General features: G+C 52.9%; 2 protein-coding genes across 2 annotated transcripts in view; one reads left to right on the top strand and one right to left on the bottom strand.

The window, feature by feature from the left end:
• Nucleotides 1–1617, top strand: part of LOC121271591 (vegetative cell wall protein gp1-like) — a 26191-nt gene extending 24574 nt beyond the window's left edge. Inside the window, exon 3 of the mRNA XM_041177625.1 lies at nucleotides 1554–1617. Coding sequence (XP_041033559.1) covers nucleotides 1554–1617 — 64 coding nt within the window. The remainder of the gene's footprint in view (nucleotides 1–1553) is intronic.
• Nucleotides 1618–20093: 18476 nt separating this feature from the next.
• Nucleotides 20094–48148, bottom strand: LOC121271768 (dentin sialophosphoprotein-like). The gene is made up of 5 exons (XM_041178021.1): nucleotides 48035–48148; nucleotides 38427–38759; nucleotides 37387–38166; nucleotides 34079–34906; nucleotides 20094–20358 (listed from the first exon to the last, which is right to left on the bottom strand). Exons 1-5 carry the CDS (start codon nucleotides 48090–48092, stop codon nucleotides 20324–20326), a joined length of 2034 nt encoding a protein of 677 aa, XP_041033955.1. The 5' UTR covers nucleotides 48093–48148; the 3' UTR covers nucleotides 20094–20323.
• Nucleotides 48149–55042: the final 6894 nt, after the last annotated feature.

Genomic DNA, 55042 nt, shown 5'->3' with positions numbered 1-55042 from the left:
CACACAGACCCCCCCCACACACACACATACCCCCCCCACACACACACAGACCCCCCCACACACACAGACCCCCCCCCACACACACACACAGACCCCCCCACACACACACATACCCCCCCACACACACACAGACCCCCCCACACACACAGACCCCCCCCACACACACAGACCCCCCCCCACACACACACACAGACCCCCCCACACACACACACAGACCCCCCCCACACACACACATACCCCCCCCACACACACACATACCCCCCCACACACACAGACCCCCCACACACACACAGACCCCCCCACACACACAGATGCCCCCCCACACACACAGACCCCCCCATCCACACAGACCCCCCACACACACATACACCCCCAAAAAAACACAGACCCCCCACACACATATACCCCCCCACACACAGATCCCTCCACACACACATAGCCCCCCACACACACATACCCCCCCCACACACAGACCCCTCCACCCACACAGACCTACCCCCCTACACACTGACCCATCCTCCTCACACATACAGATCCACCCCCCACCCGCAAAGACCTAACTCCCCTACACACAGACCCCCCTACACACACACAGACCCACACCCCCACACACACAGACCCACTCCCCCCACACACACAGACCCACCCCCCCACACACACACAGACCCACCCACACACACACACATACACATACAGACCCCCCACCCCACACACACAGACCCAACCCCCCACCCACACACATACAGACCCACCATCTGCCCCCCCACCCCCCAAAAAAATACACACAACATATACACAAGGTAATAAGTTATACAGCAGGGAGTTATTTTTTGGTCACATTAAAATTCAGTGCTTAAAGGTAAAAAATAGAGTTCACTGTTTATGAGTCACCCTGGGGTATCAGTGGCTGCAGCACAATCTTTCTGTAGTGGCCTTGAAATTTCAGTGTAGTTGAAGTCGATGTAAATTTCAGGAGAGGGTCTTTTTTTAAACATAATCCATCCTTTCCATAAGTCAGTGATTTTTTCAACTAATGTTCCTTTCATTTGAAATTCTCTATCTCTGTGCTGGATTTAAAACCATAATGGAGACAGGGTCTTGAACTTGTGAGAAAGAAGGGAGAGAGAAATGGCTACTACTCCATTGACAGATTTCTTCCAGGCTCCTGGTTAGCAGCTTGGGTGTTGTCTTAAAGGACATTCAAAACTTGTTATTCCAGTCATATGACCTCTCTCCCCATAATGATTTCTGGAGGTAATTGATTAGTCATGCCTGGACAGACTGTGGCTCTTACTTTAGGCCTAGGTGATTAGATTCTGTAATGTCCCAGTCATTAACTCCTAACCATCCATCATTCAACTCGAGACAGGAAGATCACCTTCTGGTAGACTCTCTGCCTCTGCTTGAGAGGTAGCTTTATAGAGATGAAAATGGCAAGGGCGAGGACAGATTCAGTAAATCTTTTGAAGTAGTCCTTGACATCAGCAGGTGTGAAATTCCATTGGAGGATGTCTGGTTGTGTCTTAAGTGTAATTCGCATTGGAAACTTCCAGAAACTGGTCCAGTTGCAATGCCAGATATCAGGTGACCTGTGGCAGCCATGTCTTTGCTTTTTAAAAGCCCTTTATTAAGCCAGATCAATATAAATTTCACCAGCCGATGGAATTAAAGATTAATATCACACATGCACACGTCACATTATTGTTTCAGTGGTGATGTCGGACCTATTTTACCACCATTATCTGTTTGTTTTGACATGATGTGGGTAAAAGTCTCACCTGAGGATTGATCAGGTGGTCACAGCCCTTAACTGTGTATTAAACATGTGACAGAAACACCACAGAGAGTTTTTCATTCCTAATTACTTCCCATACAAAAAACTCAAGAGTTTTCCTCTTTTTAACCTGATTGAGTTACCAGCATCTTCAGCATTTTACTGAATCTCACTTCACCCCCCAGCCTCCTCAGACACCAGCCTGGCCGCTCCTTCCAACCTAATCTCCTCCCCTCCTAGCCCTCTCCCTCTCTCCTCTTCTACTCTCAGAGATGTGCTCACTCCGGCCTCTGTTGGAGAGGGCTAACAGCTCACTTGCCACTTCAGCTCAATAATCCAGGCAGATACTCGAATGCAGTATTGAGGGAGAGCTGCACTGTCGGGTGTGCTGTCTTTTGGATGAGAAGTTTGGAGGACACTCAGTGTGTCCAATCAGAAAGACCCCATGGCCACTATTTTGAAGCAGAGCAGGGGAGTTATCCTCAATGTCATGTCCAATATTTACCCCTCAATCAAGATCGCTAAAAATAGATTATTTAGCTATTAACACATTGCTCTTTGTGGGATCTTGCTGTGCACATTTCCTACATGGCAACAGTGACCTCAAACAGTATTTCATTGGCTGTCAATTGCTGTGGGACATCCTGAGGTTAAGGAGCTATTGGAACGCACGTCTGCCTGTTCTCTCCCTCTCACGGATGGGGTGAATTTGGGGAAAGTTGGGGTATGGCGCCCCCCCCCCCCACCTACCCCAAAGCCCCCTCCACCCACCCTAACCTGCCAACCCCCACCCCACCCCGTCCCACCCCGCCCCACCATGGCTCCAGTGGATGCTGCAGATTTGAAGCAGAGAGGGAACCTGAGCCTCTGTTGCCCTCTCCTGGTCATTACACTGAATGGCAGTTGCTGGAAAGGAAACTAAGGGATGATTACATTTCACAGCACTCGGTCTGTGAGCTGCAAAAGGCACTGAGCCACCCTCACAGAGGCTCAGCCGTGCCCTGCTCACTTAGATCCCACAGTCTGCTCACCAATGGAAATAAACAGTCCGATATGCAGCTTCTCATGAGCAATGTGAGAGCAGTGTGCAGATAAATTCACCAGGATAAACTTAAGTTTCTACAGCACTTTTTACAACCACAAGTTAAAGCTCTTTAAAAGTTAATGAAATATTTTAAGAATGTCCTCACTGTTATAACGTAGAAAATGCAGCACAGCAAGATCCTGAGAACTCATCAGCTCTTCTTATAAATAGTAGCTGTGGGATCTTTTATGTTCACCTGAGAGCGAGGTTGGGGCCTTATTTTAATGTCACACCTAAAAGACAGCCCCTCCAACAGTGAAGCACTCCCTCAGCATTGACTCTCTGACAGTGCAGCACTCCCTCAGTACTGAGCCTCTGACAGTGTGTCACTCCCTCAGCACTAACCCTCTGACAGTGCAGCACTCCCTCAGTACTGAGCCTCTGACAGTGTGTCACTCCCTCAGCACTAACCCTCTGACAGTGCAGCACTCCCTCAGTACTGACCCTCTGACATTGCAGCACTCCCTCAGTACTGAGCCTCTGACAGTGTGTCACTCCCTCAGCACTAACCCTCTGACAGTGCAGCACTCCCTCAGTACTGAGCCTCTGACAGTGTGTCACTCCCTCAGCACTAACCCTCTGACAGTGCAGCACCCCCTCAGTACTGAACCTCCGACAATGTGGGACTCCCTTAGTACTGATTCACTGACAGTGCAGCACTCCCTCACTGACCTTCCGATAGCGCAGCACTCCCTCAGTACTAACCCTCCGAAAGTGCAGCACTCCCTCAGTGCTAACCCTCTGGCAGTGGTGTACTCCCTCAGCACTGACCCTCTGACAGTGCAGCACTCCCTCCGTACTGACCCCCCGACTGTGCTGCACTGCCTCAGTGAGAGCATGAATGTGGAGGTGAGGGACGTGGCACTTACATTAGGAATTCACCTATTCAGGTGTGAGTGACTTGGATACAGAAGTATAGAATCGTGTAAGAATGATTAACTATTAACAAGATGGTCAATTCTCTGTTTGTAATGAAGTCTGTACAATTGTGGAGTACAAGATAACAGATCACTAAGCCACTTTAATTCACCAACTCACTTGTTTTGCGTTTAACACTATTCTGCAGACAGTAATTCTGGAGGAAGTATTGAAAGGGCTGCAGTTGAATTTGTGCAGGGTTAATTTTCTGGAAGGGAGATTTTTGGGGTGAGTTTTTGGGAAGGGTCAAGACTGAATTGATGCGACTAATGGAAGCTTTGCTGAAACTCCGGATGTGATCCAGCTTGTGTTCCCGAAATTCCTGCAGCTCCCGTGTTGTTTCTGCACGGATGGGATTGTCGGGGCCAATGAGATCCCATCTCTGACTGTCCTTCCCTCCCTCTCCTTAAATTATACAAACAAAACCTGGAATTGAGAAAACTGAAAATGTTGGGAATACTCAGCAGGTCAGGCAGCCTCTGTGGAGGGAGCTAACCTTTCGCCAGAGCTGGATAATGCTCGGGATGTAACAGGTTCTAAGCAAATGCAGAGGCGACGGATGGGGCAAGGGAGGGAAGAGAGAATGGGAGTGTCTATGATTGGGTGGAATTTAGGAGAGACGATGCCAGAGCTATGTTGGGGCGAGGCAAAAGGAGATGTGAATGCAACAAGAAGAGGACCAAAGGAAAAATGGAGAGGTGTCGGAGAGATGGAAAGAACAGCAACAGGATTCTTATCAAAAACTGCTGCTTGAGAAAATGGGAGGTTTTGACCTGAAATTGTTGAATTCAATGTTGAGCCTGAAGGGCTGTAAAGCACCAAATCGAAAGATCAGGTAATGTTCCTCGAGCTCCATTGGAATACCAGAGCAGGTCAAGGACAGAGAGGTCAGAGCGGGAGCAAGGTGGAGAATTAACATACCAGGTGACAGGAAGCTCAGGCTCATGTTTGGGGATTGAACGGAGATGTTCCACAAAGTGGTCACCCAAGCTGCTTCTAGTCTCCCCATTGTAAAGGAGACACATTGTCAGCAGTGAAAACAGTCCACTCCATTGAAAGAAGTAAGTCACCATTTCACCTGGAAGGAGCATTTGCAGCCCTGCAGGGGCGAGGGTGCAGGAGGTAAAAGGGCAGGTTTTGTATCTCTTGCGCTTACATGGGGAGGTGCCGTGGGAAGGGGAGGGGATGTTGGGGTGATTGAGGAGTGGACCAGGTTTTCGCAGGGGGAATGGTCCCTTCAAAATGCTGGAAAGGGAGGGTTGGGAAGTTGTGTTTGGTGATGGTATCACACTGGGAGTGATGGAAATGGCGGAGGATGATGTGTTGCACATGGAGGCTGTTAGGGTGAAATGTGAGGACAAGGGGAGCACCGTCATGGTCCTGGGAGGGGCAGGAAGGGAGAGCAGATGTTTGAGAAGTGGGATGGACACGGTTGACAGCCCTGTCACCCATGGTGGAGGGGATTCCTCAGTTAAAGAAAAAGGAAAGTCTCTTGGAAGGACTGATATGGCAGGTGGTAGCATCAGAACAGATGCAACAGAGACACTGGGAGAATAGAACAGAGTCAGGAAGCAGGATGGGAAGATGTGGAGTTAAGGCAGTCGTGGGAGTCAGTGATTTGAAAGTAGATATTAATCAACAGTCTATGTGCCGAGATATGGAGAGAGAAGTTGAGGAAAAGAAGGGAAGAGTTGGAGATGAATCATGTGAAGGTGAGAAAAGGGTGGAAATAGGAAGCAAAGTTAATGACATTTTTCAGGGTGGGGCGAGAGCAGGAAAGTGCATCGATGGAGGGGAACAGAGTAGAACTAGAACAAAGAATGTTCCTTATATCCCACGAAAACACAGGCACAGCTGGGACCCATCCAGGTTCCCAAAGCAGCACCTTTTATTTGGAACTCGTGAGAGAAGTTAAAGGAGAAGTTGTTCAATGTGAGAACCAGCTCAGCCAGGTGGAGGAGGATGGTGGTGGATGAGAAGCAGCTGGGCCTCCGTTCAAGGGAGAAGCAGAGAGCCCTCAGACCGTCCTGGTGTGAGATGGAGATGTAGAGGGATTGGATGTCCATGGTGAAGAGGTTGGGGCCAGGTAAGAGTCTAGAACTAGGGTTCACGGTTTAAAAATAAGGAGTCACTCGCTGAGGAGATTTTCTTTCTCTCAGAGGGCTGTTAGTCTTTGGAACTCTCTTCCTCAAAAGGCAGTGGAAGCAGGGTCTTTGAATATTTTTAAAGCAGAGCTAGGTAGTTTCTTGATTAACAAGGGGGGAGGTGTGAAAGGTTATCGGTTATATAATATTTCGGCACAGACTAGAAGGGCCGAATGGCCTGTTTTCTGTGCTGTAGTGTTCTATGGTTCTATAGTAGGCAGGAGGTGACAGTCAGATCAGAGAGGGACAAGTCAGAGAGTAAGATTGGGAAAAGGAATGGGGTTGGAGTGAAGGGGAGGGGTAGAACAATCCCGAGGACTGTTGGTATCCCCTATGAGTAATCGAATCTTCGCACCCGGAAGGAAGATAAAAAGTGATGAAGTGAAACTGCGGAGCAGGACAGCTTTGAGCTGGAGTGAGTCTGTGCTGCTGAGAGAGGGTCCATGTGCTGCAGATTCTGAATCTCCGAATGCATCAGGGGCTGTGGCTTGAGGATTCTCTGGGCAGAATTCTTAACCTGGTGTTGGGCGCGTGCCCAACCTGCTCGAGCGCACAATGCCATCGGGCGAGCGCCGCGAGACCTGAGGTTTTGACAAGAGTTTTCACCATCTCTATGTTCTGGTGACTGATTCTGATGTGCGGGTATTTTTTTTCCAGGTTTCAATATCTTTATTTATTGCTTTTAAATTCTTCAGTTCCCTGAGGCAACTCGCTGCTTTCAAGGAGCTTTCATTCCATGTTCCCCACTCACCCCCCACCCCCCCCCCCACCGCCACCCCACCCCGCGCCCATGCTGACTTCTGCGCCCACCCTCCTCCCACCCCAGCCCGCCTCTCACTGGCTGACCGTTAACTGAAATCCTGCCCAGTGTGTCTGTCTCCTGCCGCTCAGAAATACTCAGGGTCATGAGGGCCACTAGGAGGCAGCAACACACCAGCGTTGTCAGAGCTGTACAATATTTACCCTTCACTATGTTCCTCCTGTGCTATCCACTGCCTCTGGCTTGGATACTGATCTTTGTTTGAAAGGGGGGGTCTGGGGTACAGCAAATCCTGTCAGTCGTGTTGGGGGGATAGGGATAGGGAATCGGAGAAAAGGGGAGGAGACAGGAGGGCGTGAAGGGGAGGGGAGGGGGGGAGATGGGGGCTGGATGGGAGGGGGGAGATGGGGGGGGGTGGAGGAGAGGGGGTGAGATGTTGGGTGGAGGGGAGGGGGAGATGGGAGATGTGGAGGGGAGGGGGGAGATGGTGGGTGGAGGGGGGGAGATGGGGGGTGGAGGGAAGGGGGGAGATGGGGGTGGAGGGGAGGGGGGAGATGGGGGGTGGAGGGAAGGGGGGAGATGGGGGTGGAGGGGTGGGGGGAGATGGGGGGTGGATGGGAGATGAGGGGTGAAGGGGAGGGGGGAGATGGGGGTGGATGGGAGATGAGGGGTGGAGGGGAGGGGGGAGATGGGGGGTGGAGGGAAGGGGGGAGATGGGGGTGGAGGGGAGGGTGAGATGGGGTGTGGAGGGGTGGGGGGAGATGGGGGGTGGAGGGGTGGGGGGAGATGGGGGTGTGGAGGGGAGGGGGGAGATGGGGGTGTGGAGGAGAGGGGGGAGATGGGGGTGGAGGGGAGGGGGTGAGATGGGGGGGTGGAGGGGAGGGGGTGAGATGGGGGGTGGAGGGGTGGGGGGAGATGGGGGGTGGAGGGGAGGGGGTGAGATGGGGGGGTGGAGGGGAGGGTGGAGATGGGGGGTGGAGGGGAGGGGGGAGATGGGGGGTGGAGGGGAGGGGGTGAGATGGGGGGGTGGAGGGGAGGGGGGAGATGGGGGTGTGGAGGGGAGGGTGGAGATGGGGGTGTGGAGGAGAGGGGGGAGATGGGGGGTGGAGGGGAGGGGGTGAGATGGGAGATGAGGGGTGGAGGGGAGGGGGGAGATGGGGGTGTGGAGGAGAGGGGGGAGATGGGGGTGGAGGGGAGGGGGGAGATGGGGGTGGAGGGGAGGGGGTGAGATGGGGGTGTGGAGGGGAGGGGGTGAGATGGGGGTGTGGAGGAGAGGGGGGAGATGGGGGTGGAGGGGTGGGGGGAGATGGGGGGTGGAGGGGTGGGGGGAGATGGGGGGTGGAGGGAAGGGGGGAGATGGGGGTGGAGGGGAGGGGGGAGATGGGGGGTGGAGGGGAGGGGGGAGATGGGGGGTGAGGTGGGGAGGGGGGAGATGGGGGGTGGAGGGGAGGGGGTGAGATGGGAGATGAGGGGTGGAGGGGAGGGGGGAGATGGGGGGTGGAGGGGAGGGGGTGAGATGGGGGGGTGGAGGGGACAGGGGAGATGGGGGGTGGAGGGGAGGGGGTGAGATGGGGGTGTGGAGGGGAGGGGGTGAGATGGGAGATGAGGGGTGGAGGGGAGGGGGTGAGATGGGGGGGTGGAGGGGAGGGGGTGAGATGGGGGGGTGGAGGGGACAGGGGAGATGGGGGGTGGAGGGGAGGGGGTGAGATGGGGGTGTGGAGGGGAGGGGGTGAGATGGGGGTGTGGAGGAGAGGGGGGAGATGGGGGTGGAGGGGAGGGGGGGAGATGGGGGGTGGAGGGGAGGGGGTGAGATGGGGTGTGGAGGGGAGGGGGTGAGATGGGGGGTGGAGGGGAGGGGGGAGATGGGGGGTGGAGGGGAGGGGGTGAGATGGGGGGTGGAGGGGAGGGGGTGAGATGGGGGGTGGAGGGGTGGGGGGAGATGGAGGGTGGAGGGGAGGGGGAGGCTGGTTGTCATTCTGGGCATCTTGCTCTCTCGGGTCTGTGTAGGGGTCGCCTCTGGCTGTTGCTGACTTTTCTCCTGTTAGTTACTGGATTCCTGTTTGACGGCCACTTTGTTCTGTGTCTCTGACCAGAATCATCCAATGATACAGCACAGAAAGAGACCATTCAGCCCATCATGCCTGTGATAGTTCCAGGGTAGTGCATTTTCATTAGTCTTATTTCCTCAGCTCAGCCACTTTCCCCACTTCAAATATTTCTCCAATTTTCTTTTGAAAGTTGTGATTGAATCTATTTCCACCCTTTCAGGCAGCACCTTCCAGATCACAACAACTCACTGGCTCCTCACCTCCCCCTCTGGTCCTTTCACTGATTCTCTTCAACCTGTGTGCTTGAGGCTATTGACCCTTCTTGCCAATGGAAACAGTTTCTCTTTCTTTACTCTATCAAAACCCTTCCTGATTTTGGTTAAATCTCCCTCCAACTTTCTCTGCTCTTTTCACTCTTCCTCCTTTTTGAACCGGTTTGTAACATTTTGAACCCTCCAGTCCTCTGGCACCATCCAGATACCCAAGGAGGAGTGAAAGATTGTGGCTGGAACCTCTACACTTTCCAGCCTCACTTCACTCAGCACCCTGGGATGTTTGATCCCCAGTCCCTACCCCCCCACCCAACTCACCCCATCCCCCGACTCACCCCATCCCCCGACTCCCCCCAATTCTCCCCGACTCACCCTATCCCCGACTCCCCCCAATTCTCCCTGACTCCCCCATCCCCCGACTCCCCCCAATTCTCCCTGACTCCCCCATCCCCCGACTCCCCCCAATTCTCATCGACTCCCCCATCCCCCGACTCCCCCATCCCCCGACTCCCCCCAATTCTCCCTGACTCACCCCATCCCCCGACTCACCCCATCCCCGACTCCCCCCAATTCTCCCTGACTCACCCCATCCCCCGACTCACCCCATCCCCGACTCCCCCCAATTCTCCCCGACTCACCCCATCCCCCGACTCACCCCATCCCCCGACTCCCCCCAATTCTCCCCGACTCACCCCATCCCCCGACTCCCCCATCCCCCGACTCCCCCCAATTCTCCCCGACTCACCCCATCCCCCGACTCCCCCATCCCCTGACTCCCCCCAATTCTCCCCGACTCCCCCCATCCCCGACTCACCCCATCCCCGACTCACCCCATCCCCGACTCCCCCCAATTCTCCCCGACTCACCCCATCCCCGACGCCCCCCATCCCCCGACTCACCCCATCCCCGACTCCCCCCAATTCTCCCCGACTCACCCCATCCCCGACTCACCCCATCCCCCGACTCAGCCCATCCCCGACTCATCCCATCCCCCGACTCCCCCCATCCCCCGACTCACCGCATCCCCCGACTCACCGCATCCCCCGACTCCCCCCATCCCCCGACTCACCCCATCCCCCGACTCCCCCCATCCCCCGACTCCCCCCATCCCCCGACTCCCTTCATCCCCCGACTCCCCCCATCCCCCGACTCCCTTCATCCCCCGACTCACCGCATCCCCCAACTCACCCCATCCCCAACTCCCCCCAACTCTCCCCGACTCCACCAATCCCCCGACTCACCGCATCCCCCGACTCCCCCCATCCCCCGACTCACCGCATCCCCCGACTCCCCCCATCCCCGACTCACCACATCCCCCGACTCACCCCATCCCCGATTCCCCCCAACTCTCCCCGACTCCCCCCAACCCCGACTCCCCCCCATCCCCGACTCCCCCAAACTCTCCGCCGATTCCCCTATCCCCCGCCTCACCCCATCCCCCAACTCCCCCATCCCCTGACTCAATTCATCCCCGACTCCCCCAAAGTCTCCACCGATTCCCCCATCCCCCAACCTATCCCATCCCGGACTCACCCCATCCCCCGACTCCCCCATCCCCTGACACCCCCGACTCACCCCATCCCCCGACTCCCCCATCCCCCGACTCCCCCATCCCCGACTAACCCCACCCCCCAACTCACCCATCCCCCGACTCACCCCATCCCCGACTCACCCCATCCCCTGACTCACCCCATCCCCGACTCCCCACATCCCCGACTCACCCCATCTCCTGACTCACCCCATCCCCGACTCCCCCCATCCCCGACTCCCCACAACTCTCCCTGACTCCCCCATCCCCGACTCACCCCATCCCCGACTCCCCACATCCCCGACTCCCCACATCCCCGACTCACCCCATCCCCGACTCACCCCATCCCCGACTCCCCCCATCCCCGAACTCCCCTCAACTCTCCCTGACTCCCCCAGCTCTGACTCACCCCATCCCCTGACTCACCCCATCCCCTGACTCCCCCATCCCCCAACTCACCCCATCCCCGACTCACCCCCATCCCCCAACTCCCCCATCCCCCGACTCACCCCATCCCCCAACTCCCCCATCCCCCAACTCACCCCATCCCCCGACTCACCCATCCCCCGACTCACCCCACCCCGACTCCCCCAAACTCTCTGCCGATTCCCCTATCCCCCGCCTCACCCCATCCCCCAACTCCCCCATCCCCTGACTCAATTCATCCCCGACTCCCCCAAAGTCTCCACCGATTCCCCCATCCCCCAACCTATCCCATCCCGGACTCACCCCATCCCCCGACTCCCCCATCCCCCGACTCCCCATCCCCCGACTCCCCCATCCCCGACTAACCCCATCCCCCAACTCACCCATCCCCGACTAACCCCATCCCCCAACTCACCCATCCCCCGACTCACCCCATCCCCGACTCACCGAATCCCCAACTCACCCCATCCCCGACTCCCCACATCCCGACTCCCCACATCCCCTACTCACCCCATCCCTGACTCCCCCCCATCCCCGACTCCCCACATCCCCGACTCCCCCCATCCCCGACTCCCCACATCCCCGACTCACCCCATCCCCGACTCACCCCATCCCCGACTCCCCCCATCCCTGACTCCCCTCAACTCTCACTGACTCCCCCATCCCCGACTCACCCCATCCCCGACTCACCCCATCCCTGACTCCCCCATCCCCCAACTCACCCCATCCCCGACTCACCCCATCCCCCAACTCCCCCATCCCCCGACTCACCCCATCCCCCGACGCCCCCCATCCCCCGACTCACCCCATCCCCCGACTCACCCCATCCCCGACTCCCCCCAACACTCCCCCGACTCCCCCATCCCCCGACTCCCCCCATCCCCTGACTCCCCCCAACTCTCCCCGACTCACCCCATCCCCGACTCCCCCCATCCCCTGACTCACCCCAACTCTCCCCAACTCACCTCATCCCCCGACTCCCCCCACACCCAACTCCCCCCATCCCCCGACTCATCTGATTCACCAACTCCCCCCATTCCCCGACTCACCCCATTCCCGACTCGCCCCATCCCCCGACTACCCCCATTCCCTGACTCCCCCCAACTCTCGACTCACCCCATCCCAGACTCTCCGCAACTCTCCCCCAACCCCCCCCATCCCCCGACTCCCCCCATCTCCGACTCTCCCCTCCCCCGACTCATCCATCCCCCGACTCACCCCATCCCCAACTCACCCCATTCCCGACTCACCCCATTCCCCGACTCGCCCCATCCCCCGACTACCCCCATCCCCCGACTCCCCCCATCCCTCGACTCACCCCATCCCCGACTCCCCCCATCCCCTGACTCCCCCCATCGCCGACTTTCCCCAACTCTCTCCCAACTCCCCCATCCCCCGACTCCCCCCATCTCCGACTCACCCCATCCCCCGACTCATCCATCCCCCGACTCACCCTATCCCCGACTCACCGCAACCCCCGACTCACCCCATCCCCGACTCACCCCATCCACGACTCCCCCCAACTCTCCCCGACTCCCCCATCCCCTGACTCACCCTATCCCCGACTCACCCCATCCCCGACTCCCCCCAACTCTCCCCGACTTCCCCCATCCCCTGGCTCCCCCCATCCCCGACTCCCCCATCCCCCAACTCACCCGATTCACCCCCTCCCCCAACTCCCCCACCCCCGATTCCCATGACTCACCCCATCCCCCGACTCCCCCATCCCCCGACTCCCCCATCCCCCGACTCCCCAATCCCCCGACTCCCCAGACTCACCCCATCCCCCGACTCCCACAACCCCGACTCACCCCATCCCCCGACTCCCCCATCCCCTGACTCCCCCGTCCCCCGAATCCCCCATCCCCCGACTCCCCCATCCACCGACTCCCCTGACACACCCCATCCCCTGACTCCCCTATCCCCGACTCCCCCATCCCTCGACTCCCCTGACACACCCCATCCCCCGACTCCCCTATCCCCGACTCCCCCATCCCCCGACTCCCTTGACTCACCACATCCCCCGACTCCCCCATCCCCCGACTCCCCAATCCCCCGACTCCCCAGACTCACCCCATCCCCCGACTCCCCTATCCCCGACTCCCCCATCCCCCAACTCCCCTGACTCACCCCATCCCCCGACTCCCACAACCCCTGACTCACCCCATCCCCGACGCCCCCCATCCCCCGACTCACCCCATCCCCGACTCCCCCCAATTCTCCCCGACTCACCCCATCCCCGACTCACCCCATCCCCCGACTCAGCCCATCCCCGACTCATCCCATCCCCCGACTCCCCCCATCCCCCGACTCACCGCATCCCCCGACTCACCGCATCCCCCGACTCCCCCCATCCCCCGACTCACCCCATCCCCCGACTCCCCCCATCCCCCGACTCCCCCCATCCCCCGACTCCCTTCATCCCCCGACTCCCCCCATCCCCCGACTCCCTTCATCCCCCGACTCACCGCATCCCCCAACTCACCCCATCCCCAACTCCCCCCAACTCTCCCCGACTCCACCAATCCCCCGACTCACCGCATCCCCCGACTCCCCCCATCCCCCGACTCACCGCATCCCCCGACTCCCCCCATCCCCGACTCACCACATCCCCCGACTCACCCCATCCCCGATTCCCCCCAACTCTCCCCGACTCCCCCCAACCCCGACTCCCCCCATCCCCGACTCCCCCAAACTCTCCGCCGATTCCCCTATCCCCCGCCTCACCCCATCCCCCAACTCCCCATCCCCTGACTCAATTCATCCCCGACTCCCCCAAAGTCTCCACCGATTCCCCCATCCCCCAACCTATCCCATCCCGGACTCACCCCATCCCCCGACTCCCCCATCCCCTGACACCCCCGACTCACCCCATCCCCCGACTCCCCCATCCCCCGACTCCCCCATCCCCGACTAACCCCACCCCCCAACTCACCCATCCCCCGACTCACCCCATCCCCGACTCACCCCATCCCCTGACTCACCCCATCCCCGACTCCCCACATCCCCGACTCACCCCATCTCCTGACTCACCCCATCCCCGACTCCCCCCATCCCCGACTCCCCACAACTCTCCCTGACTCCCCCATCCCCGACTCACCCCATCCCCGACTCCCCACATCCCCGACTCCCCACATCCCCGACTCACCCCATCCCCGACTCACCCCATCCCCGACTCCCCCCATCCCCGAACTCCCCTCAACTCTCCCTGACTCCCCCAGCTCTGACTCACCCCATCCCCTGACTCACCCCATCCCCTGACTCCCCCATCCCCCAACTCACCCCATCCCCGACTCACCCCATCCCCCAACTCCCCCATCCCCCGACTCACCCCATCCCCCAACTCCCCCATCCCCCAACTCACCCCATCCCCCGACTCACCCCATCCCCCGACTCACCCCACCCCCGACTCCCCCAAACTCTCTGCCGATTCCCCTATCCCCCGCCTCACCCCATCCCCCAACTCCCCCATCCCCTGACTCAATTCATCCCCGACTCCCCCAAAGTCTCCACCGATTCCCCCATCCCCCAACCTATCCCATCCCGGACTCACCCCATCCCCCGACTCCCCCATCCCCCGACTCCCCCATCCCCCGACTCCCCCATCCCCGACTAACCCCATCCCCCAACTCACCCATCCCCGACTAACCCCATCCCCCAACTCACCCATCCCCCGACTCACCCCATCCCCGACTCACCGAATCCCCAACTCACCCCATCCCCGACTCCCCACATCCCCGACTCCCCACATCCCCTACTCACCCCATCCCTGACTCCCCCCATCCCCGACTCCCCACATCCCCGACTCCCCCCATCCCCGACTCCCCACATCCCCGACTCACCCCATCCCCGACTCACCCCATCCCCGACTCCCCCCATCCCTGACTCCCCTCAACTCTCCCTGACTCCCCCATCCCCGACTCACCCCATCCCCGACTCACCCCATCCCTGACTCCCCCATCCCCCAACTCACCCCATCCCCGACTCACCCCATCCCCCAACTCCCCCATCCCCCGACTCACCCCATCCCCCGACGCCCCCCATCCCCCGACTCACCCCATCCCCCGACTCACCCCATCCCCGACTCCCCCCAACACTCCCCCGACTCCCCCATCCCCCGACTCCCCCCATCCCCTGACTCCCCCCAACTCTCCCCGACTCACCCCATCCCCGACTCCCCCCATCCCCTGACTCACCCCAACTCTCCCCAACTCACCTCATCCCCCGACTCCCCCCACACCCAACTCCCCCCATCCCCCGACTCATCTGATTCACCAACTCCCCCCATTCCCCGACTCACCCCATTCCCCGACTCGCCCCATCCCCCGACTACCCCCATTCCCTGACTCCCCCCAACTCTCGACTCACCCCATCCCAGACTCTCCGCAACTCTCCCCCAACCCCCCCATCCCCCGACTCCCCCCATCTCCGACTCTCCCCTCCCCCGACTCATCCATCCCCCGACTCACCCCATCCCCAACTCACCCCATTCCCGACTCACCCCATTCCCCGACTCGCCCCATCCCCCGACTACCCCCATCCCCCGACTCCCCCCATCCCTCGACTCACCCCATCCCCGACTCCCCCCATCCCCTGACTCCCCCCATCGCCGACTTTCCCCAACTCTCTCCCAACTCCCCCATCCCCCGACTCCCCCCATCTCCGACTCACCCCATCCCCCGACTCATCCATCCCCCGACTCACCCTATCCCCGACTCACCGCAACCCCCGACTCACCCCATCCCCGACTCACCCCATCCACGACTCCCCCCAACTCTCCCCGACTCCCCCATCCCCTGACTCACCCTATCCCCGACTCACCCCATCCCCGACTCCCCCCAACTCTCCCCGACTTCCCCCATCCCCTGGCTCCCCCCATCCCCGACTCCCCCATCCCCCAACTCACCCGATTCACCCCCTCCCCCAACTCCCCCACCCCCGATTCCCATGACTCACCCCATCCCCCGACTCCCCCATCCCCCGACTCCCCCATCCCCCGACTCCCCAATCCCCCGACTCCCCAGACTCACCCCATCCCCCGACTCCCACAACCCCGACTCACCCCATCCCCCGACTCCCCCATCCCCTGACTCCCCCGTCCCCCGAATCCCCCATCCCCCGACTCCCCCATCCACCGACTCCCCTGACACACCCCATCCCCTGACTCCCCTATCCCCGACTCCCCCATCCCTCGACTCCCCTGACACACCCCATCCCCCGACTCCCCTATCCCCGACTCCCCCATCCCCCGACTCCCTTGACTCACCACATCCCCCGACTCCCCCATCCCCCGACTCCCCAATCCCCCGACTCCCCAGACTCACCCCATCCCCCGACTCCCCTATCCCCGACTCCCCCATCCCCCAACTCCCCTGACTCACCCCATCCCCCGACTCCCACAACCCCTGACTCACCCCATCCCCCGACTCCCCCATCCCCCGACTCCCACAACCCCTGACTCACCCCATCCCCCGACTCCCCCATCCCCCGACTCCCCCCATCCCTCGACTCTCCCCATCCCCGACTCTCCCCAACTCTCCCCAACTCACCTCATCCCCCGACTCCCCCCACACCCAACTCTCCCCATCCCCCGACTCATCCGATTCCCCGACTCACCCCATTCCCCGACTGGCCCCATCCCCCGACTACCCCCATCCCCCGACTCCCCCCATCCCTCGACTCTCCCCATCCCCGACTCTCCCCAACTCTCCCCAACTCACCTCATCCCCCGACTCCCCCCACACCCAACTCTCCCCATCCCCCGACTCCCCCCATCCCCCGACTCCCCCCATCCCTCGACTCACCCCATCCCCGACTCTCCCCAACTCTCCCCCAACTCCCCCATCCCCCGACTCCCCCCATCCCCAACTCACCCCATCCCCGACTCCCCCCATCCCTGACTCCCCACATCCCCGACTCCCCCCATCCCCAACTCACCCCATCCCCGACTCCCCCCATCCCCGACTCCCCTCAACTCTCCCTGACTCCCACAGCCCTGACACACCCCATCCCCCGACTCACCCCATCCCCCAACTCACCCCATCCCAGACTCACCTCATCCCCGACTCCCCCCATCCCCGACTCCCCCCATCCCCCGACTCACCTCATCCGCAACTCCCCCCAACTCTCCCCGACTCCCCCCATCCCCCGACTCCCCCCATCCCCGACTCCCCCCATCCCCCGACTCACCTCATCCGCAACTCCCCCCAACTCTCCCCGACTCCCCCCATCCCCCGACTCCCCCCATCCCCGACTCCCCCCATCCCCCGACTCACCTCATCCGCAACTCCCCCCAACTCTCCCCGACTCCCCCCATCCCCCGACTCACCCCATCCCCGACTCAGCCCATCCCCCGACTCACCCCATCCCCCAGCTCACCCATCCCCCAGCTCACCCCATCCCCGACTCACCCCATCCCCCAACTCCCCCATCCCCCAACTCACCCCATCCTGACTCACCCCATCCCCCAACTCTCCCATCCCCCGACTTACCCCATCCCCGACTCACCCCATCCCCGACTCGCCCCATCCCCCAAATCCCCCAACTCCCCCATCCCCCGACTCACCCCGTCCCCGACTCACCCCACCCCCCGACGCCCCCCATCCCCCGACTCACCCCATCCCCCGACTCCCCCCATCCCCTGACTCAACCCATCCCCCGACTCCCCCCAACTCTCCCCATCCCCCGACTCATCTGATTCCCCGACTCACCCCATTCCCCGACTGGCCCCATCCCCCGACTACCCCCATCCCCCGACTCCCCCCATCCCTCGACTCACCCCATCCCCGACTCTCCGCAACTCTCCCCAACCCCCCCATCCCCCGACTCCCCCCATCTCCGACTCTCCCCTCCCCCGACTCATCCATCACCCCATCCCCAACTCACCCCATTCCCCGACTCACCCCATCCCCCGACTACCCCCATCCCTCGACTCACCCCATCCCCGACTCTCCCCAACTCTCCCCCAACTCCCCCATCCCCCGACTCCCCCCATCTCCGACTCACCCCATCCCCCGACTCATCCATCCCCCGACTCACCCTATCCCCAACTCACCCCATCTCCTGACTCCCCCCATCCCCGACTCACCCCATCCCCGACTCCCCCAATCCCCGACTCCCCACATCCCCGACTCCCCCCATCCCCGACTCACCTCAACTCTCCCTGACTCCCCCAGCCCTGACTCACCCCATCCCCTGACTGAACCTATTCCCTGACTCACCCCATCCCCCGACTCACCCCATCCCCGACTCACCCCATCCCCTGATTCACCCCATCCCCCGACTCACCCCATCCCCTGATTCACCCCATCCCCCGACTCACCCAACCCCTGACTCACCTTATCATCTGACTCCCCCCAACTCCTGACTCACCCAATCCCCCGACTCACCCCATCCCCCGACTCCCCCCATCCCCGACTCCCCCCATCCCCCGACTCACCGCGACCCACGACTCACCCCATCCCCCGACTCACCTCAACTCTCCCTGACTCCCCCAGCCCTGACTCACCCCATCCCCTGACTGAACCTATTCCCTGACTCACCCCATCCCCCGACTCACCCCATCCCCGACTCACCCCATCCCCTGATTCACCCCATCCCCCGACTCACCCCATCCCCTGATTCACCCCATCCCCCGACTCACCCAACCCCTGACTCACCTTATCATCTGACTCCCCCCAACTCCTGACTCACCCAATCCCCCGACTCACCCCATCCCCCGACTCCCCCCATCCCCGACTCCCCCCATCCCCCGACTCACCGCGACCCACGACTCACCCCATCCCCCGACTCACCGCATCCCCCGACTCACCCCATCCCCGACTCCCCCCAACTCTCCCCGACTCCCCCATCCCCTGACTCACCCTATCCCCGACTCACCCCATCGCCGACTCCCCCCAACTCTCCCCGACTCCCCCATCCCCCGACTCCCCCGACTCACCCCCTCCCCCAACTCCCCCACCCCCGATTCCCCTGACTCCCCCCATCCCCCGACTCCCCCCATCCCCCGACTCCCCCATCCCCCGACTCCCCCATCCACCGACTCCCCTGACACACCCCATCCCCCGACTCCCCTATCCCCGACTCCCCCATCCCCCGACTCCCTTGACTCACCACATCCCCCGACTCCCCCATCCCCCGACTCCCCCATCCCCCGACTCCCCGGACTCACCCCATCCCCCGACTCCCCTATCCCCGACTCCCCCATCCCCCAACTCCCCTGACTCATCACATCCCCCGACTCCCCTATCCCCTGACTCACCCCATCCCCCGACTCCCCCATCCCCCGACTCCCCTATCCCCCGACTCCCACATCCCCTGACTCACCCCATCCCCCGACTCCCCCATCCCCCGACTCCCCGATCCCCTGAGTCCCCCATCCCCCACCTCCCCCATCCCCCGACTCACCCCCTCCCCCGACTCCCCCATCCCCTGACTCCCCTGACTCACCCCATCCCCCGACTCCACTATCCCCCGACTCCCCCCACTCCTCCGACTCACCCCATCACCGACTCACCCCATCCCCGACTCACCCCATCCCCGACTCACCCCATCCTCCGACTCTCCTGACTCACCCAATCCCCCAGCTCCTCCCAACTCTCCCCCGACTCATCCCACCCCCTAACCAACTTTACCCTGACTCCCCCCAACTCTCCCCCGGCTCCCCCATCCCTGACTCTCCCATCGCCCGGCTCCCCCACGCCCGCCTTCCCCATCCCCTGACTCCCCTACCCCTGACTCCCCCACCCCTGACTTCCCCATCCCCTGACACCCCCACCCCCGCCTTCCCCACCCCCACCTTCCCCACACCCGCCTTCCCCACCCCCGACTCCCCCACCCCCGACTCCCCCACCCCCGGCTCCCCCACCCCCGACTCCCCCAGTCCCCTGACCTCCCCCCATCCCCCAACTCCCCCCCACCCCCCCACCCCACCCCACCTGACTCTTTCCATTTCTATCCCATTCCCTCCCCTCACCGCTTGGAGATAAACCCTATTTAAGGGGGGGGGGTTGTGTTCTTCCAGTCTCCGGGTCTAATGGATCCAGAAGAATTAGTGACCTCGGGTGTGGGTGGGTGGGGAGGAGTGAATGTAACTGAGAATGATGAGGAGTTTACAGAAAATAAAAGCAGGGTCACCAGATCACACAGACATCGATTTATTGTATTTTACACAGACAAAATTACCATAATATTGGACAGGGGTTGTCACACTCTCAGAATGGACAGACACATTCGGGATGAAGCATAAACAGTAAACATGGGAAACCTGCTGCTTAATACAACAACCACAGACTATTAACAACTGCACACAGGGGCTGAGATGATCAGAAACAACAACCTTTTGGCTGGTTTCTCACCGTTCACCATTTCTCAGTTCTTGCCATTCGATTTCTTTGCTGATTTTTCTGGAAGAAGAGGAAAGCAGAAATTAATTTAGTTCTGGTGAGCCAGGAAATTAAGAGAAAGTGCACAGGGGTGGAGGAGATGCCAGGGACCAGTGTCAGGACCAATGGGCAGGAAAGGGTTCACACGTAATTTACAAAGCAGCAGAACCTGATCCATTTCTGAAGCTGGGGAGAACCAGGATATTCCCAAAGCAACAAGCACTGAAATCCTGCACATTTCCATCAAATATTCTCCCTGTAGGGAATACTGTTCTTTATCTATCAGCACAGGTAGATTGGTTATTGTGATTTAAATACGATATAGGAACATCAGGAACAAGAGGAGGCCATTCAGCCCCTCGAGCCTTCCCTGCCATCTGATTAAAGAAAGAACTTGCATCTTTATAGCGCCTTTCATGACCTCAGGATGCCCTTTTCCAGCCAGTTGTCACTGTTGTGATGTAGGAAATCTGTATTGAGGACCCGAATGTATCCCAACTTAATTTACTCAACACCTTTGCCTCATATCCCTAGATACCCTCATCAACAAAAAGCTGTCAGTCAGAGTTTTGAAAGCTCCAACTAGCTCCCAGCATCCATGGCCTTTGGGAGGAGAGTGTTCCTGATTTCCACAACTCTTTCTGTGATTTCCCTTCACACTTAAATTTGGAGATTTGATCTTCTTGAATTGCAGGCGAGAAGAATGAACAACTGGACACAGCCAGACACCAGGCAGACACCAGCCAGACACCAGCCAGAGGTCGAGGCAGATGGACCAGAGTCAGGTGAAGAAAGTTAGAATCAGGTTTAATTTTACCAGGTTTTTCCATTTAACTCCTCACTTTCCAGCTCTCTCTCTCTCTCTCGTTCTCTCTCTCTCTTTCTCTCTCTCACTCTTGCTCTCTCTCTCCCTCCTGTACAACATCAATTCTTATATTTTAGATTTGAATCTTCCGCCTCAGATGTGTGAAGTCCCTAAAGATGAGCAGCTGCTTTCTGACTAATTCCAGTCTCTCCCCAGGTAGATCCAAACCTTTTTTCAGTCAGGCTATACAAACAGAATCCTCATGATGGTGGCTGGAAGATTTTTATGAAGACTATACAGAGGGTGGTAAATTTTTTAATGACCCTGTCAGAGCAGAGTTTGATTGTTTGGTTGGGCTAATAAGATGTTCAAACTGATCCCCAAATTAAAGCACCTGAGTCGTGGAGGGACGGAGCCCAGGACTGGTTAATGGAAAGGAGATTCAGGGGATCAATAAATTGATCTGTGATAATATCTCTGAGTTCAGGAATTAACTCTGGCTGGACAAACACAGATAAAACCTTTCACACAGTGAGTGCTGAATTTAGGAAATCAAGGAGTGAGAGTGTGGGTAAGTTAAAAGGATGGGGAGTGATGGAGAGACATTAGTTTCTCATTTCAGACTGGAGATTTTGGAGAATGTTCTTATCCTTTCTGAGCCTGACATCAGAAACCTCTGTTTTCACACTTTTCATCTTCAAACAGATTTTAAAATTCTGCACCACCCCCTCCCCCCCCTAATTTTTTTCCTGGTGTCAACTCCCCAAGTTGAAGGTCCTGCGCAGGTCACAGTCCCCAAATACCATTCTTCATGCACATATACTGCTATTCAATTACTTTAGGCATCACAATCAAGCCCAACTCTTTCTTTCACACAATGGTAATTAAAATCATTGAAATTACAGAACAGAGGGAGGCCATTCGATCCATCGTGCCTCTTCTGGTGCTTGGACTTTCAACTAGAACTGTACAGTCCGTCCCAGTCTCACCCTTTACCCAAATCTTTTTATATTTCTTTTCAAATCCTTATCCAAGTTGGGTTTGAATGCGTCTTGTGGTAACAAATTCCCTGTTCTAATAACCCTGTGTGTGAAAACCGTACCTCGAAGTTCCCTCTTTGTTCATTTTGAGATGATTCTCAGAGTGAACAACACTGGGGACACAGGAGGCCTCAATTTACCATTTCACTAGAGGCTTGGACATGCTCACGGCCAAATTGCCCAACTCCACTCTCCTCACATCCTGGCTCAGGCCTCACCACCCACAAACCCCCCACACCCCCCCACCCAACATCCATCATGTCGATTGTCCACATCAGCGGAAAAGCACGGCAACGTGTTTCACAACAGTGCACAGGCACCGTGCACTTGACGGCTTCACTTTGGGGTGAGTGAGCAGCAGCGTCTTCCACAACTCACCCATTGTTTACAGGTCTCAGGGCTCCGGGGGCTGGGGGGGTGTGGTTACTGATCCTGGCCCCGGAGGCAACTGGTGAGGGGCGGGGGGTGTCCAGGGGCAAGTGCTGCCCGGGCGGTGCATCCCCTGCACAGGTTAGGGGGCAGGGTAAGCGAGGCGTGTGGCTGCGCTGCAGAGACACCTGTATAAACTGACCAGGCCTCTGCAACTGAGGCAGATCAGGCGCAGCCACAATATGAGTGGGGTCGGGCTCCTCATGGACCGTGGAGCAGTTGGACTGCACACGTTGTACAATCTCATCGCTAACACTGGCCATGGAGCAGTCACTGCTGGAGGTGCTCACAGCCCCTTGCAATCTCAGCATCCCGGTTTGGACCTGTGTCTCCCATGTCGCGGGTTGACAGGGCAGCCATGCAGTGCACTCATCTCTGGCCATCCGAGGGGTGACCAGCACTCTCCGGGAAGCATTAAGGGGCAGTCACACTGGGCCAGGGAAGGTGCTAAGTACAGCCATGATAACCACGTCTCTCCTTCATGCTGCAGGAGGACCACATCAGGATCATGGATCCTGTTGACCTAGCTGTGTGCCTGATGGCCTACAGAGACCATAGGAGACGAGGAGAGAGCGACTGAGGCTTGTGGCCGCACAAAGGCAGGAGCAGCTACCTCGTGAAGAAGGAGCAGCAGGGGCTCCCGCACACACTGCCCAGGAGTGACAGTGAGCCGTGGATGGTCAGCGCCTAGCGACACCCAGGGTCTATAGACGCCGCTTGTCATTCTTGCAGATGACTGAGAACCAGTGTCATCAACATCTGCACATGTCTAGGGAGCTGGTGACTCACATCTGCCATTTATTGCAGGACTTGCACCAAGAGGATATGCAGGGCATCCAGTGGCTGTGAAAGTGACTGTGGTGCTCAATTTCTATGCCAGTGGCTCCTTTCAGGGCTCCACAGGTGACCTCTGTGTGATTTCACAATCTGCCACCCACAAATGCATCCATGAGGTCATGGACGCCATCTGCTCCATGGCAACAACTTTGTGCATTTCGCTCGGGACCGGGACAGCCAGGATGCAAGGGCCATTGGATTCGCCCTGATCTCGGGATTCCCACAAGTGCAGGATGTGGTTGACTGCACTCGTGGTGCTCGGGTCTCCATCGCTACACTCGATGGACTTCATCAACCGCAACTGAACGTGCAGCTGGTATCCGACCACCAGAAACACATCCTGCAGGTCTGCACACAGTTTCCAGAGATTGTGCACAACGCCTTTACCCTGAGTCGCTCACAGGTCCCTGGAGTCTTCCAGGGTTCACAGAGGCTGTAGGGTTGGCTCCTTGGGGACAAGGGCCACCCACAGAGGCCGTGGCTGATGATACCTGTGCGGCGGCCTCAGACTGCAGAGTGACGGTATAATGAGGCTCACGATGCAGCTCGCAACTTGGGAGAGCAAATCATCAGGATGCTGAAGCTGCAGTTCTGGTGCCTGGACCGGTCTGGTGGAGCCCTGCAATACAGTCCGCAGAGGGTGTCACACCTCATCGTCGTCTGCTGCACCCTTTACACCGCAACGGGGAGAGAAGACAGCAGACGAAGAGATGGAGGAGCTGGAGGTCTCCTCGGATGAGGAGCACGCTGACGGGGATGAGGGTGAGGAGGTCTTCAGTGATGACGATGACGGGGATGAGGCTCTCACACTGACCAGACGAGGCAGGCACACTAGGGAGGCCCTCATAGCTGCCAGATTCATGGAGGATGATGATGACCTGAGGTGACCCCATAGATCCTCACATCGCAGTTGTGAATGTTTGACTCCAGTCTGGCTTATCTCAGCTCCAATACCCTCTGTGAGAATGCTCCTGTGGAGACCCTAATAGTCTCTTGATCACAGGAGGATGATGACAACATGCAGTGAGGACACTCCATAGATCTTCACATAGTCTCTGAGAATGTCTGACTCCTGTCTGGCCGAGGCAGCTTGTTTGTGCTCCGCGATCAGGGCCATTTCAAAGACGCAGCCATGGAACTTTAGACGCAGCTGATTCTGTGTCCGCCTTCAAAACCTCCACCGTTCAGGAGCTGGAGCACAGCATCACTGGTGTGATGGGGGCCAGCCCCACCTTAAAGGTGCTGAGAGCACAGAGAGAGTGAGAGAACTCTGTGGCGCCTGCTCACTACATTCTGACAGCAATGACCAGCACCACCGAGGAGCAGGCATCAGTAATGTTTCCAGAGAGTGTGATAGCCTCACACAGCTGATCATCACTGTGGTCTGAAGGCTGCACAGACACAGGGAAGAGGCCCTGGACTGAGACACCTGCCTTTATCTTGTGCAGAAAGATTTCACATCTGGGTGACAAAAACACTGCTCATCAGAACAAGGAGCCACAGGCAGGGAGACATCCTTTTCAGTGGTTGGCAGAGAGGAGGGCTGTGGCTGCAGGGGTGACCAGGATCGGGGACGTGCTGGGTGGTGGAGGATTGGGCTGGATGCTCCCGCAGGAATTGGCGCGTCTGTGAGTGTCCAGGTCACAGCCGATGCCATCCGAGACCTAAGGACAGTCGTGCTCGGACCCGACGTTATTTTGGGTCTCGAGGTGACCCAGGTGCACGGTGGTCTTCCTGCTGAACGTTCCCCCGTTTGGATGGAATTCCACATTGGCCCCAAGTCCCGAACCCTCCCTCGGGTGCTGGTGCCCTGCAATATGAGCCGCCTCGGGGACATGCCCTCTGTGCCATTTGGCACGACGCGGAGGAGCCTTCTGTACGGACTGCTGCTGCACATCTTCCATTTTCTCGCCCTTGTCCGTCGCCCGGACACGCCCTGATGTGCCTTGTTACCGTCCGGCGGCGGAGGCCCCCAATGGGAGGCCCTCTACGGAGGTGTCCTCCCCCTTTCTATCGGGGACCTGGGTTGGAGGGTGTTGCATGCAGCAGTCCCCTATAATCGGAGAATGTGTCGGTTCACGGACTCCCAGGACACCTGCCCTTTTTGTGGTCTTGTGGAGTCCGTGGACCATGTATACATAGGGTGTTGAAGGCTGCCCTCCCTTTTCAGTTATTTAAAAACCTTTTATTAATGTTTTGTTTGCACTTCAGCCCCACGCTCCTGATCTATGGACACCCGGTGCGGAAGGGGGTCGGGAAGGAGGAGGACCTCCTCGTGAACCTGCTCCTGGGCCTGGCCAAGTTGGCCATTAACAGGTCCAGGCGGTGGGCAATCGAGGGGGGAGTCCCGCCCAAATGTTTGTCCCTCTTCCGCGGCTACGTTCGCGGCCGGGTGTCCCTGGAGAGGGAGCATGCGGTGTCTGCTGGCACTCTCGAGGCTTTCCATGCTCGGTGGGCACCGCAGGGACTGGGGTGTTTTATTGACCCCTTTAATCACATTTTAGCTTAATGTTTGTGTTTCCTTTAAACTTTGTCCTTAGTTTTACAGCTGACCTGACTTAGGGGGTGTGTTTATTTTATCCCTTACTTTGTTCATTTAGTTTAATTGTTTAACTCCAAAAGAGTTATATCTTCTTAACTTTCCTAACCCTGCTCCTACGTCATGGTGCTCCCCGGACATCCATAGCAGAGGTGGATGCAGCCTTGCTGACTGCGACACCCTGTCTGTGGTGACCTTGGCAGGCGTCCTCTGGAGGGCTGAGGCCTGAGGGCCCCGGGCTGCTTTCAGGGTCCTGCTGTGTGGCAGTGGCACCCCCCTCGGCCTGTGGAGCTGGATCTGTGAAGGTCACAGGAAGAGGGGAGTCAAATGGGCCGGTCAATCCCAGAGTCACCTGGGTGGATGGACCCGGAGTGTGCACCTGCTGATTCACCTCCCTACAGTGCTTGAGGGCCCCTGGCTGACTCCATGAGTGGAAGGGGTAGCTGGAGTGAGATCGAGCTGTCCAGCACCCCTCTCATGAGGCCAACTATGGCATCAGCAATGGAGTTAAGCCCGTGCAGGAGCGACATTCTGGACCAAGGTCTCCATGGTGGCTGCCATCCTACCAGTGTTGAGCTCAGTGTGTTGGCATGCTGGTGCTATCACCTCAGAGTAAAGGCAGATGGACTCTTCCATCATGCTTTGCAATCTGAGGAGTGCAGCGGACATCCCTTCCTAATGTTCCCGAGCTTGTCTTTGCAGCTCCAGCAACTGTGACTTGACCAAGTCCAGAGGCTCCTCATCTGACTCAGACTCAGCAAACTTCTGGCCTCCAGCAGTCCTCCGAGTGTTGGGGATCTGGGAAGTCCCTGTCACCACCTGCTGTGGATCAGACAGTGCGATGTGCTCACCAGATTGTGATCCCGAGGCTACCTTAAAGCTAGATCCCACCGAGGTGAGTGTCTCTGCGCTGGTGGAGGGTGTGGGTGAGAGCTATGATGGGACTTCACAGATGCCTCCAGATTCCTCTTCACAGATTTCTTTGGGGCTTGATTGGAGGCCCTGGGTCATGGACTCCGTTGGCTGTTTCCCAGATGTGCCTGCGGAAGCAAGGAGAGATAATTAGTGCCTGGCAGTGGCCTGTGAAAGAGGACACATCACTCACAGCATGGGTTGTCTGATGGATGTTGCACTGCTGGACCCTCACTTGGTAGAGCAGCGCCGACCACACCACCAGCACAGGACCAGTCCCGGTCATCACCGGCCAGCTGGATGGCTCTGTTTTCAAAGTCCGTGAGGACCTTGATTTCAGGTATTCCTCCACCAGCCTGCGACCTCTCCCTCTTGTTGTGTGCCAGTTTGTCCTGCATGGATAGAGATGGAGAGAGTGTATCAGGACTCCTGCCGGGCCAGATGATAAGTATCCCTGGCCTGTGTGGGTGGTGAGTGATCCCATGGACAGGATGAGGATAATGACGGTGAGTGTGAGAGAGTGAATGGCGACGTCCCTTGAACCAGCAGTGAGTGAGGGTCCTGAGGGTGTGTGATGGGTTTGTGAGTGTGTGAGTTGAGAGTGATGAGAAGAGCGAGTTACCCTGGGGAACGGAGGAGATTGTTCATCCTTATGTGGCACTGGGTGGCTGTTTTCCTCTGCAGAAGGCTCGCACTGACCACCGCTGCCATCGTCTCCCGAGCCAGGTTGGTGACGTTGTTACCCATCCTACGGCCAGAGCAGGGGTAGAGGCATCCAGCAGTCGCTCGAGGGACCCCTCGTTGAAGTGGGGGGTGCTGCAGTCCTTTTTTGCCTTTGCTGGCCATGTCTCCTGCGCTGTGGTGGTAAGTTGGTGGCGATGAGCACTTTGCTGCCGGCTGCCTTTTAGAGCTGGCGGCCGGCGTGATGTAACAGCAGGGTGATGGTGAGCGGGTGAATGAGAGTTCGCCTGTCATGGAAACAGCGCATTTCACAGCCGTTAATATATAATGAGACAGGCTGGGGAAGATAGGGCGTGAAACATTTCCGTGTGTTTGTTAGCTCCAGACTCGATTCTTCCAATGTTCTCCTCACTTCCTCCAAGTTCCCATTCTCCCGTTGGAAATACTGCTTTCTGTAAACTAAGCCTAGCCCAAACCCTAACTCTAGACCTAACCCTAACCTTAACCTGAACCCTAATCCTAACCCTAACTCTGTAAACTAACCCTAACCTTAATGCTAACTCTAGCCCTAACCCTAATCCTAACCCGAACCCTAACCCTAACGCTAACGCTGTAAACCAACCCTATCCTTAATGCTAACACTAGCCCCCACCCTAACCCTAACCCTAATCCTAATGCTTTCTGTAAACTAACCCAAACCCTAACCCTAACCCGAACCCTAACCCAAACCCTAATCCTAACCCAAACCCAAACCCTAACCCTAACTCTGTAAACCAACCCTATCCTTAATGCTAACGCTAGCCCTCACCCTAACCTTAACCCTAATCCTAATGCTTTCTGTAAACTAACCCAAACCCTAACCCGAACCCTAATCCGAACCCTAACCCTAACCCTAACCCTAACCCTAACCCTAACTCTGTAAACTAACCCTAACCCTAACTCTGTAAACTAATCCTAACCCTAACTCTGTAAACTAACCCTAACACTAATACTTTCTGTAAACTAACTCGCATCCTAAACGAAACCCTAACCCTAACTCCAACCCTTCCCCTGATGAGCTCCATTCCCTCTTCGCCCCTGTGCTCACTCACCTACACTGGCTCAAAGCCCAGCAATGCCTTGATTTTAAAGTTTTCATCCTAGTTTTCAAATACTCTCCATGGCTTTGGCCTCTGCTGATCTCTGTAATCTTCTCCAACCCCAACACCCTCCAAGACTGGCATGTGTGTCAGTATGGGGGTAGGGCCAGTCTGGGTTAGGGTCATTCTGGGGGTTAGAGTCAGTCTGGGGTTAGGGTCAGTCTGGGGTTAGGGTCAGTCCTGGGTTAGGGTCATTCTGGGGTTAGGGTCAGTCCAGGGTTAGGGTCAGTCTGGAGTTGGGCTCTGTCTTTGGTTAGGATCAGTTAGGGTCAGTGTGGGGTTAGGGTCAGTGTGGATTTAGGGACAGTGTGGGGTTAGGGTCAGTGTGGGGTTTTGGGTCAGTGTTGGGTTGGGGTCAGTGTGGGGTTTAGGGTCAGTGTGGGGTTAGGGTCAGTGTGGATTTAGGGTCAGTGTGGTGTTTTGGGTCAGTGTGGGGTTAGGGTCAGCGTGGGGTTAGGGTCAGTGTGGGGTTTAGGGTCAGTGTAGGGTTAGGATCAATGTGGAATTTTGGGTCAGTGTGGGGTTAGGGTCAGTGTGGGATTTTGGGTCAGTGTGGGGTTTAGGGTCAGTGTGGGGTTTATGGTCAGTATGGGGTTTAGGGTCAGTGTGGATTTACTGTCAGTGTGGGGTTAGGGTCAGTGTGGGGGTTAGGGTTAGGATCAGTGTGGGATTAGGGTCAGTGTGGGGTTTGGGTCAGTGTGAGGTTTAGGGTCAGTGTGGGGTTTGGGTCATTGTGGGGTTGGGGTTAGGGTCAGTGTGGGGTTAATGTCAGTGTGGGGTTTAGGGTCAGTGTGGGGTTAAGGTCAGTGTGAGGTTTGGGTTAGGGTCTGTGTGGGGTTAGGGTCAGTGTGGGGTTGGGGTTAGGGTCAGTGTGAGGTTAGGGTCAGTGTGGGGTTTAGGGTCAGTGTGGGGTTAGGGTCAGTGTGGGGTTAGGGTCAGTGTGGGGTTTAGGGTCAGTGTGGGTTTAGGGTCAGTCTGGGGTTAGGATCAGTGTGTGGTTTAGGGTCAGTGTGGGGGTTAGGGTCAGTGTGGGGTTTGGGTCAGTGTGGGTTTAGGGTCAGTGTGGGGTTTAGGGTCTGTGTGGGGTTGGGGTCAGTGCGAGGTTTAGGGTCAGTGTGGGGTTAGAGTCAGTGTGAGGTTAGGGTTAGGGTCAGTGTGGGGTTAGGGTCAGTGTGGGGTTTAGGGTCAGAGTGGGGTTGGGGTTAGGGTCAGTGTGGGATTAGGGTCAGTGTGGAGTTTTGGGTCAGTGTGAGATTTTGGGTCATTGTGGGGTTAGGGTCGTGTGGGGGTTGGGGTCAGTGTGGGGTTAGGGTCACTGTGGGGCTTAGGGTCAGTGTGGGGTTAGGGTCAGTCTGGGGTTAGGGTCAGTGTGGGGTTTAGGGTCAGTGTTGGGTTGGGGTTATGGTCAGTGTGGGATTCGGGTCAGTGTGGAGTTTAGGGTCACTGTGGGGTTAGAGTCAGTGTGGGGTTTAGGGTCAATGTGGGGTTTTGCTCAGTGTGGGTTTATGGTCAGTATGGGGTTTAGGGTCAGTGTGGGTTTAGGATCAGTGTGGGATTTTGGGTCAGTGTGGAGTTAGGGTCAGTATGGGGTTTAGGTTCAGTGTGGATTTAGGGTCAGTGTGGGGTTAGGGTCAGTGTGGGGTTTTGGGTCAGTGTGGGGTTTAGGGTCAGTGTGGGGTTTAGGGTCAGTGTGGGGTTAGGGTCAGTCTGGGGTTAGGGTCAGTCTGGGGTTAGGGTCAGTTAGGGGTTAGGATCAGTGTGGAGTTTAGGGTCAGTGTGGGGGTTAAGGTCAGTGTGTGGCTGGGTTAGTGTGGGGTTTGGGTCAGTGTGGGTTTAGGATCAGTGTGGGATTTTGGGTCAGTGTGGGGTTAGGGTCAGTATGGGGTTTAGGGTCAGTGTGGATTTAGGGTCAGTGTGGGTTTAGGGTCAGTGTGGGTTTAGGGTCAGTGTGGGGTTTTGGGTCAGTGTGAGATTTTGGGTCAGTGTGGGGTTAGGGTCGTGTGGGGGTTGGGGTCAGTGTGGGGTTAGGGTCAGTGTGTGGCTGGATAAGTGTGGGGTTAGGGTCAGTCTGGGGTTAGGGTCAGTGTGGAGTTTAGGGTCAGTGTGGGGGTTAGGGTCAGTGTGTGGCTGGGTTCGTGTGGGGTTTGGATCAGTGTGGGTTCAGGGTGTGTGTGGGGTTTAGGGTCAGTGTGGGGTTGGGGTCAGTGTGAGGTTTAGGGTCAGTGTGGGGTTAGTGTCAGTGTGGGGTTAGTGTCAGTGTGGGGTTGGGGTTAGGGTCAGTGTGGGGTTAAGGTCAGTGTGGGGTTGGGGTTAGGGTCAGTGTGGGGTTTAGGGTCAGTGTGGGGTTAGGGTCAATGTGGTGTTTAGGGTCAATGTGGGGTTAGGCTCCGTGTGGGGTTTAGTGTCAGTGTGGGGTTAGGGTTAGTGTGGTTGAAGTTAGGGTCAGTGTGGCATTAGGGTCAGTGTGGGTTTAGGGTCAGTGTGTGGGATTTAGGGTATGTCTGGAGTTTAGGTTCAGTGTGGGATTTTGGGGCAGTGTGGGTTAGGGTCAGTGTGGGTTTAGGGTCAGTGTGGGTTTAGGGTCAGTGTGGGGTTAGGGTCAGTGTGGAGTTTAGGGTCAGTGTGGAGTTTAGGGTCAGTGTGGAGTTTAGGGTCAGTGTGGGGTTAGGGTCAGTGTGGGGTTAGGGTCAGTGTGGGGTTTTGGTTCAGTGTGGGGTTGGGGTTAGGGTCAGTGTGGGGTTTAGGATCAGTGTGGGGTTAGGGTCACTGTGGGGTTGGGGTTAGGATCAGTGTGGGGTTAGGGTTAGGGTAAGTGTGGGGATGGGGTTAGGGTCCGTGTGGGGTTAGGGTCAATGTGGGTTAGGGTCAGTGTGGGGTTTTGGTCAGTGTGGGGTTTTGGGTCAGGGTGGGGTTAGGGTCAGGATGGGATTAGGGTCAGTGTGGGGTTAGGGTCAGTGTGGTGTTGGGATTAGGGTCAATGTGGGGTTGGGGTTAGGGTCAGTGTGGGGTTGGGGTTAGGGTCAGTGTGGGGTTAGGGTCAGGGTCAGTGTGGGGTTAGGGTCAGTGTGGGGTTGTGGTTAGGGTCAGTGTGGGGTTAGGGTCAGTGTGGGGTTGGGGTTAGGGTCAGTGTGGGGTTATGGTCAGTGTGGGGTTGGGGTTAGGGTCAGTGTGGGGTTTGGGTCAGTGTGGGGTTGGGGTTAGGGTCAGTGTGGGGTTGGGGTTAGTGTCAGTGTGGGTTTAGGGTCAGTGTGGGGTTTGGGTCAGTGTGGGGTTGGGTTTAGGGTCAGTGTGGGGTTTGGGTCAGTGTGGGGTTGGGGTTAGGGTCAGTGTGGGGTTGGGATTAGTGTCAGTGTGGGTTTAGTGTAAGTGTGGGTTTAGGGTCAGTCCGTGTTCTGATTCCTGGTGCAGGGAATGCAGTCCCCGGAGTGAACCTGAAACTCTCTCACTGCCTGAACAGAATCCATTGTGTAATGCCTGTGATACTCTGGCAGGTGCTGACAGCACAGAGAGTTTATAACTACTTTCACCTACTGTAGAGGAATAAGAGGCTTGCGTCAGTGTGGAGTGTTTGAGCTGGTAATGATTCACTGTGAGCTCTACATTAGCCCAAATGATTCGAGTGTTTCGGAATGTGTGTCAGACCTGAGTGGGTTTGGAAGTGGAGGTGGAAGGAATGTAGTGAGAGTGGTTTGTTAGTTTGTATTGACTGATGGGAAAATCTAAATCAAAGCAAGTTCACCTATTGACAAGTAAAAGGGAGATTTAATTAGTTACAGTCTGCCTCTGAGTGTGAGACATTGTGAATTAGCTAAACCTGACTCACGAAACGAATTGCCCTATTAAAATCTAAAGGAAACTTGTCAGCCTTAAAGTTGGGACCTTTAAACAACATGAAAAGTAGGGGATTTTGTCCTGGAACTGTGTGAATCCAGTCATTTTTCACTCTTTCGGTAAGGTGTGAAGATCAGAACCAGCTCAGTAAACCATCCTGAACATCGCAGATTCAGGCAGCTGCTAGAAACACACATGGTTCCCCCTCATGCCTTCAAACTAACCTGCTGCAGAATGAGTGACGGAACACACTGCTAAAGTCAGCATCAATTTCAGGTTGTTCCCCAATCAGAGCTGGGATGTCAAGGGGTAAATCAGGAGGCACTTTCTCACACAAAGGATAGCGCTGTTTGCTGAGCTACATTGGCCCCTGGTTTGGTAATGCTTCCATTTTAAAAATCTTATCCTTGTTTTAAAATCCCTCCGTAGCCTCGCACCCTCCCTATCTCTGTAACTTCCTCCAGACCCCACCCCACCCCCCAACCCATACCCCCTCCCCCCCCTACTCTGGCACCCTAAGATTTCTGCACTGTTCCAGTTCTGGCATCTTGTACGCACTCAGACTTAATTGTTCCACCATTGACTGCTGTGCCCTCAGCTTCCTGGGACCTTAGCTCTGGAATTCCTTCCCTAAACTTCCCCAATCTCTCTGTTCTTCCTTTAAAACACCCCTTAAAACCTAAACCCTGACTAAGCTTTGGGTCTTTATAAGGCTTGGTGACAAATTCAGTCCAGTGAAGAGCCTTTTGTCATTTTCCTACATGAAAGCTGCTATATAAATGCAAGTTGCTGTTGTAATCTGGAACTGTGTCCCTCAGCGTGTGAGAGTGAAGTGTTCACCTGACATTGACAGGTTTTGTCCAGTAAGGATATCAAGAGTAAATGGAGTTGAGAGATTAGCAATGATCTGATTGATCAATGGAACAGACATAAAGGGCTGATTAAGATAGAATGTATAGTACAGAAATGGGCCATTCGGCCCAACTGGTCCATGCTGGCATTATGCTTCACACAAGGATCCTCTAACCTCTCTTCAACTGATCCTATCAATATTTCCTTCTATTCCTTCCTCCTTGTGTGCTTATTCGCTCCACCTTAAATGTACCTATTAACTTTATCAGTTCCTATTTTAACAGCAAATTGTGTTTCAGTTCATTCTCCCTTTCATTCCTCTCCTCGCTGCACCCCATTGGGATACCTTAGCTCATTGGGCAATCATTGTCCAGTAAACGGCTCAAGTCCTCATTCCTCCCTCATAAGCCTGATCTGAAAATTTAACCTCCTACATTGGGACAGTCATTACAGAGCGGCACTGCGGCAAGTGCCTTTGGAAGCTGAACCCAAGCCAGAGTCAGCACCTTCAGGAACTGTCCCCCAGTGTGAAGCCACAATCTCAATTACCTTCTGTAATATATTTTTTGTGGCTATCTCATAGTAAATTTGTTCTCAAGCTAACAGGATGTCATTTTTCTCTCTAAGTTTAAGTAATTTAAAAATCAATATAATAAGCCCAAAGCATGTACTCAACCAGAATTACGGTTTCCATTGGAATTGCTGGAATCACTGGAGTCACTGGAGTCACTGGAATCACTGGAATCACTGGAGTCACTGGAATCACTGGAGTCACTGGAATCATCTGAGTCACTAGAGTCACTGGAATCATCGGAGTCACTAGAGTCACCGGAATCACTGGAGTCACTGGAATCACCTGAGTCACTGGAATCACCTGAGTCACTGGAATCACCTGAGTCACTTGAATCACTGGAATCACCTGAGTCACTGGAATTATCAGAGTCACTGGAATCAGAATCACTTGAATCGCTGGAGTCATCGCCTTCACTGCTATCACTAGAGTCACTGGAGTCATTGCTGTCACTGGAGTCACTGCTATCTTTGGAGTCACTGCTGTCGTTGGAGTCACTGCTATCACTGGAGTCACTGCTGTCACTGGAGTCACTGGAGTCACTGCTGTCACTGGAGTCACCGCTATCACTAGAATCACTGCTATCACTGGAGTCACTGCTGTCACTGGAGTCACTGCTATCACTGGAGTCACTGCTGTCACTGGAGTCACTGCTGTCACTGGAGTCACTGCTGTCACTTGAGTCACCACTATCACTGGAGTCACTGCTGTCACTGGAGTCACTGCTGTCACTGGAGTTACTTGAGTCACTGCTATCACTGGAGTCACTGCTGTCACTTGAGTCACTGCTGTCACTGGAATCACTAGAATCGCTGGAGTCACTGGAATCGCTGGAGTCGCTGGAGTCACTGGAATCGCTGGAATCGCTGGAGTCGCTGGAGTCACTGGAATCACTGGAATCGCTGGAGTCACTGGAATCGGCAACTCCAGCACCTGCAGAACAACATTGAGCAAATTTTAAATTTGGCTTCTGGAATTGATTGATTTGAATACATTTTGAAGTGGCGATTAGTGTAAAATGTGTGTAAGCTACGTGAGTGGCTGGAAACTGGGGTACAGGGGTGTATGGAAACTGGGGTACAGGGGTGCATGGAAACTGGTGTAGAGGGGTGTATGGAAACTGGGGTAGAGAGGTGGATGGACACTGGGGTAGAGAGGTGGATGGACACTGGGGTACAGGGGTGTATGGAAACTGGGGTACAAGGGTGTATGGAAACTTAAAAAGTCAGCCCAGCAGCAGAGTAAGGGATAAACAAGGAGAAGATCAGTTTTCATTTCACTCACCTGACTCTCAGAGAGATTTGCCTCCCATTTCCTCAATATTTACAGCACAGGAATCTACATAGCAGCACTGCACTCAGCAGCAGATAGCTCAAAACTTTTCACACTCCGTCCTTCAAGTCCTTCTGGAGGAGATTGGAGTCTGAATTCCCTGACTTCTGGATGTCCATGGCAGCAAGCTGAAGAAAGGTGACACACGCTCTGACTGCCACCATATTCTCCGACAGTGACTCCTGGTTCTGGACTTCCCCACCATCGGGAACATCCTTTCTGCATCTCCCCTGTCTAGTCCTGTTAGAATTTTATAGGTTTCTATGAGATCCCCCCCATCCCTCATTCTTCTGAACTCCAGCAAATATAATCCTAATCGACTCAATCTCTCCTCATATGTCAGTCCCGCTACCCCAGGAATCAGTTGGGTAAACCTTCGCTGCACTCCCTCTATAGCAAGTACATCCTTCCTCAGAAAAGGAGACCAAAACTGCATACAATATTCCAGGTGTGGTCTCACCAAGGCCCTGTACAATTGCAGCAAGACATCCCTGTTCCTGTACTCAAATCCTCTGGCTATGAAGGCCAACATACCATTTGCCTTCTTTACCGCCTGCTGAACCTGCATGCTTACCTTCAGTGACTGGTGTACAAGGACACCCAGGTCTCGATGCATATTCCCCTCTCTCAATATAAAGCCATTCAGATAATAATCTGCCTTCCTATTTTTGCTACCAAAATGGATAACCTCACATTTATCCACATTATATTGCATCTGCCATGCATTTGCCCACTCACTCAGCTTGTCCAAATCACACTGAAGCATCTCTGCATCCTCCTCACAGCTCATCCTCCCACTCAGCTTTGTGTCATCCGCAAATTTGGAGATATTACATTTAGTTCCCTAATCTAAATCATATATATTGTGAATAACTGGGGTCCCAGCACCGATCCCTGCAGTACCCCATTAATCACTGTCAGCCAACCAGCCAATCACCTCTTGCGATTCTGGCCTTTGAGTTGCACCTTACAGAAGCACTTGGATGGGTGAGTGAGGTACGTGTGTAGCTCACCCCTAGGAACCCATTTTCTGAAGGAAGAGTAGGTTATGTTCACCTTGGGCTTCATTATATCCAAATTTATATGCACTGATTTAGTATTGTAGAATCATTCACAGCAGAGGGAGGCCATTCAGCCCATTGTGCCTGTGCCAGCTCTCTGGAAGAGCAATCCAATTCATCCCATATCTCTGTGCTTTCTCTAAAGCTATGTATGGTTTTCATGTATTTATCCAATTCCCTTCTGGAAGTTATTATTGAATCTGCTTCCACCGCCCCTTCAGGCAGCACCTTCCATTGTCACAAAAGAAACAATTACTTCTCATCTCCATTCCCGATCCTTTCCCAATTATCTTAAAATGGTGCTTGTTATTGCTGGAGTTCTGTGTCTCACAAGAGAGGATGCTGAGTCCTGCCAAACACACATCAGAGCTGGTGGGGATTGGATTAAGGAATGTTGTGTTATTTGAAAAGGAAAAGAAGGAGATTAGATGATGGCATCAAAGGTAGATTATTATACAGAGTGAAGATTTCTATGATGAGATTTGTTCTGATGACCCTTTATAAAGGTGACTGAGGGGTCATCTGGCTGCAGCCTTCCCTGATGGTCTGCTTCTGTAAATCCAACTCCAACAGAGCCAAACTTCATGCCCACCCTCCCCCCTCCCCATTCCTGGAGATTTCTCCATGTCAAAACCACAAGCTCTTTTCTGAACATTTCCCTGAATTTGGTGGGAATTAAGAGCAATGAGAATCTTCCCATCTTGTTTTTTCTCTGAGTCTTTCAACCTGTACTTTAGTTAATGTCTTATCCTCTGATTCAACTTCCAATAACTTGGAGCTTTCATAGATCAGGCCTCTCCCCCTTCTCCATGTCACCAACCTCCATTGCTCAACTACTTACATTGGATTATTGGCCAGGTGACATCTCCATTTGTAACAACAAAAACTCCTGCAAATGCTTTGAGAATTGACCTCTAACAGAGTTCTGGCTTCCTCAGGATTATTGCTTTTCTGCTTCAATCAGTATCGTTCTGGCCTAGGTTCTGAAAGCTACAGTAAAGGAAACAAAAAAACACATACCTCCATTCCCGTCTCCATTCCCATTGCCATTCCCGTTGTCTTGCCCAATTTCATTCTCATGACCATTCAAGTATCCATTGGCATCTCCATTGCTGAGGCCATTCCAATGTCCATTCTCATCTCCATTCCCGTTGCCATTCCAATGTCCATTTCCGTCTCCATTCCCATTGCCATTCCAATGTCCATTTCCGTCTCCATTCCCATTGCCATTCCAATGTCCATTCTTGTCTCCATTCCAATTGCCATTCCAATGTCCATTCTCGTCTCCATTCCCATTGCCATTCCAATGTCCATTCTCGTCTCCATTCCCATTGCCATTCCAATGTCCTTTCTCGTCGCCATTCCCATTGCCATTCCAATGTCCATTCTCGTCTCCATTCCCATTGCCATTCCAATGTCCATTTCCGTCTCCATTCCCATTGCCATTCCAATGTCCATTCTTGTCTCCATTCCCATTGCCATTCCAATGTCCATTCTTGTCTCCATTCCCATTGCCATTCCAATGTCCATTCTCGTCTCCATTCCCATTGCCATTCCAATGTCCTTTCTCGTCTCCATTCCCATTGCCATTCCAATGTCCATTCTCGTCTCCATTCCCATTGCCATTCCAATGTCCATTCTCGTCTCCATTCCCATTGCCATTCCAATGTCCATTCTCGTTGCCGTTATCATAGCCATTTCCGTGTCCATTCCCATCACTGTTCCCATATCCGTTCCAGTCTCCATTCCCAGCTCCAATGTTGTTCCCATTCCAAGCTCCATTCCCATTCCCATTGGGTTCTGAAACAGATGGATTTTGAAATTGAAATTGAAGGTTATTTAAAACAGCCAGCACAGTATTTTGTGATTTCATTGCACATGTTTGGTATACATTGCCCTGCCATCACCCTTAAGCTAGGAGCTGATTGGTCTCTTAAAACTCAACACCATATTGGGCAGGGCACTGCTTACACAATCAATGTGGAGTCATATCTCAGCAATGCTAACATCCACTAACTGATTCCAAATAAACTTTGAGAAAAGTAATTGTGTGCACTCACCATTGCTGTCACTATCATCACTGTCGCTGCTGTCGTCAGTGTTCCCATTGCCATTCCCATTGGCATCTCCATTGCCGTAACCATTGTTGTGCGTGTAGTCATGTCCATTATCATGCCCATTACCATGCCCATTGTCATAACCATTGCCGTAACCATTGTCATATCCGTTGCTGTAGCCATTGTTGTAACCATTACCATGCCAATTACCATACCCATTGTACCCATTGCTGTATCTCTTGCCATACTCGTCACTGTCATCGCTGTCACCACCATTTCTATTCCACTCATTACTGTCACTATTGGCACTCCTTCGAGCCACAGCATGTCCAATATCTGAAACCAAAGAGAGGTACAAGTTAGAGCAGTGAGAGCCTAACATGCCAATGTACAAGTAGCATTCTGCAACCTTGTCCCTCACTAGAATCAGAGAATGGTTAGAATACTAACATTACAATGTTACAAACTGAGCATTATCTCAACCAATCAATGAGCAGCATGATCTGCAACTTGTTTTTGATTGGTACCAGCTATTGATTGTCTGGAGTGTTCGAATCCTGCTCCCTATAATTTCGGGATTTCAATATGCCTGTACACAGACTTCTATGTTTTGTTTTACCTTTGTTTTAATTTAAGATACCTCACACTATCCAATCCACTTTCTGGCTTCAGATCCCTCCAACTGAGGCGCTTTGCATGAAACCCATTGAATGGCTGAAGGCCTGAGAAAGATTCTGGCCAATCCAAGCCACCGTGAGCAAGGGACCGAGACCTGGGCTGACCTGGGCAGGGTGAGCTTTCTGGGACTTAGACATTTGTCCGAATGGACTGTCCAAGAATGTCCTGGGGACAATGAGTGAGGCCTCTTACATGTGGGAAAGACATTTATATATGGCTTTTCCTTAAAAGCAGTAAAACACGTTTCTTCACATCTGTCGGGAACTGTATTGCATTTACAAGTTGCACAAGATATTTTGTACACAATTATACACTAATCACAGGAAGTTAACATGCAGGTACAGTAAGCAATTAAGAAATCAAATGATATGTTAGTCTTTTTGCAATGGATTGGTGTATATGAGTGAAAAAGATATGCTGCAATTGTACTGGGCTTTGGTGAGACCATAGCTGGAGTACTGCATACAGTTTTGGCCTCCCCTTGAAGGAGACTTAGAGGGGATGCAACAAAGATTCACTAGATTGATTGCTGGGATGAGAGAGCTATCCTGTGAGGAAAGATTGCTCAGAATATTCCCTGGACTTTAGAAGAATGAAAGGTGGTCTCACTGAAATATACAAAATTCTTAGATGGCCTGATAGGTTAGCTACTCAAAGGAGTTACCCTTGGCTATTGAGTCTAGAACCAAGAGTAGTTTTGAGATAGGAAATTAGCCTTTTAGAACCATGAGAAGGAATTTCTTCACTCAGAGGTTTGTTAATCATTGGAATTCTCCACCCTAGAGGGCTTTGAATATTCAGTTGTTGAGAATATTAGATGGGTTTTTGGATTCTAGAGGAATTAAGGAAAATGGGAGTCAGGCAGGAAAGTGAAGTTGAGGTAGGAGATCAGCCATGATCTTATTGAATGGTGGAGTAGGTTTGTGGGGCTGAGTGGCCCACTCCTCTTATTTCGTAAGTTCTTAAGCGTCTTCCCGCACATGTCTTTTGTAGACTGTGTTAGGGGACGGGCTTTTTCTAGAATAGGACAAGCGCAGCAGTGAGGAGGGAACTAATATTTATTTGTCAGTTATCGTGGTTGAATTATGAGGACAGGTTGGGTTTTGAAATCTTTCAGCTTAGAAGGTTGAGAGATGACCTGATCGAGGTAGTGAAAATGATTAAATGATTCAGTAGAGCCAATAGGGAGAAGCCAGTTCCTCTTGTAAAGAAATTAAAAACCAGGGGGCATAAAACTAAAGTTAGAGTCAGACCATTTAGGAGTGAAATCAGAAAGTAGTTCACACACAAAGGTTAGTGGAAATCCAGAACACTCTCCCCAATAAAACTGTGGACACTGGAGAGGATGAGTGGAGCTTCCAAGACTGAAATTGATAGGTTTTTGTTAGTTTGAGGTATCGAAGGATATGGAGCTAAAAGGGTGTGGGGGGTGTAAATGGAGTTGACATACAGATAAATTATGGTCTAATTGAAAATTGGAACAGGCTTGAGGGGCCAAATGGCCTCTTCCTGTTTCTATGTTAACTGCTATTAGAGGTCTTCATTCACTCAGGTACTGCAAGGCAATTTGACAAATTGGATTCAGAATTGGCTGAGTGGCAGGAAGTAGAGGATAATGGTCGAGGGATGTTTTTGTGACTGGATGCCCATGTCCAATTGGGTTCCACAGGGATCGGTGTTGGGTCCCTTGATGTTTGTGGTATATATAAACGATTTAGACTTGAATGCAGGAGGATTGATCAGTAAGTTTGCGGATGACACGAAAATTGGTGGGGTGGTAAATAGTGAGGAGGCTAGCCTTAGATTAGAGGAGGATATAGACGGGCTGTTCAGATGGGCTGATCAGTTGCAAATGGAATTTAATCCGGATAAGTGTGAGGTGATGCAATTGGGCAGGACAAACAAGGTACGGGAATACACAATGAATGGTAGGACCCTGGAACGTACCCTGGAAGGAACTTTTCCCCTTGGCAGAGGGATCAATAACCAGGGGACATAGATTTAAGGTAAGGGGCAGGAGGCTCAGATGGGATGTGAGGAAGAATTCTTTCACCCAGAGGGTGGTGGGAATCAGAGGATCAGAGGGACCTTGGTGTGCATGTCCACCAGTCCCTTAAGGTAGCGGGACAGGAAGATAAGGTGGTTAAGAAGGCATATGGGATACTTGCCTTTATTAGCTGAGGCATAGAATATAAGAGCAGGGAGGTTATGCTAGAACTGTATAAAATGCCGGTTAGGCCACAGCTCGAGTATTGTGTGCAGTTCTGGAATCCGCATTATAAGAAGGATGTGATTGCAATAGAGAGAGGGCAGAGGAGATTCTCCAGGATGTTGCCTGGACTGGAGAGTTTTAGTTATGAGGAGAGATTGGATAGACTGGGGTTATTTTCCCTGGAGCAGAAGAGATTGAGGGGGTCATGGTTGAGGTGTACAAAATTATGAGGGGCATAGATAGTGGTAGACAGGAAGGAACTTTTCACCTTGGTGAAGGGATCAATAACCAGGGGGCATAGATTTAAGGTAAGGGGCAGGAGGTTTAGAGGGGATGTGAGGAAGAATTTTTTCCCCAGAGGGTGGTGGGAATCTGGAACTCTCTGCCTGAAAGGGTGTTAGAGGCAGAAATCTTCATAACATTTAAGAAATATGCACTTGTGATGCCATGGCATACAAGACTATGGGCTTAGTACTGGAAAATGGGATTAGAATAGTTAGGTACTTGTTTGACCGGCGCAGACTCGATGGGCCAAAGGGTCCTTTTCTGTGCTGTAGACCTCTATGACTCTATGACTCTACGCACAACCTGCCACCCTGAATGTGGGGAAGTCAAAGTTGTATAAAATGGACAATCCCAAGAGTGGACTGGAATTGTAAAGAGCTTAGAATTGGACCAACTAAGGTCCTTTTGGAAAATACAACCTAGTTCAGTTCAGACCTCTCTATGCATGTCCTTTAAAACATGGTAACAAGCAGAAACCTCGGTAATAACCAGCTAAACTTGATCTGGTCATAGGCTCAGATCAAATATATCCCCCCGTGGGGGGGCAGAGTTTTTAGCTCGGTGTGCGGGCATGCGCCTGACCCACTCGAGTGTAAAATGGCGCGTGATGATGTTGGACGAGGTCCCGACGTCTCCTCACGCTTGCGCGATATTTCAGTCGGCGGGTGTCCGTGAAAGTTGGAAGCGCACCCGCCGACCATTATGAGGGCAATTAAGCCCTTAAAGTTCCAACTGACTCAGATTTTTTGTGGTCCGTCCAACCTCATAGTCGGTGGACGGGCGAACTTTGCCTTTTTGACGAAACCTCATCCAAGGGCAGGATGAGGTTTCCATTAATAATTTAAAAAAATAAAAACATTTGGGCAGAATTTTCATCATCTGTATTTTCAGGTGACTGATTCTAATGCATGAACATTTTTTCTGCACTTTAAAATCTTTTATTGATTGCTTTTAAATTCCTCAGCTCCAAGAGGCAGCTCCCTGCCTTCAGGGGGCTTTCATTCCGTGCTCCCCCCTGCGCCGGCGCTGATTCCAGCGCCCACCCTCCTCCCGCCCCCCACCCCGGCAGCGCTGAGCCTTTCCCACTGGATGGCCGTTAATGGGCCAGCCTGTGTGAAATCGCGGTTGGGGGCCAATTGCGGGTGGAGGTCCATTCCCTGGCCCGCCGATCGCGTGGACCCCCCCAAACTAAAAACCCTGCCCCAGGAGTTCGTGGGGGGTAGGGGTAGCTGAGGGGTTCGCTGGTCCAGAACAGCAACAAGATCAACAAAGATCAAGTCCAACATTTCTCATCTTTTTGAATTCTGGATGTTTCTTTTTAGAGGCAGAAAAAGCCACATTTCTGACCCTTTCCCTCTGTCAGTTTCCAACCTTTTCCCTCTGTCAGTTTCTGACCCTCTCCCCATGTCAGTTTCTTACCCTCTCCCCATGTCAGTTTCTGACCCTCTCCCTCTGTCAGTTTCTGACCCTCTCCCTCTGTCAGTTTCTGACCCTCTCCCTCTGTCAGTTTCTGACCCTCTCCCTCTTGTCAGTTTCTGACCATCTCCCCATGTCAGTTTCTGATCCTCTCCTTCTTGTCAGTTTCTGACCCTCTCCCTCTTGTCAGTTTCTGACCCTCTCCCCATGTCAGTTTCTGACCCTCTCCCTCTGTCAGTTTCTGACCCTCTCCCCATGTCAGTTTCTGACCCTCTCCCTCTGTCAGTTTCTGACCCTCTCCCTCTGTCAGTTTCTGACCCTCTCCCCATGTCAGTTTCTGACCCTTTCCCTGTGTCAATTTCCGAACCTTTTCCCTGTGTCGGTTTCCGACCCTTTCCCTGTGTCTCTGGATCAGGTTCATGGAACTTCCATTTTTTAAAAAAAAATTGAAGCATCTTGATCGCGTCCTGTGAAGCTTAAAAACTGAGACACTCAAGCAGGGTGTGTATCCATTTGTGTGTGTTTGTTTATGCGTGTTTGTGTGTGGGTGTATGTCTGTATTTGTGTGTGTCTTTGTCTGTATTTGTGTGTGCTTGTGTACATTTGTGTGGTTAAAACCTCAGTAAGACCACAGTTGGAGTTTTGTGGCAGTTTTTGACTCCACACTATTTGAAGGATGTTGTGTCAACAGCGAAAGTGGGATATGCTCAGAAAGGTGCTGACCAGTTTGAGAAAATGCAAAATGGAAAAAAAGGCTTCAAAAGGCTGGGCTGTTGTGAGGGTGACGTGACAGAGATGTTTAAAATTCGGAAGAGACGAGACAGAATAAACAAAAGCAAATTGTTTCCCCCTGATTGAATGGCTTTGAATTGAGCATTGAAGCAAATGGAGGAAAGGAGAAACCTCTTTTCACAGGGGGTTGTGAAACTGTAGGATGTGTGACAGGAAATAATGATTGAAGCACATTTCATATTAGAGAAGCAGTTGAGGGAAAGAGGAATAAGGAGACAGAGTGAGAAGGTGAGATCAGCGGACTGGTTGTGTGGAGGGTAAACACCAATATGGACTAGATGGGCCATATTGCAGATTCTGTGTGTTGTTGCCCCCAGAACTCGCTGTTAATCAGGGTCTCGGGGAGCTCCTGAAGGCTTCGATGAGATTGTTAAACCCGGATCAGGCCAAGGACTGTGGAAATCGATTGTCACCATCAGACTGATCATAGATGCAGGGTACATGTGGCAGCTGTTGCTCAGTTAGTTTAAAACTTTTCTCATAAATCAGTTTGTTAAAGAGAAGAGAAAGACCTGCATATCTATAGTGTCTTTGACAACCTGAGGACAGTATTCCTGAAGTGTAGTCACTGTTGCAATGTAGGAAACACTGCAGACAATTTGTGCACAGCAAGATCCCACAAACAGCAATGTGATAATGACCAAATACTCCCTCAGTACTGACCCTCCGACAGTGTAGCACTCCTTCAGCACTGACCCTCTCACAGTGCAGCACTCCCTCAATATTGACCCTCCGACAGTGCAGCACTCCATCAGTACTGACCCTCTGACAGTGCAGCACTCCCTCAGTACTGACACTCCGACACTGCAGCACTCCCTCAGTACTGACCCTCTGACAGTGCAGCACTCCCTCAGTACTGACCCTCTGACAGTGCAGCACTCCCTCAGTACTGACCCTCTGACAGTGCAGCACTCCCTCAGTACTGACCCTCTGACAGTGCAGCACTCCCTCAGTACTGACCCTCCAACAGTTCAGCACTCACTCAGTACTGACCATCTGACAGTGCAGCACTAACTTAGTACTGACCCTCTGACAGTGCAGCACTCCCTCAGTACTGACCCTCTGACAGTGCAGCACTCCCTTAGTACTGACCCTCCGTCAGTGCAGCACTCACTCAGTACTGACCGTCTGACTGTGCAGCACTCCCACAGTGCTGACCCTCCGACAGTGCAGCGCTCCCTCAGTGCTGATCCTCCGACAGTGCAGCGCTCCCTCCGGAGGGCCATCCTGGATTATGTGTTCTCATCTCTGGAATGGGACTTGAGGCCCTGAACCTTCTGACTGAGAAGGTAGAGAGCTACTGACTGAACAACAGCTGAGTGTTGGACTCTTGCAACTGAAGAGTCAGGCACTGGGGACCAGTTCTTAGCTGGGCTGTTTGAAGGGGCAAGTTTACTGTGTTCACCTGGGGGAAAGGAGAGCAGATTGCAGACCCCAAGTGGGTCAGATTTCTCTTGGTTGAATCCAGAATCCGAAAACAACACCAGCCGCAAGATAACTACAGCTTACCTCTTAAAACAGCAACAACAACAACTTGCATTTATGTAGCACCTTTAACGCACCAAATATCTCAACCACAGGAATGAATCAGATAAAACTCAGTACAAAGTCAAAGAAACAGACGTTAGGAAGTGTCAGCAAAAACCTGGTCAAAGCGCTGGGTTTTACAGAGCGTCTTAAAGGAGCAGAGAGACGTGAAGGGTTTTAGTGAGAGAGTTCCAGAGCTTAGGGCCCAGGTAGCTGAAGGAACGGCTGCCATTGGTGTGTGAAGGGAGTGGGGGAGGTCAGAGTTGGAGGAAGGTTGAGTTGTTGGAGGTTTGTTGGTTGCGAGGAGGTTACAAAGATAGGGAGGAGCGAGAAACATTTGTGGTGAGTTTCCAACATCTCAATGTGACAAAGGGGAATTGAAGAGAAAGTTTCACAACTTGGTCACAGCTCACTAAAAATATAAAACGTTCAAAGCTCTTTACTGGTTAAGCAAAGACTCGCTCATTATATCAATTATTCGATGCCTGAAGGCTCAATTCTTAAGTGCATTTTGCAATATTTTATTAAGTCACACAGAGCAAGGGGGTGAACACCTTCTATCCTCCTTCACCTGATCTCCACTCATTCCCTCTCTCCTGATCTCTATCCAACAACCTGCTGGAAAACCTGACAGGGCTAAGTTTGGGTAAGGGTAAGATTGGCTGTGATGCTTTCTACAGTTAATTTTTTTTTATTGATTCATGGGATGTAGGCATTGCTGGTTAAGCCAGCATTTATTGTCCATCCCTAAGTGCCCTCTGAGTCAACCACACATTGCTGTGGGTCTGGAGCCACATGTAGGCCAGACCAGGTAAGGACAGCAGATTTCATTAGTGAACCAGATGTCTTTTTACGGCAATAGTTTGGTGATCAGATTTTTTTAATTGAATTCACTATCTGTCCTGGTGGGATTTGAACCCAAGTCCGCAGAGCATTACCCTGGGTCTCTGGGTTACTAGTCCAGTGACAATATCACTATGTCATTGCCTCCCTGGAGTTGAACCTGTTAAAGCTCACTGTCTGCACTCTGACACATAGACAGCCTCTGGGCGAGAATCCACATCTCAGTTAGAGTCAGTGCCTTCAGAATAGAACAAAGCTGGGGGAATATTTTTAACTTTTGTGAAGAGTAGTGAGCTGAGGTGATAGTGTGAGTCTGGGGTTGTAAGGACAAGGGAAACAAGTTGGGCTCACAGAGTGAGACCTGAGGGATCTTTCTCAGACATAGAGGGGTAAATTTTACTGTTGGTGGTGGGGGGGGGGGGGGTGGGGGGTGCCGTGGTAGGAGTGGGGGTGATGCTTATTGCACAACCCTTTTTAAAGTCCGTGAGCTGCTGACTGACTTTTCTTCCTTCTGGGTGGGAGCGAGAGCGGGACCAGGTAGCAAAAGGCAGTCAGCAGCTGGCCAATTTTAAACAGGGCTGCCCTGTAGCGATAATATATCAGGCACGGCCTTCCACCCTCAGGGACAGGAAGTCCCACCCTCGAGAGTTACTGACCAGCTTGACTGGGCAGCAGCTGAGTTCAACCAGGGAGTTCCCAGAAGATGATCACGGGTGCCGAGCTTTATGGTGAGTCTGGGGTTTTTTGGTCGGGGAGGGATCAGGGACTTGATTGTGGGGATGTGTTTGGGGGTGTGGCCAGGCCCAAGATGTCTGCAGGGAGGAGGCATAAAGGGGGTGGTGCTATCTTGGGGGGGGTGGCCCCAATGGGCACAGGCGACACCCCCAAAGGCGGTACCCCTCTTCCTTCCTCCCTTTTACCCTGAGTTGGGAATGTAACGGGCTGACCACTTCCCCTGCCCACCGTATTATGACGGCGGAGGCAGAAATTGGCTCTTAACTGGCCATTAATTGGCAACTTAAGGGCATCAAAAGGCCTAAGGTTGGGCAGGTGGGTGGGTGGGCTGATGCCTTACCCGCCCACTGTGTTATGGGGCACAGCTCGGTGGGTGGGTGGGAAGACAGCAGGTAGCCACCTGTCCTATCTTACAAGCCCCCTGCCTACAAATACCCTAGTGGGAGGTGTAAAATTCCACCCAGAGTACCTCAGGCAGTGACAACAGAAAGTGAATGGGTTTATTGACAATCATTAACCCAACTCAGCTCTCACTGCATATAACTCTCGCTCACTGCATTTGCCAGTATCCATTTGCAACCATTCAATCATTTTATGAATGGTTTTGAGTTTTCTAAGGTACAATGTGAATTTTTCCCATCCTCAGGTAAATCTCAATGGTCTCATTCTCTCCCAGCACCAAAGGAAAATCCGGCCATGCAGCCATTGGAATAGCTAATGGATTTAACGATTGAAAATCTAACCGCGACTGTTTCTGATATTTGGAGCGTTATCCTCAACTCCTTCCCCTGCTATTGGGATTCATGCCTGCATTAATATGTAACAATCTCATGAAAACGCGGCCAATGTCCCACAGTTAACAACGCAGACAGCCAGGCCACAGCTCTTAAAGGACCAATTTCTCGCCCCTTTCTCACTGATTTTGTTAATGCACCATTGCAAACTGCACAGCTGGATTTTGCACCAAAACAAAAGCGATGGTCCATCAAGCCGCCCAACAATATCCAATCGCGCCACGTCCAGACAGGAGCTCGCTCCTCAATGAGCACTGCGACAATCACTCAGTTATGGCCGATGGGCTCCTGGACTGGAAGAGAATTCAATTTGAAATAAGGGTACTCACGTCTGCAGTGGCACACAGCCAAGAGCCCCAGCAGGGCGAGGAAAAGTAGGACCTTCATGGTTCTCTACTTCTTTTCTCTGTCTCTGGCCTTGGTCACTCAGAGTTGGGCAGTACTGCAGGTTCTGAGGGCCAGGGCAGAGTTCCCTCCATTTATACTCTCCCCGGTTAAAGATACGCGTAGACACTGGGCAGGTCATGTGCTGCCTGTGGCCCAGTTTATCCGGCAGCCGGAAGGACTGTGGTTCGCCACAGCAACAGGAATTCCAAAAAAACCCCAAACTCCAGCTGGTAATTACGGCCTCTCGAGATGCTGCCTGACCACCAGCACTCAAGGAGAAAGTGGTGACGAGGAAACTAAAGAGGAAAGTGGACCAGCAGAATAATTGTGTTGTTTTTGGAGTTTGTGACAGTTTCCACGGTTTAAATTTCAGACACCTCACCTCATTCATTCTAAACAGCACCAAACACTTTCATATTTTGTCAAACCCCTGAACCCCAGGGGCTGGGTTCACACATAGGTTTCATTTACCTGATCTTAACTACCCAGCCTCTGTGTAGCACAGCGATTCCCGTTCATAGTCCAGCCTGATATTCCCAGTACTGTGGTGAGGGGAGGGCTGGCGCAGGGTGAAAGAGAAACTTCCCTTTCTAAAGCACCTTCACAACTTAAGCAGCTCCCAAAGCCCTTGGCAGCCAATAAAATCATTTTTGAGGTATAGTCACTGTTGTAATGTAGGAAACGCAGCAGCCTAGCAAGCACCCACAATTTGTGCACAGCAAGGTCCCACAAACAGCAATGTGATAATGACCAGATCATTTGTTTTGTGATGTTGGTTGAGGGATAAATATTGGTCCCAGGGCACCACAGAAACCTCTTTTCAGAAGGAACATAGTGTGATTTTTTTTACATCCGACCAGGTAGATAGATAGAACCTGTACTTAACATCTCACCTGAAAGTGCAGTACTCTCTCAGTCTTGAACCTCCCACAGTGCAGCACTCCCTCAGTACTGACCCTCCGACAGTGCAGTGCTCTCTCAGTACTGATCCTCTGACAGTACAGCACTCACTCAGTTCTGACCCTCTGACAGTGCACTACTCCCTCATTACTGACCTTCTGACAGTACAGCACTCCCTCAGCACTGACCCTCTAACAGTGCAACATTCCCTCAGTATTGACTTTCCACAGCACAGCACTCCTTGAGTACTGTCTCTCCGACAGTGCGGCTGTACCTTTGGGACAGTCTACACCTGAGCCGTGCTGGGACCAGTGTTCTTGAGAACCACATAACTAGGGAATTAGAGAAGGTTTTAAGCTAAATTAAATAGTGGGGGCAAGGGATCAAATGTGGCAAGATGTGGTATATCAAAGAGTAGAGACAAGGTAAGAGAGGAAAATAATAATATGGAAAATGAGGGGCAGAGAATGGCAGGAAGGGACAGAGAGAAAAAAACTTAAGAATGCATCAAGAATCAAGACTAAATGTTACAAAGATAACAAAAAGACAAAGCTAAAGGTTCAGTATCTGAATGCGCATTGCATTTATAACAAAGTAAACAATTTAAAAGCGCACATTGAAGTAAATAAATATGATCTGATAGCCATTATGGAGACGTAGCCACAGGATAACAAGGATTGGGTCCAGAATATTGAGGGGTGTATGACCTTCAAGAAGAACATGAAGCCAGGTAAAGGTGGAGAGGTGGCAGTGTTAATCAAGGCATTTGTGCAATAGTTAGAGATGACCTTGGTTCAGGAGATCAGGATGTAGAATCGGTTGGGGTGGAGATGAGGAATAGTAGGGGAAAGAAGTCACTAGTGGGAGTGGTCTACAGGCTCCTTAACAGTAACCACAATGTAGGACAAAATATACAAGAAGAAATACTTGGCATTTGTGATAAAGGGACAGCAATAATCATGGGTGACTTGTGGCAGCGACCACAATATGATAACATTTTACATCCAGTTTGAAAGGGAGCAGAGTGAGCCTAAGACTAATATTTTAAACTTAAATAAGGGCAACTATGTGGGCATGAAAGCTGAGCTAGCTGAAGTGAACTGGGAAACTGGGCTAAGGGATAGATCAATAGAGAAGCAGTGGCAGACATTTAAGGGGATATTTCAGAATACTCAGAATAAGAATATTTCTGTCATCCATCCGTGGTTAACTAAAGAAGTTAAGGAAAGCATCAAACTTAAGAAAAAAGCATATAACTGCGCAAAGATAAGTGGCAGGTCAGATGATTGGTCAGAATATAAAGGACAGCAGAGAATGATTAAAAAGTGAATCAGAAGAAAGAAATTAGAGTATGAGAGGAAGCTAGCTAGAAATGTAAAAATAGATCGCAAGGGTTTATACAGGTATTTAAACAGGAAAATAATAAGTAAAGTGAGTGTTGGACCTCTAGAGAGTGAGAAAGCGGAGTTACAAGTAGACAATAAGGAAATGGTGGATGAAGTGAACAAATATTTTGCTTCTGTCTTCACTACAGAGGATACAAAAAACATTCCAGTAATATCTGTAAATCACGAGGTGGAAGGGAGAGGGGAACTTGGTGAAATTACAATCACTGGGGAAGCCTTACTGAGCAAACTGAAGGAGCTGTGGGCTGACAAGTCTCCAGGTCCTGGTGGACTTCATCCTAGGACCTTAAAAGAGGTGGCTATAAAAGATAGTAGATGCGTTGGGGTTAATTTTCCAAAGTTCCCTAGATTCTGGAAAGGTTCCATCAGACTGGAAAGGAGCAAATATAACCCCTCTATTCAAGAAGGGAGGGAGGCAGAAAGCAAGAAATTATAGGCCAGTCTTGCATCTATCATGGGGAAGGTGTTAGAATTATTCATTAAAGGTGTTATAGCTGGGCACTTAGAAAAACTCAAGGTAATTGGGAAATGTCAGCATGATTTTGTGAAAGGGAAATCATGATTAACCAGTTTATTGGAGCTCTTTGAAGGATTAACATGTGCTTTGATCAAGAGGAGCCTGGAGACGTTCTGCACTTGGATTTCCAGAAGGTATTTGATAAGATGCCACATCAAAGGTTATTGCGGAAAATGAAGGCTCATGGTGTAGGGGGTAACATATTAGCCTGGATAGAAGATTGGCTGGTTAGCAGAAAACAGAGAATATGCATAAATGGGTCTTTGTCTGATTGGCAGGATGTGACGAATGGAGATCCACAAGGGACTGTGTTGGGGTCTCAACTTATTACAATTTGCATCAATGACTTAGATAAAGGGAGCGAAGGCATGGTAGCTAAATTTGCAGGCGACACAAAGATAGGTAGGAAAGTATGTTGTGAAGAAGACATAAGGAGTTTGCAGACATATATAGATAAGTTGATTGAGTGGGAAAAAATGTGGTGGATGGAGTATAATGTGGGAAAATGTAAACTTTGACAGGAAGAATAAGAAAGCAGAGTATTACTTAAACAGAGAACGGCTGCAGAATTCTGAGGTGCAGAGGGATCTAGCTGTTCTGGTGCATGAGTCACAAAACGTTAGTATGCAGGTACAGCAAGTAATTAAGAAGGCAAATGGAATGCTGTCCTTTATTATGAGAGGAATTGAACATAAAAGTAAGGATGTTATGCTTCGGTTATACAGGGCATTGGTGAGACCAGATCTCGAATACTGTGGGCAGTTGTGGCCTCCATATTTAAGGAAGGATGTAAATGCATTGGAGGTGGTTCAGAAGAGGTTTACTAGATTGACACCTGGACAGAGTGGGTTGTTTTATGAGGAAAGGTTGGACAGACTGGGCTTGTTTCCACTAGAGTTTAGAAGAGTGAGGGGCAGTTTGATTGAAATATATAAGATCCTGAACGGCCTTGACAAGGTGGATGAGTCCAGAACTAGGGGGCACTGTTTTAAAATTAGGGGTCACCATTTTAGGACAGAAATTAGGAGATTTTTTTATAATTGATCTAATTTGGAATTCTCTACCTCAGAAGGTGGTGGATGTGGAGTCATTGAATATTTTTAAGGTAAAAGAAAGATTCTTGTTAGGTAAGGGAATCAAAGATTATCGAGGGTATGTGGGAATGTGGAATTCAAAACGCAAACAGATCAGCCATGATCTTATTGAATGGCGGAGCAGGTTCGAGGGGACAGTGCAGCACACCCTCAGTACTGACCCTCTGACAGTGTAACACTGCCATAATACTGATCCTCTAACAGTACAGCACTCACTCAGTACTGACCATCTGACAGTGCAGCACTCCCTCAGTACTGACCCTTTGACAGTGCAGTTCACCCTCAGTACTGACTCTCTGATGGTACAGCACTCCCTCAGTACTGACCCTCTGATAGTGCAGGACTCAATCAGTACTGATCCTTTGACAGTGCAGTGCTCCCTCAGTACTGACCCTCTGACAGTGCAGCACTCACTCAGTACTGACCCTCTGACAGTGCAGGACTCAATCAGTACTGACCCTCTGACAGTGCAGCATTCCCTCAGTACTGACCCTTTGACAGTGCAGCACTCCCTCAGTACTGACCCTCCGATAGTGCAGCACTCCCTCAGTACTGACCCTCCGATAGTGCAGCACTCCCTCAGTACTGACCCTCTGACAGTGCAGCACTCCCTCAGTACTACACTGTGTGTCATCTGGATTATCTGCACAAATCTCTGGAATGAGATTTGAACCTCTGCTCTTCTGCCTCAGTGATGAGAATGGTGCCCAGTGAGCCATGGCTAGCACTATCGGGCTGAGAGTGAGAGACAGGTGAATGGTCTGATTGTCGTCTGACTGCTTTCTGCATTGATTGAGATCAGGATGCTTTATGATGTGGATGGTGAGGGCATTTTGTTTTGATACATATGAAACTGCCCCTAGCAGAGGAGGGCTGGAGGTTTATTTGCTTCGACTATGCACTCCTGTGCAGACAATTCAGACGAAACTACACTGAACCATGGTGCGTAACGTAGAGACACAAATCGGGGGATGAGTAGCATCTCAGGAATCATGTTGTTGCTCATGTGATGGATTCCAAAGGGTTATTTAGGTAGGATTGATTCTGCCCTTTTGGAGAGGGAGGGATGGAGGGGAGGGAAGAGGTGGGAACTCTCCTAACTGAGTGATTTGGGTCCTAGCTCTGTCTCAGTGTATCCTCAGTCTCACTGCTGAGTCAGACACTGTGGATTCAGGAACCATCCCAGGGACTTGCAATCTTTCTTTCATCTTCCTCATCTGATGCACAGGGGGCCACTGGACAGTGATCAGGGCTCATTGGACAGTGATCATGAGGTTTACTGGGCAATGAGCAAGCCAATCGCTGGACAGGTTCACTGGACAGTGATTGGTTAGGTCACTGGGCAGTGATCAGGGGGCTCACTGGGCAGGGGGTCACTGGACAGTGATCAGGAGGGTCACTGGACAATGAGCAAGGGGATCACAATACAGTGTTTGGGGGTCAATTGATCAGTGAGGGTTGGAGGTCACTGGACAGTGATCAGGGGTAACCACTAGCCATTGAGCTAGGGGTCATTGTTCACCGGAGTCATTGGACAGTGATCTGGGGAGTCACTGGATGATGATTGGGGGGGGGAGGGAGTCACTGGACAGCGATGGAGGGGGTCACTGGATGACAATCGGTTGCAGGGAGAGGTCATGATTGTGATCAGGGGGTATCTCTGGAGGGTGATCAGGAACGGAAACCCTGTCTGATTTTGTTTGGACTCCCAGTTCTTCAGGCCAGTCTGTGGACATTCAGCAGCGATCAGTTCTTGTTGAGCAGCAACTGAACCTGGAACCTTTGGCCGGTGTAACTGGATCTTACACCTGGCCGTGACCTCACTGACCAACTCATGTCATAATATTCCAGAGACTAATTCTTATTTTTTTTGTTTTGAATGAGAGGCTTTGAGTTTTTCAGCTGATTAAAAGGTAGCATAAGCATCAGCTGAAAATGACAGAGTGGTGAGTTCCTGGGGTTGGTGAAGGCTCTGTGTATAGTTACAGTCAAATTATACTGTAACTTTTAGAAAACCACAGTGACTCTGGCTGTGATAAACAGTCAGAGCAGCCCTGTCTCAGCTGCACATGTTAACGCTTTCTACACTCCCCTGGTTTGAAGTGAATCCTATGCTGTCTCGTTCTTACAGGGGCTGAAATCACACTGCCTGATGATGTTGAGAAACGTGACTGTTTGAATGGACTTCTCTCCCCTGCTGTTTCAGTGGATGATCTTAGATGTGATACAGGCAGAGGAAGCGGACTTGCGTGGAAGTCCAGTATCCTAACCCAGTGACTGAGTGAAGCAGTGAGTAGATGCCAATTCCCTCAGACCTGCCCCTGTTCCAAACACTCTAACTGTGCCAGAAAAGTCGATTATCTACGTCCTGTCAGAGGGGAATTAGGAGATCAGAATGACCAGGAAAGGCTAAACAAGCAGAGGCCATTTTCTTTAGAAAAGAGAAGGCTGCAGAGTGACCTGATGGAGTTCTTTACAATTATGAAGGAGTTTGATAGGATAGACATAAAGAAAATGTTTCCACTTGTGGACAAGACCAGAATTAAGGATGATGAATATAAGGCAGTCACTAACAAATCCAATCGGAAATTCAGGAGAAAATTCTTTACCCAGGGAGTGGGAGAATGTGGAACTCACTACTGCGGGGAGTGGTTGAGGTGAATAGTGCAGATACATTTCAGGGGAAACTGGATAAACGCATGAGAGAGAAAGGAATCAAAGGTTATGCTGATTGGGTGAGACAGGGCTGGGAGGAAGCTAGTGTGGAGTATTAAAATGGGCAAGAATCAGTTGGGCTGAATGGCCTGATTCTGTGCTCTAAACTCGATGTAGGGTTGGAAGTGCAGTTTTATTGGGGTGCTGGGAGATTGACAGGACAAAGGATATGGAGATATCACTGTCTTCAACTGCTTGTCCCCAGCCACTACTGCATTTTCTGGGATGTGGAATCGGTGGGACTGCCTGTCCCAGGGGCACTCCCTGAAGTAGCCATTCTTCAGCTGACCATTTACTGACTGGATATCGAGAGCATGA

This window comes from Carcharodon carcharias, chromosome 31, assembly GCF_017639515.1.
Source record: "Carcharodon carcharias isolate sCarCar2 chromosome 31, sCarCar2.pri, whole genome shotgun sequence".
Lineage (NCBI taxonomy): Eukaryota > Metazoa > Chordata > Chondrichthyes > Lamniformes > Lamnidae > Carcharodon > Carcharodon carcharias.
Note: the sequence above shows the minus strand (reverse complement) of the source record. Positions and strands in the feature narration are given on the sequence as shown.

Bases quoted from the DNA above. Each gene is read 5' to 3' on its own strand.
- LOC121271768 (XM_041178021.1), bottom strand. From the start codon at position 48,092: ATGAAGGTCCTACTTTTCCTCGCCCTGCTGGGGCTCTTGGCTGTGTGC. The intron at 38,760-48,034 runs GTGAGTACCCTT...CTTTGGTTTCAG, and splicing joins GGCTGTGTGCCACTGCAGAC to ATATTGGACATGCTGTGGCT. The intron at 34,907-37,386 runs GTATGTGTTTTT...GTTGTTCTGCAG, and splicing joins GAATGGAGACGGGAATGGAG to GTGCTGGAGTTGCCGATTCC.